Source organism: Amblyomma maculatum, chromosome 2 (assembly GCF_055883805.1).
Source record: "Amblyomma maculatum isolate TAMU_Amacu chromosome 2, ASM5588380v1, whole genome shotgun sequence".
Taxonomy (NCBI): Eukaryota; Metazoa; Arthropoda; class Arachnida; order Ixodida; family Ixodidae; genus Amblyomma; species Amblyomma maculatum.
The window spans coordinates 194,036,582-194,108,670 of NC_139345.1; the positions used below are offsets into that span (position 1 = coordinate 194,036,582).

The window sequence follows — 72,089 nt, forward strand, 5'->3', positions numbered from 1 at the left end:
GAAAAAAAGGATATCTATCTACATGAAGAGAGATGCTACAACATGCTGCTCTCGTCAGGCAGCGTATAGCTGAAATACTTATATAAACATTAGTGAGACCCTCGCATTAAGTATTTATTTACGAGTCCGTTTTTTTTTTAATTTTTGCTCAAACAGGCTGCTGTGATATGGGCCCTGGCAGCAATGGTTGATATCGTGTGGTACATGTAGGCCTAATGCGGCTAATGCGCAGCACAATGTACTGCGCAGCACAATCACGGGCATACACGGATCATACAAGTTGAAACGGCGCACAGGGGTGAGCGATCGACAGCTTGGTTGAGGGTGGTCAGCGTTTGAATAACAGCAGCTAAGACACTCACGGCGCAGCACAGTCACCGGCCTACACTGTTGAAACAACGGCCTGAGACAGACACCACGGAGCGAATTATTTAACGATACTAACAGCGCAAACAAAGGAAAATGCGGCGGAGGTCTGCGCTCGCAAAGTGGGCGGCGCCATTTTGTTTATCCTAGCCCCAGCTGATCGCCGCACTACGCTTAAAATTTTGTTGACAGCACTTTTTTACATCTCCTCAGTCTTTTTATTAATTCTAAATTGCATACTTGAAATGTTTCTTGATCCTTAAGGGCGCCATTTAAAGCTAAAACAGAATTCTGCCGGAAACGCGTCATAGCACTGCGCAGCCAATAGGGCGCTGTCGAGCTGTGCCGGCGGCATTTGGCGAAGGCGCAACCCGGACAGCATCGAGACTTTCCTGCGGACCCGCGGCAGTGCACTCACCCGTGAGAATGGTGAGCCTCTGTGTGTTCATCGAGCATGCAGGCTTGAAGTACCGCTTGCTCTTCGCCAGATAGTGCGCACGTGACACCAACGTTCCGTGTCTGCTACCTCAGGCGCATGCTGCCGGGCGCCACACCCTATAGCGGCTTGTAGATTGTGCTGCGCGAGCGATCTGTCTGCGACAAGACGCTATGGGCTCGGCTATGTATATAAAGCCTTGCGACTATATTATAAATAAGTGCAGCTGGCGCATAGTTATTTGTAGACAGTGCTGGGACACTTGCGCGAGCTATGCGAGCTCATCCATTATTAGTATTTTGTATAAAATGTACAGAGCTCCCCTTGGCCTATCTTGCTATCGCTCCCCCCTGTACTTCTCGATATCCTCTCCCTACCCTCTTTTTTGTCCCGCCTGCCGCAACAGGGTGCTTAAGAGTTCAGCTATAGCAGTTGCCCCGGCTGGCAACGCTCTTTTCCTTCCCTTTTTTTATTATTTGAATAACCCCTACCACCACCACTTCCACTCAACATCATGGTTCCGTCTCTGTGAGTTAATCTAATATGCCGCCACACATTGTTTACTTATTCGTTCATTTTTTTTCACCCTACCAAGTGCCAGATGCCCACGAATCACACACACACACACACACACACACACACACACACACACACACACACACACACACACACACACACACACACACACACACACACACACACACACACACACACACACACACACACACACACACACACACACACACACACACACACACACACACACACACACACACACACACACACACACACACACACACACACACACACACACACACACACACACACACACACACACACACACACACACACACACACACACACACACACACACACACACACACACACACACACACACACACACACACACACACACACACACACACACACACACACACACACACACACACACACACACACACACACACACACACACACACACACACACACACACACACACACACACACACACACACACACACACACACACACACACACACACACACACACACACACACACACACACACACACACACACACACACACACACACACACACACACACACACACACACACACACACACACACACACACACACACACACACACACACACACACACACACACACACACACACACACACACACACACACACACACACACACACACACACACACACACACACACACACACACACACACACACACACACACACACACACACACACACACACACACACACACACACACACACACACACACACACACACACACACACACAGACACACACACACACACACACACACACACACACACACACACACACACACACACACACACACACACACACACACACATTATATATATATATATATATATATATTACAGTTTTCGTGTTAGACCATGATTAATTATTGAAAAACGTCCTTGGTTTTTAGGACTATCCATGCTTTCTGAGACAGTGTCTTTCTCGGGAATGTAAGGTATAGATGCATGTTTGAGTGTGTCGCCATATTTAACGAAGCAGTTGCGGCTCTCAGGCGGCCCAGTAAAGCCACATCTTTCGGGCTTCGTTTCGTTTGGTGTGCTGGTTTTCGATTTAACACGCGACGCATGCAAGCGCTGATAGATCTTGACCAAGAATCGAGAACTGCCACGCTTCTCAACTTTACCTGCAGCTCCCAAGTCAGTCAAAGCTGCAAAGAAACCATACGCACACTGTTGCTAAATTGTTCTCCTCTGCCGCCTATTTATAAGTTTTCTCTAAAGCATGCCACGCAGTTTGGCCAACGGTGAACGAACGTCAAACGCACGGTAAAAATGGGAACATCCTTTGAGTTCAATGTGAACTCAAAAAAGTCAAAAGGAAGCAACTTCCTCTGAACTGAGAATTGGCTACTGACTTTGAATTCACAGTTAATTAACTTTCTCTGACCATCCTGTGAATTTCCTTTGAGCTCCCAGTGAACATACCACTGTCAGTTTCAGTTGAGTTCACAGGCAGTGGCCAATTATTGGTTCAAAGGAAGTTAGAAGGAATGATGACTAGGGAATATTTGGTGGATGTTCGAAGGAAGTATGTTCAGACTGAAACATTTGTTTGTATGAGCTTATATTTATTTGAATAGATGTACTTCCTCTGTTTAGGCCTTGCAATTAGGCCTGCTTTCGAAGACCCTGTGACAAAAATCGGATCACTGCCCACAACCCCAGTGGAAACATGCGCAACCGGTGACCACCTTGGCCAGTACTCCATTGAGCAAGCAGGTGTAGGCTGCAAAAGGAAAAAAAAGAACATTAGAAGCATGACTGCAATGAACAAGCTAGAGTCTATCCAGCCTTCCTTAGCTTTTGTAAATTAAATATACAGAGCACGGACAGTGTGAGCGCAATGCAGGCACCACAGCATTTGCATTAAGGCAAGCATTATGGCCCTGACCATCACTGAAAAGTCAGCTATTTGGACAATATTTCAGAACGCTCTTGCATCACGATCTCAGAACGCTCTTGCATCACATGCACAGGCTATGAGCTCAAGGACTTACAGATAACAGCATCCAATTTTGGGCAGGCCAGTGCCTTTTTTGGAGCTTCTTCCTTTCGGGCATTGCGAAAACGGCCATAGAGTGAGCTTTCTTTCAGTTCTTCGGGTGAGAACACAACCCGCGCCAAGTTACACGCAAACTTCGTTGCTTGATTGCCTGCACTGAGTTTCATGCGGTTAATCAACTGCTGCTTTACCATAATATTGCTGCCAATGTGCACCTGCAAGAACAAAAAGCAAATATTAGCACTATGACCAGTATCGTAACATACAACAATATTCCTTGATATGCAATAAGAAAATGAAAGGGCTTTACAAACAACAAAAAACTAAGACCAGCTTCAGAACATTCAAAGAAACCCCAAAACTGATAATTAAGGATATTTGTTTACAAGTAAAAATACACATTCAAAAAGAAGAAATACACAATGAAGGCATACGAAAACTATTGAATGTTTTTGACACCTTCCCGAGCAGTGATCTAATTTTGAATGATGCCAAACATCTTTTAACATTTTTATTAGCGTAACCTGACAATTCTGTACTATGTATTTAAACTAACTAGCCAAAAAGAGGGCACATAATGCCCCGCAAAGGATTGAGCGCTAATAGTGCATTGCTATAGCAGAAGAAAAAACAAGAAATAAGACATTTTTTAATGACCTAATTTATGCTTGCATTTCAACAATAAAAACAAAAACAATTTTAAGTCAGAAAATAAAGGGATTTACTCATCATTAACATTCCAAAGGCCATTAAAAGCCAATTTAGACAGAGCACAGTGCCCACATTGTCACCTCCTGTTTAAAAATACTAACATCCTTCTCGTACATCAGAAGCTCAACCAATTAAAAAACCTGCCAATGAAGGTTTAGTAAAAGCATGCACTCCCTGCACTGTATGTGCTACTTTGAGGCAATATTTAGTTTCCAGCTTGCACAAGTAGCTTTCATAATTTAACCCCTCAAGCGCTTTGGACAAGCAGCTCGTCCTTGTAAAGCTGCCCTCAAGCCATTTTGGACTAGTGTAGCTTGTCTTTGCAGGATAGTTCCTCACCCTGAGAGTTTTAGGCGAGTACAGCGCTGCTCTGTGGCTTAGGTCATGCGCCATTTGACAGGTGGCACCACTGACCCATTAACTGCTTTTTGTTCTACCGCTTGAAAGCCTTTTAAGCAGCCTTAATGAGAAAAATGGTGCCTGGTAGAGGCAACGCATGCACTGCTGGCCCGTCATCAGGAAAAAGAAGCTTTTCTTCATTGCCATCCTCGCCATCCGAAGATGACTCAGACACCAATTTTTGCATTGTTATGGGAAGCGAAGACGACAGTGATGACATGAGCAGTTCCTCCGACGAAGATGATGACAGCTCAGAAAATACTATTGCGAGTTCTGTGTCAGTGGATGAAAATTGACAACATTCTAATGAAACCCCCTGGGCTTCCAGTCTTGGTCGTCCCTTGTAAGACATTTCCAGTTACCTCGCTATATGTTACTCGACTAGATTGCTGCTTATTGGCGGGCAGTTGATTTTTCACGTAATGAGCAATAAACTTCACTGCGCTCATTTGACTTAGTTTCTGGTTCAAATATTTTTGTCTCGGATACCTCCTTTTTATTACACTACCAATAGAAACCAGCAGTAAAAATAAAAACCAAAGGGACACTTAAGCTCAGCCTCTAAGGGTATGATGTGACCAGTCTAGGCTACCACCCAACATATAAAGCCCTGCTTTAACCAAGCTATATCAACATGTCTGCGTAGCCTAGGTGTAGCAAGCCTGACTCAGCATTGAAGAGCACTGGAATGTTGATTCGTATTTCCCCTTCCCACCTCAAATGAACGACCGGAGTTAGCAGCTCTTCCTAACTTTTGGATATCATGTGGTCTCGTTAAGCCACACAAACCATCGAAGAATGTGTGTTCTGCCATGCCACTTGCCAGCACCATGCTCTTGATGTTTCGCTAACAACAGAGACAACAAATTTTCCTGTAATGGGGCCTTTAACGATATCATAATTTTAGCAATTTTAGCTAGAAATCTTGAACTAATAGTGCTCAAGGGGTTAAAACGAAATTGAACTTTTGTTGGATCAGCTTAAGAAGCCACAACTCCTTCTCAAAGGAGACCTTCCCGGCAATACCATGGTGGTTAATTGCCTTTGACTTGTCAGAGTGACATGGCAGGTGGCTGTCAGGTGCAAGTGAATTATCTGCACATTAGCTTGAATACCATGATGACTGGCCCAAGTCGCTTGCTAAAATGCCTCATTAGAGGAGCACCAGCTGCGTCATTCGAGTTGTAGTGTAAAAAGATGGCCTTCCGAGATCGATAACCTAAGAAATTGCTGAATAATAAACAAGCTAATGAAAATTTCTTTTCTGATGAAAAGGGCCAAGCGAAGTATGCTCAACAGGAAGCGTAAACAAAAGTAACCTTGCACTTCCGATCACTACAGCTTTCACAAAAACTCTTCCAAATCAAAGTACACACGAATGAAGTAACAGTCACTAAAACGAAAGGAAGCAGTTGGGATTTTTTTCATGGTTGTTTGACGAACCTAAGAAAATAGCACTGTCTGTCTTTTGTCGTTTCTATTAAATTGACATTAATTTAAAATATCATTATGCTACTAATTATGCAGTCTGTGAGCCCAGCCTCATAAAGAGCATCCCGGCCACGGCAGCCGCTTTTCAGTGGAGGCGAAATGCAAGGTGCCCGTGTGCTCTGTGTTGTCAGTGCACGTTAAAGAACCCCAAGTGGTCGAAAATTCCAGAGCCTTCCACTACAGTATCTCTCATAGCTTGGGTCGCTTTGGACATTAAACCCTAAGAGCCAACCAATCATAAAGAGCATTGCTTCTTGCCTATCTGAATTCAGTGACTGCTGACTTCATACACATGGATAATGAGCTCCTAGTTTCCCTATCCCTGCACGCTTCTCAATGGAAGTGCATGACTTATGGCAGTGCTATCATAAAGCTAGAACCAAGTTCCTGTGTGACCCTTAAAAAAGTTTCATCGAGAAAGGCAGTAATGAAGACAACCATGCAGACACTAGACTAAAGCAACTAACCTGAACCTCGGTTGGCGGCACAACTGCTTGTGTTGGACACGTCGCATTATTAACGGATTCCATCAGCTGATTGACCAGCTCAGCAACATCTGAAAAAAAAAGAAAAAGAAAGCTTAAACAAAACACTATTTCATCACTAGCAGCAGCAGCCCATGTAACATTCACCACAGGAGAAAAACCTTTTCTTTGCCCTTAACTGTATGACCATTCTGCCACCAAATGCGCCATTCAAAATTTAGCTGCTAGACACTGGCATCATTCACGCATTCAAGGTGCCCTATCAGTGGTACATAATCTAGGGGATGCTGATAGCAATTGATGAAGCCAATGCTGACATCCCACTTCTGATCTCTCTGTTCGCTGAGGAAATGCCTGGATTGAATTAACTGCGGAGGACGTTGTAACTACAGTGCAACTGACGGGAGCTGCTGTTGCTTAGAATGAATTCATGGGTGCGGATGATGATGCCGAGATAGCTGTGAGCGCTTTAACAGAAGTTAGTCAGATCACATCCCTGAAACAGTTTGTCGGTAGCAAGGGCCTTGAAGAGGTCAGCATGTAAATGCATGTATGGCGGCAGCAATACGCCATACATTTGGACAAAGGCTGATACTCGAGTGTGTAGCTGACACTCGATAGCCCATGCTTCACCTATCTCGTGTCTGACTTTCGTGTCGACGTTTGCTAACATGGTGTAGTGACCGAGTTAAGTTAGGCAGATTGCTGAGCAAGGTGCCGAGCTTGCACAAGCATAAATTTCTGTTGTGAAAAAAAAAACACCACCTAAGTGACCAAAATGGCACAGGAAAATGAAGCGCATGCCGTATGGACACCGAGGTCCAAGACAGGACGAGACCACATATGATAATTTCATACAAATTTAGATTTTTTGGTGTCCCTCCTGCGCTTATTCTAGATGCACCTCATCATTTGCAGGAGACTCCGAGGTTAAAATCTGAAGCACCATGTTTAGGTCACATATGTAGTAGAGCTGGGAATCAAGGGTTCTATTCAGATACGCCGTCCACAGTAATGCAAGAGCACCACAGACCTGCCGCAGCCATCTAGCTACAACTTATACCCCGTGAATGTGTTTGAACCTAATGCAGCTCTCCGGGTTCACCGGAGCGTTGTTGTCACCGACCACTCCAGAACATAAAGGAATCCGATCCCGCGCCTGTTTTTCGGCCTCGGCTTGAGCAGCACAAACCAGCACAGGTGCTAACCTTGAGTGGCATTTGTTTACCATGCATTTTCATGCAGCTTTCACATAAGACAACAGGCTCAATCTCAGATGCATGCCGATCCCAAGCAACGACATGTGACACGCAAGCCACTGTAACACAAACAAAGCATGCTTGCAGAGCAGGAGTGGCAGCAGTTCCTCTTCTACGTGCACTGCAAGCGTGGTGGTTGGTGGCGCCATGCAGCAGTACCACGGTGTAGCTGAGCACCACTGCACACCACTTATAATGTGTTGCAAAGACAAGTACAGGAAGAACACCGATCCTAATCCTCAGTGTAGGGGGAACTTTACTGCAGCAACATAATACTACTGGTGCTTTTACGAGGACGTGCTACAGACCAAGAGTGCTTATTCATTTAAGAGTAAGCACTTAAATTTGTTATGCTTTAGGTAGCATCTGGTGACACATCAAATAATTTCAGTCTCATAGCAATGGAGATCAGCATTCCAATGGCTTCAGAAAAAAGTGATCACATACCAAGCATCTGAAGTGCTTCATCTCTTGCGGCCTTATATTTCTTCATTCTTTTTTTTTTTGTAGACTCCAGTTCATTCTCAAGCTCCAGGACTCTCTTTTTTGCATCTGTTGGCTTAGACATTTTGTCACAGCTGCAGTTTTCCTGCAAAACAACATGTGGCAATGTATATTCACTAAATTGTATTTGCACTCAAATGCATCAAACAAAAATGATTCAGTATAATGCATTGTGCAGATATCTGGTTCCACATATTGAGATTAGCAAAATAGTGACCAAATGAAGACCACTGACTAGAGAAATGTAGCATGGAGACTGTTTAGGGTTCAAAGCAACACTTCTTAAGGGGGAACATTAGCCCTAGAGCAAACCTTGGCACATAAAAGGACACGGTAATGTTTAACTGCGAGCCGACACCATCCAGCATCACTACTGCTCAAGTGGGCATTTTGCCCACTTGAGCAGTAGTGCGACTGTAATTACTGTGGACAAAACAAAGGATGCATTTCCACAAAAACAGTTTGAGCTTCCACGCATACCGTAAAACATAGCCACTCTTTGCTTTATGGTAGGTTCATGGTGTTTTATGTCCCAAAGCGACTTAAGCTTTGAAGGATGCCATAGTGGTGGGCTCACCTGGGAGTTTTTAATGTGCAAATGACATCATACAGTACACAGGCACCTTGCATTTCACCTCCACTGAAATGCGGCCATGAATGCTGGGATTGTACCCATGTACAGTCGTGAGCTTTAAGAAAGGGAGCATGCGATCCCGTGGCAGATAGCCTCATCCAGAAGCAGTGGCAAAGCGCAACGGCAGCATTGAAAATGAAGTGGAGAGAGCGGTGCCCTTCCACCTGTTGGCCGTACCTCATGCACTGGGAGCAACTTTTACATCGGCAGCTAAAAATCATTGCAGCATTATGCTGTTGGTAACTGATATCGCTGCTTGCTTTGCTATGCTCTGACCTAGCAACCCAGCGTAGGCTGGTAACTCAGGCAAAAACGGCAGCCCAGGCCACTGTGGCACGACACCGAATCTAGTATGGTGCACTTACCTCATCTGTTATTCCAGGTTACCCTTATACTCAACGTGGCTGTTGCAGCGCCTGTCACGGTCTCCCCGAGAGCCTGTGCCTTGCCGGCGACAAGCCAACCCGAGTACTGGACGCAAGGGACAAGTTTGACCGTCGATCACTACCTGCTCTGGCAACTACGTGTACGCACAGCCACTATCAGCGACGACGAAAGGGGATATAAGCAGCAGCCAGACACCGCCCCTGCAGGGCACGACACCGAATCTAGTATGGTGCACTTACCTCATCTGTTATTCCAGGTTACCCTTATACTCAACGTGGCTGTTGCAGCGCCTGTCACGGTCTCCCCGAGAGCCTGTGCCTTGCCGGCGACAAGCCAACCCGAGTACTGGACGCAAGGGACAAGTTTGACCGTCGATCATTACCTGCTCTGGCAACTACGTGTACGCACAGCCACTATCAGCGACGACGAAAGGGGATATAAGCAGCAGCCAGACACCGCCCCTGCAGGGCACGACACCGAATCTAGTATGGTGCACTTACCTCATCTGTTATTCCAGGTTACCCTTATACTCAACGTGGCTGTTGCAGCGCCTGTCACGGTCTCCCCGAGAGCTTGTGCCTTGCCGGCGACAAGCCAACCCGAGTACTGGACGCAAGGGACAAGTTTGACCGTCGATCACTACCTGCTCTGGCAACTACGTGTACGCACAGCCACTATCAGCGACGACGAAAGGGGATATAAGCAGCAGCCAGACACCGCCCCTGCAGGGAACGACACCGAATCTAGTATGGTGCACTTACCTCATCTGTTATTCCAGGTTACCCTTATACTCAACGTGGCTGTTGCAGCGCCTGTCACGGTCTCCCCGAGAGCCTGTGCCTTGCCGGCGACAAGCCAACCCGAGTACTGGACGCAAGGGACAAGTTTGACCGTCGATCACTACCTGCTCTGGCAACTACGTGTACGCACAGCCACTATCAGCGACGACGAAAGGGGATATAAGCAGCAGCCAGACACCGCCCCTGCAGGGCACGACACCGAATCTAGTATGGTGCACTTACCTCATCTGTTATTCCAGGTTACCCTTATACTCAACGTGGCTGTTGCAGCGCCTGTCACGGTCTCCCCGAGAGCCTGTGCCTTGCCGGCGACAAGCCAACCCGAGTACTGGACGCAAGGGACAAGTTTGACCGTCGATCACTACCTGCTCTGGCAACTACGTGTACGCACAGCCACTATCAGCGACGACGAAAGGGGATATAAGCAGCAGCCAGACACCGCCCCTGCAGGGCACGACACCGAATCTAGTATGGTGCACTTACCTCATCTGTTATTCCAGGTTACCCTTATACTCAACGTGGCTGTTGCAGCGCCTGTCACGGTCTCCCCGAGAGCCTGTGCCTTGCCGGCGACAAGCCAACCCGAGTACTGGACGCAAGGGACAAGTTTGACCGTCCATCACTACCTGCTCTGGCAACTACGTGTACGCACAGCCACTATCAGCGACGACGAAAGGGGATATAAGCAGCAGCCAGACACCGCCCCTGCAGGGCACGACACCGAATCTAGTATGGTGCACTTACCTCATCTGTTATTCCAGGTTAGTTACCTAAACGATGGCCGTTGTGTTAGAACCAGCAATCGTTGTTTCTTCGCGGTGTCGTGCCCAGGGGTTTTGTTAGTTGTGATGGGATTGCTTGATAGCAGAGCAGCTCGTTGTATTAGTAACGTTCTTTTGATCCTGTGTGGCGATGTGGAGACAAACCCAGGTCCTAACGGCGAAAATGGTGATATACTGACAACTGTGCTCGCTACGGTTCAGCGGATAGAAGCTGGACAAAACGAGGTCCGTAATGAATTCGGTTGATGTTGAGCTGAAGCAACTGTCTGACCGAATTCGCGCGGTTGAAGTAGACCTTGCTGAATCCAAGACGAAGGAAACCACGTCAGAGGATGCGCCCGGTCCTAACACCCTAGGTACCATTGGCACGCAGCTTCGCAAAATTGAGTCGAGATGCGAAGACGCCGAAAACAGGCTAAGGCGATCGAATCTGCTTTTCTTTGGCGTGGCGGACGAGTCGTCTGAAACTTGGTCAACTGCAGAAAGCAAAGTAATTGAGCTTTGCCGCGATAACCTTGGAATAAATCTCGAGTCAACACAAATTCAACGAGCACACCGTCTAGGGCAGTTCCACGCTGGGAAATGCCGCCCAATCATCGTTAAATTTACCTTCTTTAAGGATAAGAATCTCATTCTGGAAAATGGGAAGAAGTTTAAGGACACCGATTATGCTGTACGTGAGGATTTTTCGTTTCATACACGGCTAGCCAGGAAAAAACTGCTAGAATTTGCGAAGTCTAAAAAAACCGCCTAAAAGGTAAGTGTTGATAAACTTCGCATGGGCGATTTAGTCTATATTTATGACACTGATGTTAACCAAGTAACCGAAGTTTCAAGATAGCCACGACGTAAAACCAATCGAGTTATCAATACCCCAGTCCAGCCAACTAGCGATATCATTCTATGTCCGCCGCTCCATTTGTCATTCACTAACATACGTAGCCTTTTCCCTAAACGCACTGAACTATGTTCATATCTCGATAATAGCAACTGCGACGTACTGCTTTTAACAGAGACTTGGTTGCGCCCTGACGTTAGTAGCGAAGAAGTTCTGCCAGATAGCAATAAATTTCAAATTTACCGTAAAGATAGGACGAACAAAAAGGTGGTGGAGTATTAATCGCAGTTAAAGATAACATTCAGTCTTTACTTATCGATATCCCTAGTGCAGTAGAAATCGTATGGGTAGCAATACAATCCCGCTTGGGTAACTCTATTTTGGGCGCCTGCTACAGACCTCCGGACAGTCCCCCTAAGTTTGTGCCCGACCTTCATGACAATATCATTGCCATTAGAAATAAGTGTCCTAAGTCTGACATTTTTTTGGTTGGAGATTTTAATTACCCTGACATTGATTGGTGTAACTTATCTTGTAATTCCTCTGCTTCCAATGAATTCGTACAACTTACACTACACTTTTCTTTTGTCCAGTTGGTAGACCATCCTACACGAGAAGCTAATATTTTAGACCTTATCTTAACTACTTCTCCGCACAGGGTCAGGCACATTACTTTTGATGAAGGATTCAGCGATCCTAAACTTCTACAGTTATCACTTAATGCTCCTTTTTTTCACGTCGCGCTCAACCTAAACAAATCCTAAATTATAACAAGGCTGACTTCAACGCTATAAATCGTGGTCTGGAATGTTTCTCTGAACAGTTTTTTCGCGATTTTTCCTCCCGGTCTGTTAACAAAAACTGGTCTTTGTACAAGGAAAAAATTACAAAACTCGTGCGCAATTACATTCCTCAAATAACGTTTCGTGTTAACGTATATAAACCTTGGTTTAACAAATCACTTCGTACATTAAAAAACAAGAAGAAACGCCTTTTTAAATCAGCGAAGCGACTTTGCACGCAGTATTCGAAAACACAATATAAGTTATGTGAAGCATCATACTGCCATGCCGTCCGTAAGGCGAAGCGCAAATTTCTGTCACATGATCTTCAATCGCTCATGAAAAATAATCCAGCCAAATTTTGGAAAACCATCTCCCCCCATCACGCACGTCTGACAATATTTCTTTACTGGATGCAACCGGATGTCCCATTCCTCAGGACAGCTGTGCAACAGTTTTTAATGATTTTTTCACATCTGTTTTCACTAACGAAGACAATTCCAACCTACCTAGCCCACAAGAAACCGATTTCCCTTTCATGAGTGCAATAGACATCACTATAGAAGGCATTGCATCTCTAATCAAAAGTCTCAAAATATCTACTTCTTCAGGATTAGACGGAATAAATACCAAAATTCTAAAACACACTGTAGATGCCTCTAGCCTCATCCTCTGTCATATTTTCAAACAGTCATTAGAAACTGGCGAAATGCCGCATGACTGGAAAATTGGTCAAATAATCCCCGTGTATAAATCTGGTAACAAACACTCTGTCAGTAACTACCGCCCCATATCGCTAACAAGTGTTCCATGCAAATTACTAGAACACATCATTGCATCTAACGTTGCCTTCCACCTGGAGCGAAACGGTTTCTTCTTCGCGCACCAACACGGTTTCAGAAAAGGGTTTTTCTTTGATACACAATTATTAGAATTTACTACTGACCTCTTTAAGAACATGGACGAAAATTGCCAGACTGACTGCATATTCATTGATTTCTCTCGTGCATTCGACCGCGTCGCCCACTGTCGCCTCATAGCTAAATTGCCACTGCTTAATTTAGACAACCTAACACTGTCTTGGATTAGAAACTTTATGTCATTTCGCAAGCAGTTCACTGTTTTCAATAACTTTTCATCTCCCCTTAGCGACGTCACATCTGGCGTTCCACAAGGTAGCGTCCTCTGTCCTTTATTATTTTTAATATACATTAATGACCTCCCATCTCACATAAGATCATCAGTTAGACTGTTCGCTGATGACTGCATAATTTATCGTAAAATCCGTTCTCTCACTGACCATGTCATCCTTCAGCAGGACTTGGAGTACGTAACTAACTGGTGCAGATCATGGCAAATGACACTTAACACGGAAAAATGCAAAATAATGACAGTCAGTAGGAAGCATTCCCTCTCAACCTACGATTATTCACTCAACAGGATTTCACTAACCCGCACATCTTCTTATAAATATCTCGGCGTTCATCTTACCGAAAATCTTTCATGGGCGACGCATATTGAAAATATAACCGCCAAAGCATCGCGCACGCTCGGCTATCTAAAGCGAAATCTACATAGCGCACCTATTTCTACTCGCAAGCTCGCATTTCTAACTTTCGTTCGTCCTCAACTAGAATATGCATCAGCCATCTGGTCACCACATCAAGATTATCTAATCAAATCCCTAGAAGCTATTCAAAACCGTGCAGCACGTTTTATTTGCCATGATTACAGCCGCTATACCAGCGTGACTAACATCAAGTTGTCCTTACCGCTCACAAGTTTACAATCACGTCGGGATATCGCGCTTATCTGCTTGCTACATAAACTAATCTACAGTCACCATGCATCAACAGTGCCACTTACTAGACCGACTCGCACCTCCCACCGCCTGAATAATAAAATAAGTTTTCAACGTCTATTCGGCCGAACACATGCATTTAACTTCTCTGCCTTGCCACGGGCTATAAAGGGTTGGAATGGTCTTCCCGAACGCATCGCTAACATATCTGACCCACTAAAATTAAAAAAACGAATTGAGTACCTTTTTGCAGTCAGAATAACTTTTTTATATTGCGTTCACTGTGTGCAGGTTGATTTCGTCCAATGCCGCTAACTATTGTATAATGTCATAATCATCTGTTTATTACTTCCCATGCATGCTCTAATACTTATTTGCAGTTCCAGTCCTGTATTACTGTTAACTTTTGTATTTTAAACTATGTACCATTGTTCCTTTTGATACACTGTAACCCCTCCCCCTCACACAATGTTCCATGTTTGGAGCCTGTGAGGTATTTGTATAAATAAATAAAATAAATAGAATGGAGACACAAACAAATGAATATGAAAGTAAATGAATGCAACAACACGTTAGGCGCTTTTATCTGCTTAAACTTCAGTCGCCTGCAGCTGTGAAAGCGTCCGTTTCGCTGCTACACTACCAATTGTCTCGGAACGAGCACCCTGGGCATCTTTAAAACTTGTTCTAAATCAGCTCCAATAATCAAGGAGCTGCCATTCTCCATGCCGCACCGTTCCGAGACGACGGTGCGGGCAGGGTGTTTCATTTTTTTTTTATAGAGCCCAAATTGGGAAGCCTACTCCTGTTATCACAAAACACCGAGAAATGCCATTTGCTGTGCAAACAGGGAGAATCAGGTCCACGTAACGACAGCAGCCGCGTTTATTCGACTTCTTATTTCCGCAAATTCTGTTCATTATGCATTTTTGTTTTAATTTCACGTACTTCCCAGAATCAACTGTCTACCTCGTTCACCATGTGCACTACTGTCACCTGCCGGTTAACACGATGCGGTCGTAATGCGGGCATGTAAACGACTTCGCGACACGACTCACCGCGAGTAGCAAAGGAAGGTGTTTCACAGGTAAACATTATTAAGACACGAAAACGAGAAGAGACAAGAGACGTTTGTCTGCTTACCCACTCCGAGAATGAACGTAGGAGAGTACGACCCCTCCTTCCACTGGACATGTAGTACTCCTTGGTTTAGAATAATCTTCCATTATTTTGGATTATCGATCTGTTTCGCCTGCAGTTCTTTTGATTGTAGGTTTCTTACAGGGTATACGTCCCACTTCTGAGCGGTCGCCCATTTAACCAAGACATGATCGGCCATTTGCACTACTCACGCTATGAAAACACGACGAACACAACGAACGCGAACAGGCAACTTCCTACGGTCATGAAACACATAGTGAAGCATGCCGCCGGCTGTTTTCACGAAAACGATAGCGCTGGAGTCTCAAGCGCCATTGCGAACTTTTAAATCCATTTTTGCAAACTTAACAAACTTTCAAAATAAAATTTATGATTTAGAAACAACCTTAAAGGTTTGTTTTTTTAGTAATAATATGTGATGCGTAACAAAACACAAAATAATTTAAGCAAATTATTGCCACAAGCAGTTGCAGCGCCCTTTTTTTTTATGCGGAATTCTTGTGGTGCGTGTCAATCTTCATTGGTTTTACTACCTGCCGGTCGCCACCGCGCGATCTTGATAAGCTGCGCATGCGCGAAAAGAAAGAAGGTAGGCGAGGAGGATTTGTTTGTAGTCTGGCGGATGTGACGTAATAAATTGCCTATTGTTGTTTTTTGCTTGCGTGCACTCTCGAACCCAGACGTTTTTTTTTTTTTATCGCCGCCTCTGCAGCCGCAGGTACCTTTTTTTTTTCTCCCTTTTCAATTTTGGCGCGCAGTGGTACAAGCAAGCGGGAGGCTTGTTCGCGCCGCGTTGTTTCAGAATTCTGCAAATTAGATTGGGTGGCACGCATCCCTGCTGCTTTCTCCAAACTTTCGTGAGTACTGCGAAATACAGCGCAAAGCACGTGTTGCATTCCGTACTTGCCTCGCCAACCCATTGCACCGCTGCCCTCTCGTTACAAATTGTTTGGAATTTTTTTTCTGCATCGACGCTCTATTGTTTAGCGATCTCAATTATTTTTTTGTAATCTGGCTATGAGTCTATTTATCAGTGACTTCAAGTGAAGTGTAGAGGAACTAAGGAGCCCTTTTTCGTGCGCTTAAAAGCAGTCCCGGCGGCTCGCACGAAAGGGCTTTCCTTTTGTAGTTCATTTTCGCATACGCCTCCGTTTGGCCCCGGCTAGCCCTGTCCCAGCAAGAGCAACCATTTCTGTTTCCTTTCAGTATGTACCGAAATAATCTTGATGCACGGCGATTGTGAGATCTTGGCTTCGTCGCAGCTTCTGCTCATGGCCTCTCCCGATGGTATGCCTTGTGCCTCATGAAAAGGTGAGTAGCACTTGAGTGCACCCGCTTGTAAAAATATGTGCTGGCAAAAACCGGTTGCTCCACAAGGGTGCTGATATATGTAATCAAACTCACCTTATTTATGAGGATAGTCCATAGCATGACTTTGATGTGGCCAGGGCATGAATTTCGATCAGCACCGCCACAGCCAAAGCAATAAAAAACGGGGGAGTATCGAAATTAATGGTGGCCCAACAGCGAAAAAAATACAGAGACCAAGAAATAAACGAAACGAGACACACGAATAGCGCTGAACTTACAGCTGATTTTTTTTTTATTGGGAAGAATCACATCATATATGCGCACACGGAGAAACAGCGCACATGCGCAACGTCAACGACCTCAAGTTTTGGTAAAAAGAAAAAAAAAGCATTTAAAAGCACGAGTGCATCGGCAGAACTGCTGCCCACTGTGCAGCATATTCATTTCCCGAGGAGATAATGTGACAAAAGGCGTACTCACGCACCCTTTACTTTTTCTGATGTGAAAAGCTTCTCTAGTGCACTGGTAAGAATGAACATCACTGTCATCAAAAAATGACGTGCATTCGCACATGGGTCAGTGCTTCGCTAGGTTAGCTTCTTTCTTTTTCAGCGAATTAGCGTGCTCCATGAGCCGCACTTTAATGCATTGCACAGTCTGGCCTATGTAGGTAAGGCCACAGGACAGAGGGATTTGATATACTATGCCAGTCTTACAAGGAACATATCTATTTTCATGATTTATGTTGCACACATTTCTTCTGCCCCCTCGTGCATTCTTTGAACCGCGGCTCCCACTCTTTCTAGTTTGTTAGGAGAAGGAAACAGAACGTTTACATTATGCTTGCTTCCTACTCTTTTAATTCGGTGCAACAGCGTGTGTACATATGGCATGACTACTACATACCTTTCTTCTTCCTTCCTCCGAACACTTTTCCCGCCCTCACATGCTTGAAGACAATTTTAGCGCGCAGAGGACTTTGGCTGCACTCGAGACGAGAACTGAGTTCAGGAAACCAGCTTCCCTGCATTTGTCCGCCTGAGTTAAGAGACTGGACATCATTTTATGATGACAAGATTTCTTCACTGCCATGCCTAAGCATCCCGTAACAATACTACTTTTTACGAGCTTTGAATGAAAGGACCTGTAATTCAGAAGGGGCTTTTCACTCCTAGGTGAATACTGCCAACAGACATGGTGGGGTTGGAAAGACAACTTTAAATCGAGAAATTGTAAGGCTGTTTCTTGGGGGACTTCATGCGTGAGCCTTAGTCCCGACCCATTACGTGCAAAAACATCAAGAACATTTGACACAAATTCAGGATTCACAGAGCTAGCTAGCACTAAAAAATCCTCCACGAAACGGAAAATGTGCATGCAACAACTGGTTAAATCATTCTCAACTTTCATATCAACCCTGCTTAGATAAATGTCGCTGAGGATGGGAGCTATCTTGGCACCTATGCACACACCAGATTTTTGCGTATAAAGTCGACCATCTCACTCAAAAAACGTGTTACTCAGGTAGTAAGATAACATTTCCAAAAAGGATCCGGTTAACGTTCCACACTCATTTTGGAACCAGCATTCATCATTGTCCTCCGTAATAAATTGCTGAACATACTGGATGAGTTGAGAGTGTGGAAGAGATTATACAAATCAACCACATCTACGCTAAAACCAGCACTGTATGCCAAGCTCTCATTTTGGAGCAAATCAGCAACTGCCTCAGAATTAGGAACGAGAAATGGATCCTTTACTTGAAGTGACGACAAATGTTTGCAAAGATAGTAGACACAACCAACTGCCATGAATTGCGGAATTCATACTTTCATTCATTATACTTTCTGTGTTGTAACAAAATCCTTCACATCTTACCTTTCCCAGGAGTGGGCATTTATTGCATTGTTCTAATTTCCAGGTCCTTCCCTGTCTTTGGTGCGTGTGCTGAAACAGGGATCCTTTGGAGGCAACCTGGGGCTTTCTTCTGTGCTTTTGATTCTGCCTTAGTTTCCATCGGATAGCTGTGGCTGGTACGTGTGGGCAAAGGCGTTTCATATTTGCAGACCAGCATATATATGGTCCAGTGCTTGTCAAGGCAATTTTTTTTTGGTACAAAGTGTGATGCTGCTGCAGTTCCACAAAAAAAAATGTTTTTACAATTTTTAGACAGCTTACCTTCAAGTTATTCGATTTTGTAATGGTGTATATATGGTATGCTACCACTGTTTTTTTTTTCCTGTCATGCTAATGCATCAAGGATAATGCTAGGCTGTTATGGCTAGCATGATCTGCTAAGGTAAAGGTGCCGGTTTCATTCCACACCAACTGATACAGGTTGTGGGCTTGACCATCCTCAATTTCTTTTTAAAAAATCATAGCAAATTGTATTGCTATGAAGAATATTATCCCAGCTTGTTTTTGGCGAAAAAATATTTTCTGCCCGTGACCACCATCTTAAAGGAGTATAGACGCCAAATTTTGGTGGCATTTTTGTAAGACATTCCTGTATACGGATCGCCAAGTGGTTTTTGCCTACGACTGCTAAATAATTTTCAGTTCAATTTTCTTTTCTCGCCAATTTCGGTTTCAACAGCTGAGAGATGGCTGTGACATCACAATCAAGTCCAAGCCATGCACAGCATGAAAAAGCCGCAGTATAATCTCCAGCTCTTCGCGATTCCTGTTCTTGAGGCAGGCTGGCTTCAGCGTTGCAGTGAATTTAAACATCGCAGGATATCACAATTTTTTTTCACCCGTCACGTGACCTAGACTTAACTTTGGCGTCACAGCCATCACACAGCTTTTGAAACCGAAACGGATGAGGAAAGAAATTCAATGATAAATTGTTTAGCGGTCATAGGTGGATATCACCTGGTGCTTTCTGTACAGTAATACCTTGCACATCATTACAGCTAATTAAACACGAACCCAAAAATTAGGTGTCTATAGGTCTCCGCCATGTTTAAAACAAACAAAGCAATCAAAGTGGCGTGGCAGTCGTCTATGGCCCCAGAGCAGGCGGAAAGCACGGGAGCGGCACTGTGGTGCCACCCCACTGCTGTGGCCATACTTGCCAAGAGCGTGTTATTGTGATATGCAGGCACCTTTTTGGCAGATAAAATACCCACGCGCTGTGTGAGTACAAAAGCAATACTTGGAAAAACTTCACGTACACAGCATGCATCGCCTTGTCCTGCACACCGTACCAGACCAAGAGCGGGTTCAAAGCGCACGAGCGAAGTTGTTGCTGCCTTGAAAATGAGTAGCGTTGATTGATATCTATTTGCTATTTGCCCAGCACATTAGCCGCAGAATGCATCGAGAATTGTAAAGCTTTGGGTGCATACAACAACTTTCAGTCGGGTAAGTGGAATGTGATTTTTCTCGCTCGTAAACAGCACACGCAAACCAGGTAGGAAGTATTCCGCTCAAAACATCATTGCATTCTCGGATGATTCTTCATACCGAGCATCAAATGAGCGTTGTTGGTAAGCATGGCAACAGTGGCAAGGGCACTGTGCCTTGGCACCGTACAGGTTTGCTTATCCTTGCATTATTCCTTTAAATCACCACGCTGCACGCCTATCTGTTCTGTTCGTGGAAGGTTATTGGCGTCAGCGTTTATAATTTCTTCATGGGTATTCAAGCTTTTAGCTTGCATTACAAGCTGCAGCGTCCACATGCTGGTTCCATAGTTAGGGCTACCCAGTTCGGTCCCGGCTGCCATGACCACGTTTCTATGTAGGATAAACTCTGAATGCGACAGTGTGCCATGCAGTACGTAGTTGATGTAAAGATCCTCAAAATCTGAAACAGGGGCCCATATGTCACTCGGGACGCTCAACCCCACAACTCGCATTCAAAATTAGCTGCAGTGAATACCACTCAAACCCCTCGGTATAATAAAATTCATCTCCAATTGAGCAAATCAGTGGCTGTCAGCACACGCACATTTCATCACAAAATTTAAAATAATTTGAGGTGAACAAAGCTAATGTTAGCCATACAATATAACCACGGAGGAGTGCAATACTGATCGCATGCGCAGCAGCTCACTATGCACATAATACATACAACTAGAAAGTGAAAAAAAAATTTGCTTCAGGAATTGCTTACATTATAAACAGGTGTCTACGCATTAATATACTGGCTGCCTCGTCAACATTTTACGTGCACTCACAAAATACCATTACGCGTCATAAAGAAGGCCAAACTCGAGTTATTCATGGCCTTTGAGCCCATAACCGCTCTGGCGTAAAGGTGTCGGTATCCAGCCTTCGCGCCACACTGCGATGGCCCACTGTTTACGGCGACCTTCGCCCATAAGAAACCTGTGCAAGCTTACTAAACTTTGCGTTCTTTGCCTTCCAGCACATGCCACGGTGATGCAACTAGACAGCATGGTGCTTTGTTTTTTATTTTTTTCGGCTGCAGCAAACCATCGCACAATCACAATAGGCGAAAGCAACTGAAGCATTGTTTTTCCTACCACGCGAAAGTCTGTAATTACGACAGCGCCACCGCATCTTCATGACGTAGCCAGAGTGAAGGTGGTCTATACTCCTTTAAGCTTGCAAGTAATAGCAAAACCTAGTCACACAGATAAATTTGTAAAAAAATTAACTTTTTGATGCATCACTATAAACAAAAATTTTCATATTAATAAAATGCATTGTTCTTTTGATGCGCAGGAAATAAACAAACTCTGCCTTATATTTGTTCAAATATAAATAATAAAATATGGTACAAAAAGCTGAACTTTTGAAATGTTTGTCAAATTTTATATTCTTATGGTCTAGGCACTAGACTAGAGTGCCTGGGTTCGAATCTGACTGCCGGCAGCTGCGTTTCGATGGATGCAAAGCGGAGAGGCATCTGTGTGCTGTGCGATGTCAATGCATGTTAAAGATCCCCAGGTGGTCAAAATTACTCCGTAGCCCTCCACTATGGGGCCTCTCTCTTTCCGCTTTCGCTCCCATCTTCCTTCCCTTGTAGCGTGATTCAGGTGTCCACGGGAAAACTTTTCCTTTCCTGTAAACCAATTATTACTATTATAGTACTCAATCTATTTCTCCAACTTTTTAAAGACAAAAAGCCTATAAAAGAGATCAAACAACTTAAGCTGCACCTGCAAAAACATTATAAAAGAGATCAAACATTGTAAGGTGCACCTGCAAAAGTATTCTAAATCAGAGAAAATTACCTTATTGAGGTTTGAGGTTTATTCCTCCGTCAGTTATGTAATGAAGTGGCCCTATTAAAGATATGAAAAATACTAGTTTGCACAGAGCCATTCATTGCCATTTAATACTGAAAGTTTAATCAGGGTGCTTTTAAGTGAGAAAATAATTTCTCAAGTTGAGCCTTTGCAGGCAACCACGGTGTTGCTCTGTGCCTGCTCATCGCAGCAGCCCACTTTCTGCTGGCTGCGAACTAGCAGTCCACTGCTTGAGTGCAATGGTGCTTTAGGCCTGGGCACTGTCAGCTTTAAATGTGCAAATTTTTTGCAGTTATATATGTGTATTGTAAAGAAGAAGTTCTGATTAAGCGGTCAGATAGCCGAGAAGGAGAAAAAGGAAGTGCTTTTGCGGACCAGCTGACTCAAAAGTTAAGCCACCACCGCTCCGGTTCTTCTCGCTACCAGTGCCTGGATCCCCACTTAACACTTGGTGGAGGTGCGGGGTAATATATATATATATATATATATATTGCATGACACAGTACCATTCAATGGCATTTATTTTTTAGAGTTTAATCTAATTTGTGCTTTAAATGAAAAAAAAAAAAAACATTTCCATTCAGCGATCGCTTTGAACCCTGGCGTAGCTCTGTGCTTGCTCTTCACTGCAATGGATGCTGGAGCTGACGTCAAGGAGACATGTAACAACACCTTGTGGGGGTTCTCACGGGACTCGGGCTCTGTGCTCAGAACGGAACGCCCCGCCGCTAGCTCTGACCACATCCGTGGCAGGGAAGAACGAAACACTGAGGCAGAGCCACCGGGCTGGGCTGTTTATTGGGAGTGCCCAATTTTTATCCTTGGTCATAGCAGCATCCGCGGGCTCTGGCGTTGCGGCGTCGTCTCCCCCCGATGAGATGCTGTGCATCAATATTAGAGGGTAGGGGGAAGGAGGGGCCGCCCGGCACGCTACGCCAGGTCTCTCGCCCCTGCCCTCTCCGCCACTGCTTCAGGGGAAGGAGAGAGATGAGGTATCCCCGTGAGGCAGACAGAGCCGTGTCGTGCAAGCGTGGTAATCTTAAATTCCCACACCCTCCTCCCTTAATCATGACCTCCACCTGGGTGCCGTTTTCCCCTTGGGAGTCGCATGGCTGGTCCTTCAGCAGGCCCATGTAATACAGGAATCAGGGCAGGGGTCGGGACTTGGGTTGTTGGGCTCTGCTCCTGGTGCCGCTGCCAAAGTGAGGCAGGCCACCCTCTATGCCGAACGGGCCCCGCATGCAGGCCGTACATCCGGCTCGTTCTGTTGAAATCCCCGTCGCTGCAGTCACGAGGAAACACAAGGGGGCGAATTATCATGGCTCGCTTACCGGTCATGGGCCGCCAGTACGCCCGTGGTGCGCTGCTCGCCCACGGCTGCGCCGACTTCCCGTAGGTCGTAAATCGGCATCAGACTCCATCCCGATAGGAGCTCCATACTGTTTTTGTTGAATGCCAGTCTCTGTGCTCGACCTCAAACCGAATATGGCACCTGCATTTGATAGCCCTCCTCGCAGCTGCGGGCAAAGAACAGTCTTCTTTGCAGCTTTTTGATCCGCATCTCAAATTACTTTGCGGGGAATTCTGATCCTTCTGCTGTACTACAGCTTCATTTAAATTTTTCTTTGTGTCCGTGGCCTTCAGCAGATTCCTTTATTGTCGAAGCTGGCAGTGCCCAAGCCTAAAGCAGCATTGTATTGAAGCAGTGGAGTGCTGGTTCTGTGTATATTTGCAGCCGGCAGGAAGTGTCTTGCAGGGAAGAGCATGTAAGGAATTTATGGCGTTGCAGCGGAACACCAGAACAAGAGGACCAGCGTGGCAGGCTTCTCGAACCGAGCAGCCTGTGCCGTGCTTGCTGGCTGTGAACGCCGATCTTAGCGCCTCCGCTTTACAGCGGCGCTGTGCGCTACAGGGCCCCCCGACCAAACGGAGCGGCGAAATGTACGCGCCAACGGGGCAGGGATGAGGGTGCCTCAGCGGCAGGCATGTCGGCAGATAAGCCAGCAACTTCCGAGGGGAGCTCCTGGGGAGGTGTCTCCATATATTTGGGTTTAAGGCGATCCAGGGAGACTACCTCTCACGACCATCCAGCAGGACAGTCGCCGACTTTGTAGTCTTGTTGAGGACATGGTACGGGCCATCATAGGGGGGGCTAAGAGGTGCCTTTACAGTGTCTCGCCTTAGAAAAACATGCCTCGAGGACGCAAGATCTGGGTGCACAAAGATCTGACGGTCAGATGATAGAGGTGGGACTGGGTTTAGGTGTTGAATGCAGTCCCAAAGGCGTTAAAGGTACTGCAGGGGCTGGGACGAGGAAGCCGAAGGAACGAACAAGTCTCCGAGATGACTTCGGCCACCAAACAGCCAAGGTCGCGACGAAAAACGGTGCGTAGGCCAAGAAACACCATAGGAAGGTGACCAGCCCAGTGCTCGCGATCTAGGCGAGCAATGAGGGCAGTCTTGAGCTGACGATGGAGCTTCTCAACCATGCCGTTAGCACAAGGATGGTATGCTGTGGTGCGGCAGTGTTTAGTGCCGAGCAGACTGGTAAGGGAAGTGAAGAGGATGCATTCAAACTGGCGGCCACGATCCGTGGTAACAGCCAAAGTAGGAAATCCATGCTGAAACGAAGGCTTTGGCAACTGTTTGCGCAGTAATGTCCAGAGTGGGCACTGCTTCGAGCTAACGAGTGAAGCGGTCAGTCATCATCAGAATGTGGCGGCAGCCATTAGATGGAAGTGGTGGTCCAACCAAGTCAAGGTGAACGTGGTCAAAGCAACAACCAGATGGCAGGAAAGACTGGGGAGGAGTCTTTGTATAGTGAGTTATTTTGACGGACTGGCAATCAAAACACGAGCGGGCCCACTGGCGAACGTCTAATGTTTGGCCAGACGTACCGCTGGGTAATGAGGCACTATGTGGCTCTGATGCTGAGATGGCAGATGTCGTGAAGTGAATGGAAAATGGCAGGATGAAAGACCTCTGGGATGGATGGACGAGGTAGAGCCGATGACCCTAATCACAAAGAGCGCACTGTTATTAACCCTTTCACTGCCAAGTTCTTTTTTTTTTGTGACTGCTCCTCACTTCCTTCCAGGTTCTTTTTTCATCTGTGTTACTTTCACCTGACTCAGAATTCGGTTTGGTTTGGTCAGGAATTCAGGAACTGTTGATTCAGAATTCATCAACATTTTCTGAATTCTTTCATCTATCATAGCATGGATGAACCTGGCACACTGACTCGCCATGACTCGCTGCTGAAGCAACAAAGCGACGTGGTGATGATAATGATGCAGGTCTAAAAATACCTAATCTATTTGTAGTTTAATATGAAGGCCCCGCCTTCTAAAGAATGGGTCCGCGAGTCAGGGCCTCGCCCGACTACTAGTCACAAATTCACATGAATTCCATTCTGCTCCAAAATACCAATTGGTGAAATATCAGAGAGGCCTTCACCCTGCAGTGGGTATAGTCTGGCTGATGATGATGATAAAAATGCCAGTTTATTTCTGGGTCTGCAGAGAAGCACTTTGCAAAGATACAACACTGCACGCTGCTGCAATGCGAAGCATGTGGTCGAGACTCGTGACAGGACAATGCTTTGCTACAAAAGTAAGGGGCCAGTGCTTTTACATGGCAAGACAAAACATAGTGGGGTGTAAAGATGGCCTATGTGACATGGCAAAAGGGGCTCCGAGCAGTACAAAATACATTGCTCCTCGTCTGGCTGCAACTCAAGAAAAAAACCCAGCTCAGGAGGCATCGCTTCCGTCTTCATCCTGGTATTGCTCTGCTCCACAGTCCATTACATCAGGATGCTTCGGGCTGCTCGCCAACAGCTAACAACGTGATCGCTCCCCAAGCAGGGCTCCTGCCAGACTCCCCCGATTCTTCCATTCTGTCCCTTTATCTACACTTTCTGCCGCGTCAAGCAAAAGTCTCGCGCCGCGATAACCTTTGCACATGCACAGTTCAGCTGCCCCTCCACGTGCTCAGACAGAGAGAAAAGAGCACGTGCAGTTTAATTAAAAGACGAATTGAGGCGTTGGAGCCGCACATATATTTACGCTAAATGTTTTATGAATTTGTGAAGCCTCTTCGTAGACAATACGACTTGTCAGCAATATTTTTTTTAGTGGCAGGGAGTTACGAGTATACTCAAGAGGAGAGATGAAATGCTGGTGTCACCGTTGGTGACAGATTTCTCAAGTGAAATGTATATGTCAGTATTGATTTTGCGAGTGCAGATCCCAAAAGTTATGCTGCTCGGCCATTAATTTCAGAGTGGCGGCAAACTGGCCATTTTAATGAGGTCATTGCAAGTCTGGTTCAAGATTTTTTTTTAATTCAGTTTTTTATGTGATAAAGGAGCCCTTTGTTGCCATACGGTTTTTCTTTGTCCATAGCTCATCATCATTATCATCGTTAGCTGGACTATACCCACTGCAGAACGAAGGCTTCTCTCATAATCCTTCAGTTAACCCGGTCTTGTGCTAGCTGCACTCACTTGACCCCTGAAAACTTACTAACCTCGTCCACCCACCTGACTTTCTGCCGCCCCCTGCCACGCTTGCCTTCACTTGGAATTCAATTTGTTGCTCTTAGCGACCATCGGTTATCCTCTCTTTGCAATACATGTCCTGCTTGTGACCATTTCTTCTTGATTTCGACTAGAATGTCATTATTTAGAGTTGATTTCTTGGACCCACTCTGCATACTTCCTATCTCTAGACTACACTTACCATTTTCCATTCCTCAGCTCTATGCATCTACTTCAACTTAAGTGTAACCCCTTTAATTAGCCTTCACATTTGAGCCCCATAGATGAGTACTCGTAAGATGCAACTGTTGTTTACCGTTTTCCTGAGGTATACCGGTAAGCTGCTAGTCATGGCCTGGAAGAACTTGCCAAATGCGCTCCATCCTAGACTTGTTCTACAGGTTTTCCTTCTGAATTTAATCCTAGTGCCAGCGGAAATAATGTGAGCGCCAACTGATACGATCTGCGCACCGTGTAATTTAATTTTAGTGTCAAGCATTTAATAAAAGCGGCAGTGTATTTAATCCGGACACCAACTCGAATGATGACAGCGCCAAACAATTGACTCAGACTGCCAACGCAATTAATACAAGCGCCAGCGGATTTAATTCATATGTGGAAAATAAATGCGGTAGAGGGCTCTAAAGCACGAAGCATGAATTCCAGAAATAAATCGAAATTGAGATCACTTCGCAGACCATGCGACGCTTAAGCGTCACATCTGCATGCTCTATTTTGCTTTGTTCTTGTATCTTGCAAAAACCAAGGACCACGTGCAGCTGAAAAACTGCAGTTTATGACACGCCTCTTGCAGCTTTTAGTGTAGACGCATGACAAGTGAATAAATATGACTGTCATCTTCTAATTGGCTGGTTAAGCACTGCTTATTATGGGTTGTCATATGCACTGAATCTGCATGCTGATGGCATTTCGGCCTTCACACAACAGCCTGCTGTTTTTGTGAAATGGCAACCGGTGCAGAAATGTATTTGTGTTTCTAATAATGATTCAACACTACTAGCAGAAAAGAAGGATTACTGTAAAGCAGAGTTGGTTCAGGCGAGAAGACATGGAGCCAGAGAAACATATCTCATTTTACCGCTTTCTCAATTTTACACGGCCACTACCACGGAAAGAGAGAGCGCGTGCCGTTGCATTATTCTGGCTCTGACATGGCAAAGTGGCTGAAACTATGTACAGCAGAGCTTTTAACCCAAACAACAGTGCTTAATTTGCCTGGGCTGTAATTGTAGCGGCGTAGGAAACTACAGGCTTGTAAAAGCACAGAAGCGGCCGTCTTTAAAATGCAGTTTTATTTTCTGGGAGACATTAGGTTTAAAACACTTGCATCAAGGCAATGTTTGTCATAATACTGATGAAGGCTATCCTATACGTTGACACTTTGCTGATTCGGCGCATTGTCTGAAAGATGATCTCAATTTTGATTTATTTCTGGAATTCATGTTTCGTGCTTTGGAGCCCTCTATTGCATTCATTTTCCAGATATGGATTAAATTGGTTGGCACACGGATTAAATTTGCCAGCACTTGTATTAATTGCTTTGGCACTCAAATTAAATTAGTTGGCCCTGGCATTATTTGAGCTCGCGCTCGAAATAGATATGCTGGCGCTTTAATTAAATGCTTGGCACTCGAATTAAATTACATGGCACGCAGATTATATCAGTCAGTGCTCAGATTATTTGCACTAGCACTAGGATTAAATTCGGGGGGAAAACCTGTAGTTATCGCTATTTCATGGTCCGGATCTGCGGTTGCTACCTGTCCTATGCAGACACATTTGCCAACAACATCCAGAGCTTTGTTACCTGCAGGGTGGAAGTACTGCTCCATTCACTCCGTTTGCTTTATTCTGCTCCAAACTGCTTTGCCTGCGCCATCCTGCCCCAAAACACAATATTGTTCCAAAACTCCAAAACTTGATGTTTTGCAATGATGTTTTGATGCCTTGGTATTTTGCCATAAAATTTAGCGAAACATGATTTTTGCTTAAAATTAATTGTATTTGGCCATTAATTGCGCCAGGTACAAGAAATGCGGTTCGATGCAATTTGGTTAGGTGACTGTGAGAAGTGCAGCGGGGCAGTGGCATGTTGTGCTATAGACCTTTTCACGAGCCTCGGCAAAACCGGTTTGACTGGGCTGTGGGGCGGCTTTGGGAGAGATAATTCTCAACTTTTCTTATGCTAGCAGCACAGCCCAGTATTCAATATGGCAGCGCCCACGACTACTTTTCGGAAAGGTCTATAGACCAGAACAAGGAGGGTAAATTGAACACTGCCATTTTGAGAGCGTTCTAGCACCATCTATAGTTGCCGCAGCGAAACTATGCCTCTGGATTGTCAAACGAGGCAGCCGTGGGTGTCTAGCTCTTGCGCTTTTATGTTTCTTTTTGAAGTTTTCACGACTGGTTGCTGATAAAATTGTCAAAAGTTAATTTCTGCCTCACAGCAAGACTATTCTTTACATCTTGCGAGGGCAGAGGCAAGTACTGTGTCCACAAGTGAAGTGAGTGGTTCCTATAAGCGCATGGTACCATTGCATGCAGGCTTGCTATGGCTGTGACTTTTCTGATTTGATTTGCACCCCCAAGTAATGTCCCATGTACCAGCAAAACCTTTGCAGTCTGCTATATGTTTTACCTTTGCGTGGTGACTGCAAAAAATCTGCCGCAGCCCACACCTCACAAAACAGACCGCATGCCGCTACTGCGAGCGAATGCTTCTCATTGGCGATGATTCCCCGGTGTCTCTTTTGTTTTTTTTTCCTTTCCAGCAGGGTTGAAGAATGAATCAGCAGCACATCAACCAAACAGGAGATATCAAGGTCTTATTTTTGTGACTGGTTGGCGTTGCTTATCATGGCTGTTAAAAAAAAAGGCACTTCCTTGCTGAAATGCAAACGGAGACATCAGGTTTACTCGCACTTGTGGCATGCCACCTGTTTGTGCGGTGCGGACTGCAACAAATTTTTGCAGACACCACGCGAGGGTAAGAAATGTCGCAACCGTAGTATTTTTTGCATAGAAAGGTACCATGCACTTAACCGAACCACTCGCTCCACTTGTGGACGCTGTGCTTGCCTCTGCCATTGCGAGATGTGTAGAACAGCCTTGCCATGAGGCAGAAATGCAATTTTGACGATTTTGTGAGCAGCAAGTTGTGAAAACTTCAAAGAAACATAAAGGCGTAAGCGCTATGAATAGCCATGGCCACCTCGTTTGGTAGTGCAGAGCAGTCATTTCGCTGCAGCACCTCTAGGTAGCCTTATAGCGCCCTCAATATGGCAGCGATCAACTTACCCTCCGTATTCTGGTCTATAATGGTCGTCATAGTTTAAACGATGGCAGCACACTAGTGGTGGAGGTACAATGCACATTGGCTGGGCCTAGCTAACACATATAAAATTTTAATAAACTAGAAAAGCGAGCATAAGAAATATTTTGATCTCAAGTTATTCTAAAACGAGTCACAAACGACTGGGAGGAATTAATTGCGAGAAAAATGTTTTGTGCGCATGACAGCAACTTCTCCCAGCCTTTTGAATCGCCGGCGGTGAGAGAAGTGAGGGCAAGGAGCGAAGCAATTGCCACAGACTACCACGAGCTGTTGAGGAAACTTTTCTGGTTACAAAGAACTACACGAGTTGTTCCAACAGTTCTGCTGTGAAAATGAGTGTGTACTTCACTATAGAATCGTTGTTAACAACAAACCTGTCCAGTCTACATCAGACAAAAGCATACTTGAAGCATTATGGGGGTGATGCCAGGACGGTGTTAATTGCAAGAAATGCTTTCAAGAGTGTTGGAAAGGCATAGAAAGCCTGTTGCCGACGTGTAGCCCCAGTGTTATTTAAAAGAAAACATGAGTCACTGGGAGACAACCATGAAGTAAAGAAGCTTAAGGAAGAAAAGGCTACCCTTCAGTGCCACCTATCCTTCCTGAAGGTACTACTGAGCAGTGTCCAGGAATTTATCAGCACAGCTGTGGAATCAAAGTGGCGATGTGCAGCTTGTTTATTTTAATTCCAAGGTAGTGGTGGTGCTTGAGCGTGGACATGTCTAAAGCTGTCAAGTCAGAATAGGCAAAAGCTTTTAGTCAGCTGTGTTACTTTAAACATCTTTACATGTTGAGATATGCATGCATAGGTAGTACAGCATTGAATCTTGAATAAAAAGTAATCAAATTGATTTTTTTGTATATCAGAAAAAAAATTGTAGTTGTTAAAAGTGCTTGACCCTAGAAACATGTTCCAAAGCATAATTTGAGTGCTCCAAAGTGGCATTACCAGTGCTCCCTGAGCTGTTCCAAAATGCTCGAGCCTGCTTCCACCCCTGTACCTATTAAGGCGAAAGCCTTCAATGGCTCATACTGTTGCTGTTTGTTCGTCCGGTCAGACATAGCTATCAATCCTATGACGTCATCACCCAAAACCGAAAATAACATCATCAGGAAAATGAACTTCAGTAGAGTAAGTTGTTGGGCTAGTTGGTATTCTAGATTTAAGGACATAGTTTTCAGCGCAAAGGCACGTGGCCAAAGAAAAAAAAAAAGAAAGACTATAGGGACAAACACTGCGCTGTGTTCGTCCCTATAGTCTTCCTTCTTCTTTCCTTTGGCCGCGTGCCTTTGCGCTGAAAGCTATGTCCTTAAATCTAGAAAAATGAAAGTCCGATCTCCACCGGGAATCGAACCTCCATACCTCGGATCCCCTGCCGAGCGCTTTAACCTACTGCGCCATGCGCCCTTTTTTTTTCTTTTTTTCTTTATTGCCGACTTGGACATTCAAAACAAGACGATGAACAATAATACGTGCCAGCATACTTTTGCGTGACACAGCGGGTTAAAACTTTTTCAGTTTTACCAAACTGAAGCCATGCCCGGAATTGTGAAACACATCATAATTCTTCTTGTCTACAGTGAGGATGATAGTAGCGATAACAATAATGCTGCAATTAGTGATAATGACAGTGATGAAATTAACAATGACAATGCAATTAGTTGGTAATGATAATGAGAGCAAATGTGATGCACCTTGTGCACCAACAACACTCAGGCTGTCGCATTTCTGCAGTGTAGATTCCACAGTGCTCTCGGAATTTTTGTAAACTGCTGCTCTTATCCGAGGCTATTGACCATTACCGTAGGCTTCCACATATTAATTTTTAGGCCTATGTTTTTGCTTTGCTTGCCTAGGTCATTAAGCATTCTTTGTAATTTGTCCACTGAGTTAATTAACAAGGCAATGTATTAAATCAGCCCTTATTCATAATTGTTCCCACTCCAGGTTTCTGAATACTTCCTCTAAGCAAGTGGCAAATAGTACTGGGGAGATCGTGTCTGCTTGCCTAGTGCCTTTCCTTATGGGAATTTTATTACTTTCTTTATGGAGGACTATAGTTGCTATGCGGCCACTATTGATATCTTCCAATACTTTCACATACGGCTCATATACACCCTTAGGCAATGACTGCTGACGTTTCGACTGAGTCAAATGCTTATTCTAATCAACGAATGCTATTTATAAAGGCTGGTTATATCCCGAACATCCTTCTATCACCTCGTTGATAGCATGATGAATATGATCGATGGTAGAGTACCCTTTCCGAAAACCTGCCTGATCATTTGGTTGATTAAAGTCTAAGGTTGTCCTGATTCTGTATTTGATCCCGGATATATCAAATGCACATATATCATTTTCCTATATCGAACTCTCAAAATATCCCCCTGAAAATCCCACATTAAAGTTTAGCAGCGTTGTTCATGTCCATCGAATTGCGCGTCGTGCCCTGCAAAGGATTGTTTTAACAGCTCACCGGCAATCATTTTCATGCATAGAGCCGGGTTGTGCAGTCATGGCAGCTGCTGCCTGCCAAGATTTCTGGCGCCTGCGAAGTGGCATTTGGAAGTGTGCCCAGTGTACTCTCCTTTTCGGCACTAGGTGGGAGGTGACATTCAATGCGTGTGTACGCCTTGCGGGTCATCGCCGCGCCCTTGGTGAGCAGTGTGTTGCCGGCAGGCAACGCACCACTGCCATACATGTACCATATTCATGCTTCTGGGTTATAGAGAGCCTCATCTGTTGGTTTGCCTTATATATGAAATTGCCTATGTATCTAACTATTCCCTGATCCACTTCGAGTTCAATATATATATAACTGTAGTAGCAATGACTTAGTAAATTCCGTATACGCAACAGGTAGTATGTTGATTGGTCTGTAATTTTTCAAGTCCTTAGCATCCCCTTTCTTAAGGATTAAAATAATGTCAGCATTCTTCCAAAACTCCGGTGACGATGTACAGACATTGCATGTGCTGGGTGGCCATTTTTCAAGCACAATATCCCCACCGTCCTTCAACAAATCTGCAGTTACCTGAGCCTCCCCAGCTGCTTTCCCCCTTTTCATAGCTTCTAAAGCTTTCTTAACCTCTTCCTTTGTCACTGACGGAACGTCTGATTGCTCTTCACTATTGCTGATCTCATTATCAGCCTGGTTAAGTGTAGAACTCCTCGGCTACCTTGGTATGCATACATCGGATTTTCACCTACTTAATTTCCCCTTCACCTCTTTCAGGCTAGCATTGTATTTTAGAGCATGCTCGATTCTCTCCGTAATATACTCCCTTGCGTCGAACAAATTACGTGAGTACCTTTAACATCTCTGCCAGTTCTATCCTGACCCATCGGAGGGAGGTTTTCACGCCTTGCCATTTCATAATCAGATATTTCGTCTGCTTAGATAGTTTACTGATAGCCTGTCTAATTGTCCTACTGCCTACCTCTGCCATGCACTCATTATCAATGGCTCTGAAATTATCGCTCATTGCTTCTAGACTAAGATCGCCTTCGTCGCTTAAGCTGAATATCTGTTCTGTTCAGAGATCCTGAATTCGTGCACCGTCCCTCATGTGGCAAACCTTATTCGTTCCCTCCCAAGTGTAGCTTGCTGCCAGGCTAGTTGATGATTCATGAAGTCAAGAATTTAGCGCAAAAATAAAGAGCGGACGAAGAAGGACATATAAAATGATTGACCAGCGCTAGTCAATCGCCTTATGTGTTCTTCTTCGCCCATTGTTCTTTATTTTTGTGCTACATTCTTGACTTCGTGTAGCAAGGGGCAGCCGAAAATGAAGTGTGCGAATGAGATGAAGTTTTCAAGGATTAGGTCGCCACAGCTGGCTAAACATTAAGATAGGTATGTAGGGACCTTGATGTCGATAGTGGGACCCGGCCATTTTCACTGGGTTCAATGACCAAGATACATAGGATTGGCTTACCTCTTACAAGCGGTTAAGCGTCCACAACCAGGGAGACGACGCTGTGAAGCTGAACGACATGGTGTTTTACGTGACAGGCATTGCCAGTTTGTAGAGCAGAAACCGCAAAGCAAACTTCACCACTTCACCGTTTCTTGGGCTAGTTGGTTCATATTTGTACTGTGAAAAACTGCGCCGAAATAAACACACCACAAGAAAGAAGACGGGACAAAGGCGCTTTTGTCGCCTTTGTCCCGTCTTTTTTCTTGTGGAGTGTTTATTTCGCCGCAGTTTTTCACAGTACAAACTTCACCACCTAGTCTGCTTTTAAACGCGCCTTTTGTTAGATCTTTGGCTGCCCTTGCATACAAAAGCTGTGTTCCAAACAGTACTTGTGAGCCTAAACCCAGCTGCAAGGATCCTTGACCAGTTATACTGAAGACATTGTGAACCTGTGTACACATCTAGAAGTCTCCAGCCAGAGATGGATCAGATAAAGCACATTCTCAAAAACATTGAGGCTGACACAGTTGTCCTAAACCCTATCACTGTTGCCAATAAATTCATGCTTTGGCAGGAGCAAAGCAGCGCATTCTGGTTCAGCCACCTTCTGTGCACTTTGAATCACTTTCCAGCTTAGTTCCGTCAGCAGCTTGCTGCTGGACCAGTTTAAAGACTGCGATTGGGGAGGTGACATAACAGCTACTCCTAATTGAGGACATTTGGGGATCTCCATCTAGCCTGGCCATGACCCTTCAGGCTGATTTGTAAGCTAGTGTCTGAAGTGCTGCCATTCATTCATCTGCAGGTTCCTGCTGCAATAACGCTCATGTATGGCAATGTCAGATCTGGTCAGACATGTTTATCCCGTTCCGCCTTCCACTGTAGCCTGCCACCTTCATTCCTACGTAACTGTCCCCTCTTTGTGTGGACTCCTGGTGCATATAGGACAACCTTCTTATTTGTTATGCGTGCAGAGTTTCTGGTCACATTGTGAGTCATTGTCGCCACCTGCAGATGTGCCTGCCTTTACGCGCCCCTGAGCCTTGGCCACGTCTGTCCTGCAGACAACTTTGACACCTCCACTCACCACCTGCCTACTCGCCTCCATCCTCATAATGCCACTCGGTTTCTTTGCTGCATCTCTGCCCCAGGAAAACTAGTTACTGCCTGAGGCAAGAACTGCGAATACGTCAACAAATGTAGGGCCGTTCCTTGTTGATACTGGGGCTACTGTATCTGTGATGTGTAGGAAACTGCACTTGCTAATAAAAGTGTGGACAACATTATCTGATCTTTCGCTTCTCACATCGTAATGCGCAGTGTCTTTCGCCTTTGACTGCCTGCACGGCCAGGGCCACCATTCACAGCTCATTATGTACCATAGAATTTGTTCTCTCGTCGTGCTGCTGTGACACCATTTCAGGTTTTGACTTTCTCTCTGACCATGGCACCGTCATCATCATCATCTGCGTTAATGGCTAATTAGAACTTCTCCCATGCAGTTTGATGATTTGTATCCCACTTTGAGCAAACTGGCTGTGGCTGCCGACATTGAGCTTCCTGCATGCTCATCTTCCTCCTTACAAGAGAATTAAAGGAGACTTTTATCCTGCAGTCAGGCTGGTTAGGATGATGATGAGGAACCTGTTCGGCTATGCTCTTGCCATTTTTTTTTTCTTTGCTGTTGCACACTATCGCATCCTCTTCACCTAAAAAAAAAGTGCAAGACACCCCTACATAAAAACGTACACAATATCCATGGAAACCTACTTGTGAGATGCTAGTCATTGTTGCATGGTTAGTGTTTTGTACTTTCCTATGTGCAGAAAGTACCGAGCATTATTTTCATCGAGTCACACTAGCCTCATTTTTTATTTATCGATTTATACATACTATCGATCCAACCTGGACGAAGATAGGAGTGGACACAATGTCAAACTTGGAATATCGCAGCCATTTCGTATCTAAAAAAGAAAAACAACTTTACCAAAAAAATAAAAGTGGACACTGCTCAGTTCTATGGCGCAGCTAGGAAGTGTTGTATGGTGCTTCATTTCTTTCTTTTCTGACATGATGGGAAGTTTTACTGAAGAGCCAAGATTTTGTTGGGGAAGCAGTTTCAGATAACAGAAATAAGCAGTTGGTCATATATGTGCTTGGTAGAAGAACATAGCTGCTATTCTGCAAGCATGAAACTGTGCGGCTTGTGTGAGTTCCTAACATTTTTTAGTTGCCCCAGTTTTTGTGAAATAGGGGCTTGTTTCTAACTAGACACGCAAGTATTTAGACATTTCTTGACAGATGAACATAACGCATGTCTGCAAGACCTGAAAGGCACTGTGTTTTGTTGTGCCTGAGTGCATATTTAGCAAATATGTTATGTGCAGCACATTTTGGAGATTTAAATTCAGGGGCTAACCGGATGGGTAGTAAGGACCTTGTAATAGTTGTAAACGTGGTGAGTACACTGAATTCTCATTTGAGGCGGAAAAAGATTGCTAGATCAAAGCAGTGCATCTTACTGTTGCATTTCATATTGCTTCCCCACAGTGGCGGCAAGTTTTAGATGCATAGCTGCGGATGTCCTGCTGATGACAAGAAAGGTGCTTGCATTACAGAACATATTTTATAAGCGTTGTGTTCATCCAGAAAAAAAAAGAAGGATTGTAGTATAAGATTATTTCAATTTGAGAGTTTCTATAGGCTCTTCAAGAGCATTATGTGCCTTTGTTTGGACAAATGCTGCATCATTGGTCATTCCTCGTTCATATCCATACAGGTGCATAACCTGCAGGTTTTTCATCTTCCTAGTGTGGGGGCGCTCATGCATGAAGGAAAAAATAAGAGTGCAAGACAAAACAAACTATCGCTTGTTTGTATGCTTGGGCCGCTTTGTTTAGTGCATTTATAAAATATCTGTATAGCATGAGTCACTGTAAAAAGTAAAAAAAAAAATCGTCAAGGGTGAGTTGTGCTCTAGTTGATGCCAGTAGTTAGGCTGCTTGCTGTCAGTTGAACACATCAACAAAACTGCCAGGCTCAAATCAGCCGCTTGTTTTCCAACATGTCAATGCAGTTGGATTCGTAATGGGACTGCTCAGCGTCAGTGTATTCTTCCTTTTGGGCTCGGCAAAGTATTTTCATAGTCACTTCTATTTGTGCTTGGAATATTGCTTGCGAGAAGAAAAAGGAGCAAGGGAACATCTTCACATTTGCACTGGTTCCTCACAGGTCTGCGCGGATGTGCCTTGCGATCACTGCTACATGTCGTGCGTCAAATGCTTCGATGGAGCAAAGCGGCCCTTGCGAGGTCTATCTGCACAAACATGCGCTCGTTTAAAATAATTATTTCAAATAGGGCGCCGAACCTGCATTTGCGAGCGGTGTAGATGGCGGCACTTAACAATCATTTTTTTTTTCTCTCTTTAGGATGCAACATACTCAGCTTTCTCATCAAGAATACAGTTCTAAATGTTGAAGTCATGTCGTTAGATGTCATTCAGAAGGGAACTTTTTTCTGTTACTAATATTTTCCATGAAGTTGCAATTGTAATTTCCAGTAGTGGCGCTGCATTCGCTTTTGCATTTTTCTTCATGGCGCCGTGCTTGAAGCATTTAACGTACGGCGTTAGAGGCAGAAATATGCGCTGTTATTATGCTGTTACATTTCCTCTTTACCGCTGTGGTTGTCATATGCTTTCGCAGTTTTTATAAGTCTGCAACCAGACCCTTAAACGCTGTGCTAAAACATTGTTGTCGTACACTTGCAACGTCGGCGAACCGAGACCACCGACCGATACGCGCAATTCACCTAATCTTGGTAAGTTCGCTCCTATTTAAAAAATGTCCGTGCATCGGAAACGAGCTTAGGAGAGTACAATGATTTCAGCGGCTTCTGCGAGGTTAAAATGGTTCAGTGCCATTTATAATGTCAATGCGTGGGGGCAAGTACAGAACTTGGGCGAGCGCACTAAAAACATGTTCGGAATGTATCGGCAGGAAGAAAGTAATTTATTGTTTCCGATGTAAAAAGTGCCAGTTATTCTCTGAAAAACGACAGGACTGTACAGAAACGTGCACGCAAGATTTGAAGTGATCGATGGTGTGATCAGCTTTAACAGCGCTTAGTTTTCTTTAGTTCGCGTTCTTTGACACGTCGCTCTTTGCACTACATTGCCGGAGTGAAATAGATTGTTTACTAGGTGCAGGGTTTTTGCTGTGGCAGAAGCCTATTTCATTTACTTCACATACTTTACCACAAGAATCAATCTATTTTGCAGCCTTATCTTTCTTGTACTGCTTCAGCCTTGAAAAGAACAAAGTACATAAAAAAAAAGTTCTGTTGGCAGATAAAGATATGTATTCTGCGGCAAGTTCATGAACAAAAATAAAATGGTAATACACCCCAAGAAACTGAAGCTCCTCCTTGGCTAGAAGCAGCTGTGTCTGTAAAACCTTTCAATGAACTGCCATAATCGACATTACTAGAATAAACTCTTTTGTTCTAGAAATGCCTTGATACAAGACTTCGTGTGGAGATTGTGGCCGATGCAGCTTTCACTTCAGGAGCCTTGCTCTTTGCAGATCACAAGAACACTGGTGGAAGGATGGATGCCATTCACTTGTAGCTGTTATCAGTCGGAACCGTTTCAACTCATCTTGTGGTGAGTATACAGTTCAAAATCTACAAAATGTTTCATGCATGGTAAGCAAATGATAGTAGCTTACTGATTGAAATAATAAAGAGAATTTTGTTTCAAAGTGTGTTGTCCACTAATTATTTTAATTGATGAAATGCTCCGACCAGAAAACGGTTGGTTTGCTCAACTGAGGAGAACATTCTGGCTGAGCTACATGCGTTACAGCAATATGATTAGCAGCAGGTGCACTGCTCATCTCAGGCAGAGTGCTGAATTATGCGATGTGTATCAAAGAAAGCAGTACCACGCATTGGCTGCTAGATCAGTCAAATGTATACTTAGTGGAAACAAGATAAAGTAGACTTCAAATAGAGGCTACTTACTCATTACCACCCATATAAGTGCAGCCATACAGGTAAAAAGAAAAGCTATATAAGTTTTCCAGAAGCTTCAGTAGTGAAAAATTTGACGTGGTCCATGGAGTGAACCCTGGACTGTTACTCATGTGGGGCAGTTTGTCTACCAAGTCATCTAACCAGGACAACCAGTGGATGGTGGGGCTAGGCTGAATTTATCAACAATGCACAGGACTATAACTTATGTTTCGATCCCATGGACACCAAAAAGGCCTTCCAGAACTGGCCCTTTATGTCTGATAGTGCACAGCTACACGGTACTATTGCTGCACAATTGTTACTAAGGGCCTTGCACTTGAATGTGCCCATTGGACCTGTAAAGGGACAAAACATGGACCAAAATGTAACAATATGTATTAAATTAGATTATGGTGTAAAAAAAAATGTCTGATTTAGTATAGATCGAGCACTACAATATCCAAGAATTGAGGATTTATTTTAATTTGGCACTGAAATTGCATAAAAACGACCGAAGGAATATCTTGCGGTGAAACACTGTCATCATCCCTGTAACCACGTAACGTCTCGGGAAAAAGTCTACGATTTTTTTAATTGCACGTGCTCTCTGTTCTTTAACAAGCGCTCACCTTGTTTTATTGCATTGTTACATACATGATCTCACTAGTGACATAACAATATTTTGAGTGCTGTCCAGTGTGCCTGTCAATAAACTGAATCCAGCTTCAGCAGAGAGTGGCCTGGACTAAATTTGAAAGTCACCATCATGCTTGACATAGCTGAATTAGCCTGAACGTCGGTTTTGGTCCAAATCGGACAAAGTCAAATTTTGAGGGTGGTTTGGACCAAATTTGGTGATCATCATTGTGTTCGCCATTGCAAAATTTTGTCAGTGGGACAGCTCAATAAAAGCTTTGTCAGAGTTGGCTGACAGTGGCGGTGGCTGCTCACTTTGAAACAGTGGGCGTGTATGCTTCATTGATTCGAAAAAAAAAAAAGACGGGCTTTCCGGATTTTCAGTGTGGGCGGAAGCCACATACTCATGAAGAGGATTCTGTCATTTTTCATGCAAGATAAAACCTGAATTCGGATAATTCAAACTTTAGCAAAGCAAGACCGTAGTCATGTGGTATTTTCTTTTCCTTTCATATTTGTGCACTTTGTTTTAATGCTGGAAAAAACAATCGTGCAGGAAGTATGTTAGTAGAAAAAACTGGGTCATTTGTACTTGAACCCCCTCTAAAACTTAAGGGTACTTGGGCCTAAACTGAATATAAAAAAATAGAATAATTAATCTCAACTAATTAACCAATTAGATAAAATATAAGGAATACTCCAAACAGAACTACACGAAGACGAATAATATGTCGTCGGTTTCAGTAAGCTGCAGTGCTCAGCCTTTTTTTTTTTTAATCCTTGGTTTACATTACATAAAACTGTGCGTGCACGTTTGGTCTATTCACCAACATCACAGTGGCCACCAATTTGCTGTTCATGGAGCGTTGCAAAAAACTGCTATGCATGCCTCATCGGCTCACCACAATTTACTCCGGATTTCTTAGCAAAAGCTATCTTCTGGGCAATAAAACGGCACGTGTGAGGTCATGTAAATACCCCTCTGTAAGCTTGTCATGAATAGCCAACAAAAGAATAAAAAACACAAATTATGAATAACCAAATTTATTGCTATACACAGCAGCACTTGCAGTCTTAAAATGTGAAAGTGCTCAGAAAGACAAGGAAAAACGCTTTTGTCTCGTCCACTTCTCTTGTCCTTGTCTTTCCAAGCACTTTCAAACTTTAGGATGCTATACTAGTTAACCCAGCAAACAACTTTGTTAAGCACATGCAATGTAGCTCTGCTATAGACCTTTTTCCAGTCGCGCCTCTTCTTGCAGACGTCAGGCAAGGTATGTTTCGCAGGGCGGGTTACCGAGGCTCCCTCACATATTTTCTGCAGAAATTCTTTCACAATAGTAGGGTAGGTTTATTTTCCAAGCGGCACTTGATCTCTTAGAAGGCAAACCTGGCAGCGTCTTTTCGTTTGTTGCAATAGCAGGCAGGGAAAATGTATGTGGTCCTGAGGGCCAAGTACATGCTAGCAATGCATGTAATTATTGCGCAACAGTTTGTCGCGTCAATGACCCAGCAGACATCTTTCATGGTTTTCACACACGCAGTGAACTGCTGCCCTACTATGTAGAAATAGAGAAGAAGGCTTCGCACATGTGCAGTAGCATTACTGAAAATAAGTCAATTGGACCTTTTTCCATTTTATCCTGTCTCCTGCAGCCACCAATATCCTGTGCAGCCACCACTTTGCAGCTATGAACTAGGGTCACTCAGGATTGGAGTGCCTACTGAAGAGATCAGAAGTGAATGGCCCACATACTAGGGGCAATGCCTGACACCCCTGAGTGCTGGGAACGGTTCATAAAGAGCATTTTCATAGGAAGTTTTGTTGTAGGAAAAACAAATTTAAGGACGGTTAGTTCGACTGACTGCAGACGAAATTCACTCACCAATGTATTACTACTCTCATTGTGCACTGTGGTGGCTTGGTCATTGGGTGCTTGACTACAGAGCCTGGAAACCCGGCTTCGACCCTTGCCATGTTACAATAGAGACAAAATGCAAGGTGCCCACGTGCTGTGAGATTTCAGAGTACATACATTCAAGAACCTCACTTAGTCATAATTATCTGCATCCCTCCACTACAGCGTCCCTCATAGCCAGTCAATTTGCAATGTTTCAACCAATCCAATTTTAATTCCATCGTTTTTTCACTCTCCAATTATTCCAATCCCGATTATATTCTATTTCTATTCGTCGTGGCTTTTGGTTCAACTTTGCTAAATCTTTCATGTCCAAATATCTCCCTCCTCTCCCATAAATGGAGGGCGGGAAATACCTCTTAACACCACCTGCCACAGTTAGTAGGCGAAGGCTTCGCATGGACACTGACGCCGAATGCCTGACATTCTTCTCGGTCAGCAAATGCTGTCGCATCAGTACTCGTATAGTTCATTGCATTAGGTGGACGGGAGCAGAGATGCCAAGTAGTAAGGAGCAGTGCAGTAGCATGCCAAGAGAGGGTGTGCATGTTCTGCCCCTTGAACGATCACCACCGCTAGCCAGACTGCAGTATTGTGACTGGCATGATTGTAAATGAAATGCTAACCTACATTTCTTCAGCTTCTCACGGCTAAGACATTGAAGTTGAGCTCATGTCCTCTGTGGCAACAGAGGCACCATGTGTCAAATAGGTATGACTGCACAGGGCAGTAATGCATTGTCACTGCCATTTTAATGTGTCAGCATTATGTAGGTATGTCGGCAGTTTCATGTCACCAGAATTGTCATCACAATTACATGTGAACGAAACAAGTTATAAGAAAAAGAATGGGCCAAAAAATCTTGCTGGGTAAATAATTTGATGCATGTGGGTTAACTAGGTAATTAATTAGAGGGGTAATGGCAACATCCAAACGGGTCACGTGGTACTAACTTCCAGTGGCGGGAAATTTGAAATGTTTGAAACGTGAACAAGCGGGAAAGGGCGTGATTTGCGTGCACAAATGATAGGAATGTTTAGAAAGTGTGTAAAGAGAGGTAATCAGCCAATTGCAATCTGAAAAATTCCGAGAGCGTTGCAGGATCTGCAGTGGAGAAATGCGAAAGCCTGAAGAACGGAAATCTGAGCTAGTTGGTGCATTGCAAGATCAAAAAACAGCGCGGCTACTTGGGACAAACAGAGAGGAGAATAACGGACAAGCGCTTGTCCGTTATTCTCCTCTCTATTTGTCCCAAGTAGCCGCGCTGTTTTTTGATCTTGCGAAAGCCTGAGCATTGCTGCTGCACACGGTACATCGCATGCCTCTTGTTGAACAAAACCAGTGTTCCATTGAACGCATCACAGTTCACCACCCTTCTATAATTGGTTTACAGGAAAGGAAAGGCGCAGTATCTGTTACTCGCGGAATCCCGCTGACACATCTTGCGGACAACACAGCAATGAGCATGCTTACGCATTTGTCCAGTGCAGATCCTGCAGTGTTCTCGAAAATGTTCTGCTAAAAGGAGTGAAACAGATTATGCAGTGTTTTTGATGTCAGGCGGCGTCCTTCAAACTTGTGTTTGAAGTGCAGCCTGGACTGCCCTTGACTGTTCTTGGTGCTAAGAAACTGCACTAGTTCTATCGCTGGATGAAAGTGTTCCAACCCTAGTTCTCCCATTCAGCACCATTAAAGGCTTCGTCCCCCAGAAAAGCCATTGTCCGCATTATGAGCAAAAAATCATGGGCATGGCTCTGGCAAGTGGTAGCTGGCAGACGGCATGGTCATGCATGGCTAGTCATTGAGTTGTGTGATGGCATGAGACGTGGCATGGCCGAATTGGCAGGCGCTGCCAACACAGGTGTGATATGGAAGGGTGAAATCGGAATCCAGCCCTTCAGGACCCCTAGGTCACGAAGATACCTTTGTGTGGCTTGGTTAAAATGGTACTTTAGATCTTTGTCGCGGTGGTTTTATAATGTGGTATCTTGCGACTATGTATGGGATAATGCAGCCGCAAGTTAAAAGCTTCTGAACAAGTGAGTGGCAAAGTGTGTCTACACGAAGGTCCACAAGGAAAACCGGCAACTGGCGCCATTAACGCTGGCATGCCATGACCTTAAAGGAAGAGTTTAAGCCCCCCCCCCCCTCTTCCCCCAATATTTTTATGAGCTCAGTATTCATTTGCAAGTTAGCGCTTTGCCCTGTGTTTATTTCACGTCACTGTCTGTTTTGCACTTCAGACCTCACCAAAATGAGTAAACCCTACTAACTAGTCCAAGAAACAGCCCTGAAGAGTTATGTATTAATTTCCTTTTTTTTATATAAATTTGTCTTATTCATGCAGAGAATACAGAACTGTAATAAAAGAATTTGTTGAATGCTGCGACAGTTATAGTACTCTCCGCTGAGTTCCAGAAATTTCACAGAGTACAGAAGCTCAACATAAAATATCAGAAAAAATAAACTGGAACAATTGGTTAGAAAAGCTACCCTTGCAGCATCCTTCTTTGGCTGTGCCTTAAGCGCGGCTGCACAAGAGGAGGACAACAAAGAATGTACTGGGCCGGAGGCACGTGCTGCCACAGCTCAGTAGTTCGGTTATGCCTTAAAATGTGTGGGAAGCTTACATTTCCCTGCGACCTAGAGCACCACATCTACAACTGATTGCCTAGGACTGGAGGATGACTGAAGCCGGCACCTGCTCTACAGAGCCGCCCTTACTCTCGCAGAACGTTTCATCATTGCAACTTTGCCTTTCACCCTTCTGACCCCAGAACCCGCAAATGTGGTTTCTCCAGATTGAAGCACAACTCGGCCCTTACCGTTAGAGGTGTGCGAAGGCTCGGTTTACCCAAAAGCTCGTACTCTGGCCGCTCAGAAGCTCTGTGCCTCAAGCTTGGGCGGGGCCAGGCCGGACACACCAATCCAGAGTATTCACAACTTTTTTAAAGGCACGAATATGGTTGTGGTGTGCTAGGCGTCACAATACAGCAGTATTTTGCAGCATCCTTCCCACACAAGAGTGTGTGAATTCTCTATACAGATTTTTATGCACCTTTACAACACACACCCCTGGCATGAACAGATCTTTGCTAGCTGTCAACGACCAAGCAGAAGGGCTGCTTGTGGGCTATCGAATTTTGACTTTTGTCTCTTCCTCTTCGGCAGATGTTTAGGTATCAGTTTCCAGATTCGCGGTATGCTGTCAGCTCTTCCACATCTGTTGTGCCAGGCCTCAACAAGCCTCAGTAGAAATGGGCCGTAGCACCTAGTCAAAGCATCTGCGGTCCACGACCTTGTCGATGCCATGAAAGACACGCAGTGAGCAAGATAAGCTTACCGAGTACTTGGCCATAGAATCAACCCCTTGCTCAGAGGCCGAGTGTTTTTGGTGAAGTGAGGAAACCATGTACCTAAATCTTTCCTTTCTTGCTAAGAACACATTATTCATTGCAGCCACAAGTTACAGCAGTAAAAAGAACTTCAGCGTTGCTGGATTCACAATCCAGGAGTGCCACAAATGTCTTAAGCATTCATCAATGCATAAATTGTTCTTGCGTAATAATATAAAAAAATTAATATAATTCTATGTTGTGCTGTGCCTCTATATATTCTACAAATTTCTACAAAATTCTACAAAAACTGAGCATTTCAAGGTCAACTCATTATTTGGAAATTATTTCTTTCTGTATCATTCTGGGCCAGACCAGGGCCTTAAAGGGCCATTAAACAATATTTGCTCTAATATTCTAGTGAAAGAAATTTATAGAGATGGTCTTTGTGAGTATTTGAGTCAAATTTAAACACTTTGTGTGGAGACAATTGACAACTAATTTTTAAAAAGTGCTCCTGGTTAAAGCTCTCAACTGATTAGGGCGATCAAGTTAACGACATTCTAGTGGAAATTAAGAAGAAGAAATGGACATGGGCAGGACATGTAGTGCGAAGAGAGGATAACCGATGGTCGCTGAGGGTAACAAACTGGATTCCAAGGGAAGGAAAGCGTAGCAGGGGGCGGCAGAAAGTTAGGTGGGCGGATGAGATTAAGAAGTTCGCAGGGGTCAAGTGGATGCAGCTAGCACAGAACCGGGTTAAGTGGAGAGATATGGGAGAGGCCTTCGCCCTGCAGTGGGTATAATCAGGCTGATGATGATGATGATGATGATTAGGGCGACATGTTCCCCCGCGCAAACCTCCATCGGGGCTTGCTGGTTGTGCCCGCTCACTGAATGCTCCCAGGTGACCCGGGCAGAATGGAACGTGGTGGGGTGCCGTCTCAGCTTTTCATTTTTTTTTTCTTCCGTGGCGGCGTGCGTCAGGTTAAGCGTGCAGAGGACGAGCGCCATTTCAGTCGCCAATATTTTCGGTATTACTGACACTAGCATAAAAATTTGTGTGTTGCAAAGAGGACTGATAGGATACCTATATCTAGAGTGCGTTTTCTAGTTTTCGTAAACAGCTCTTCGTGGGCCCTTTAAGTCTGAACACGTTGCCATGCCAGACTCTGGTCTGTAACACAGATTCCAAGCTAGCTCGGGCTCAGAATTTCGGCCCGTGCACATCTCTACTGACTGCATCACCTCACAAGGTGATTTAGTACAATCATGTCGTATCTGCGCTCTCTCCTGACATGATCAGTGACCTGCAGGATATTCTTATAAACTCATGGGAGATGCCCTCATCAGCACCTCAAGACCAAAGTACCCGAGAGAACTATGGCGTAAGAACGCTCTCACCTACAGCAGCTCCTTACTGGTGGACCTTGACGACTGTCGCCTTTCACAACTGCTTCGCCGGATTTGGCAGCTCCTCGGTGAGGACTCACCACCCATGTTCCGCTGCTTCGAGAGCTCTTCTTCAGCTCTTGCTGATGCCCAAGCATCTGCATCTTGCCTTCCCAGCGGCCAGTGACACAACCATGGAGCTGACCAACCAGGTTCATGAGGTGGCCTTCCAGCAAGCCACAGCTGTCTCACCACTGGCAGACTCGGCAATTTCCTGCCTCGAGGCCTGTACTGATGAGCTTACCTCCTCAGTTGACACACTCAGGAGCCTGTCCCAAGAGACCATTCACCATATTCCAGTCACCACTTTCCATCGCGCACAAAGAGCCATAACTTAACACTGCTGGTATGACTGGCAATTCCTACATCCTGCCACTAAGTGCATGTCTCGTGGTTGGGAAAAACCCCTCAAGACCATTAATGGCAACTCGTGGCTCCCCAATGCGGCCACCTTTCGTGGTTTGGTTTGTGGGGTTTAACGTCCCAAAGCAACTCAGGCTATGAGAGACGCCGTAATGGAGGACTCCGGAAATTTCGACCACCTGGGGTTCTTTAACGTGCACTGACATCGCACAGCACACGGGCGCCTTCCTTTTCGCCACGATCGAAAAGCGGCCGCCGAGGCCGGGAGTCGATCCCGCGTCCTTGGGAACAGTAGTCGAGTGCCGTAACCACTGCGCCACCCCGGCGGGGTCCTTTTGTGGTAATTGACAAGACCTGTCATAATCCGTTCCTTGTCAACAATGGTGCAGAGGTCAGCGTGATCCTTAAAAAAAAAGGCCATCTTGCCTAGCTGGCGGGGCAATCGCAACGGGCTGCCATCCCTTCGACCATAGTGACATATAGACTTCGCTCCCTCACCCTCAACTTGGTACCCTGCCACACATTTTCATGAGTGTTCGTCATCGCTGATGTTGACCCAATCATCAGCGCATATTTCTTATCGTACTTTAACTTGGGCTTCATTCAGCATGCAGCCCGACAGACAGCTTCACTCGGCTATCTATATCTTGCGTCGAGTCTAACCTTGTCCCCACTGGCATCGGCATGCTGATACCATCACCTCCTTTGAGAACTTCCCGGTGTGATTTCAGTAACTGACAAAGCGTTTAAATCTCACCCAGCCACCAAAGCATATGGTGTGACCACCACCACCAGCACGATCACACCTCTTGTTTGGTGGTCACCTGCTGAACGGGAGCTCAATCATGATGCAACTCGACATTATACACCCATCATCCAGCGCATGGGCTTCATTCCATCTCATATCTAAAAAAAGATCCAAGTGACTGGCGTCCGTGCGGTGACTATAAGTGTTGAATGCCAAGACTGTCCACGACAGCTATCCACTGCTTCACATCACATCTGAATGGCTGCACCATTTTTAACAAACTGGACCTGGTTAGGCACATCACCAGATACCCACTGTGTTTGCCAGCATACCTAAAGCAGCCATCACAACTGCGTTTCGGCTGTTAGAGTATGTGTGGATGCTGTTGTGCCTGGCCAAAGCCGCCTAGAAATTCAGCCGGACGCCAAACTTCTTCGGCGAACGCCTCCTTCACAAACTTTGGATACTTCTCTGCAAAGCACCAATGCACTGGAGGCGAGCCGTGCCAAAGGGACAGAAGCGACGTGTTTCAACATGCGCTGAACGTCCAGACAGCACGGCGCGCCGTGGCCCTGACGGTGAACCCCTTCTCGCCCCGCGGCATATTTGAAGCGAGAGCGCAGCAAGCTCTCCCATTGGCCCTGCGAAAGTGCTGCCGTCGGATTGGACCATTTTGAGCGTCAACGGTTCTCGGCAACGGAGTCTCAAGTGCTTCCGTTCGAGACTCCGAGTGTGAGTTCGTCACGAGCGTCCATCGGGAGCAGTTCGCCCCCTGACAGTGCGGACGCGGCGGAATCTCCCCGGCCATAGCTGCGCGAGAACAGTCGCGTATGGCTATGTTAGCTTTCGGCCCCAGAGCCGATCTTGTTGTGTAAATACCTGTAAATAGTGTATAAAGCCTTTTCTTCATCTCACCAACGCCGACTCGGATTCATCGCTACCGCCCAGGGAGCTGACAGCCCTCGTTCACGAAACGGGTGACGAGCGCTGCGTTACCAACTCCTTGGCACAACCCTGTTGACGGTGGGCTACTGTGTGATAACCCCACCGGCACAATATTGGATGGCAGCTGCGGGATTGACCGGCGTCAGGCACCTCGGCGCGGTGAGTACCTGAAGTTTCCCTCAAACGCCAGACTTCTCTAACACACAGGGTAGCTTAGAGAAAGGCTGAGCGTAGCATTGTGTTAACCTTGCGTGTTTCAAGCCTACAGGAAGTGTTTTGAAAGCCAAGGGATGCTAAGTAGGGGAATCAGTGTGAGAAAGGCTTGCGCATCTCTTGCTAGGAGCGAGATAGCGAACGTATAGTACACTATTCTAAAAAGGCAAACAACAAGAGGCCGGTAAAAGATGGAGAGTTACAAGGTCAAAGAACTTCTCCAAATTTGTGATGAGTTGGGCATCGATGTGGGCTCAACAAAAAGAAAAAGGGAAATTCTTGAGATCATGCAGGCAGAAGAAGTGACGGTTGAGGAAGCCGCAGAGGCCTGGGATGATATTCAAGAGAGAGAAGGTAAGGAGGAAGCCAAAAGGCTAGAACTCCAAAAGCGCGAGGAGCGTGAAAAGCTAGAACGCCAAAGGAGCGATGAGCGTGAAAGGCTAGAACGCCAAAAGCGCGAAGAGCGTAAAAAGCACGAACTCGAGTGCTATGAGCGTGAGAAGCTTGAACGCCAAGAGCGCTATGAGCGTGAAAGACTAGAACGCCAAAAGCGTGAGGAGCGTAAAAAGCTAGAGCTCCAAGAGCGCGATGAGTGTGAAAGGCTAGAGCACGATGAGCGTAGGTTAGAACGCGAAAAGCGGTTGGCCCGCTTAAAGAAGCTTATCCAGCTCGAGCGTTCGGCAGATGAAAAAAGTGTTGAAAGGGATGACGCTTTATTTACCATTCAAGGTAACAGTTCGAAGGCGCGAGAGTGTCTGCAACCATTCCTCATTGCTGAGGATATGGCAGAGTACTTGGCAGATTTCGAGCGTGTCTGCAAAAGTAAGCGCTTTGAGCGAGATACTTGGGCACAACAATTGGTGGCTCTTCTCTCCGCTGAGGAGTCGGAAGAAATCAAGCGCGTGTTAGGCGTTGACTTGAAAAACTACGATTACTTGAAAGAGTCTTTACTGAAAAGACATCGGCTGTCACCAATAGAGCTTGGGTACAGGTATCGGCGTGAGAAAAATTGTACCAAAACGTTCTTGGATTTGGCGTATCAATTGAAAGCCGATGTAACGGAATGGCTAGATAGTCAGGAAGTCTCGGAGCAAATTGTGCTTGCACCTGAGAATGAGACCAAGCTGGGGGAAGCGGCCGAGCAAAGCGACCGCAGCAGCGAGCTGATCGAGTCTCGAACAGAAGTTTCTAGGGTTACCTTGGTCGAGCCACTGGCAGCTGAGACGGTTGGAGCCGACTCCATCGGCGAGAAATCCGCAGTGACACCGTCCTGCACGCATTCCCACGTAGCTGTAAGCATTCCACCAATCGAGAGTGGGGAACTGGCAGTAAATCAACCGCCTGACAACTCAGAAGCAGCAGTTGTACAGCGTGGCGGAGATGTAGTCAGGCTAAAAGACGACAAATTGGCAATTTCCGAAGTCAGAGTCGACGTAGATCATGACACACAGAAAAACGAAGTTGCGCTCATGGAAATTGCGCAGCTCACAAGTGTTGAACAGCTAAGGCAGACCCATGACGCGGACGCTGTCGAGAGCCACAACAGCGAGCGCGACAGCGAGCGACTAGATAGGAACCATGAATCTTCCTGTCCTGACACGCTCAATTGTATTGGCGAAAACAACCTTGGTGCGAACATGGACCTCACGCGATCCGAAGCGCCGCAGCTGTCGGACGAACGTGATCGTGCGCCGGTTAGAGCTGAGCGATGCGGCACACCGGCAGATCAGTGTAACTTGAGTGGCGAGCCTGCAGAGGATATGCCTAGCTTGCGGGCTGGCGTGAGCGAGCCTTGTCCTTGTTCGGACGCGACTGGCAGTGAGTCATGCGCTGCTGGCCGCGATGCAGGCGCGGCGCCGCACTCCGACGATGCCGGCGCCATTCTAGCTCCGGTTATCGGCAGCTTGAAAGAGCTGGAACCAAAAAGAAAGCAAAAACTCAAGTGCCGCCGCCGAAAAGAGCGTTAAAGGCCGGAATACATGGAGCGTTTTTGCCGCGTCAAACCGGCGTTTTACGCCCGACGGCGCGCGCTCGACGCCCCGCGTCAGAAAAAACGCGCGCCGCCACCGATCTGGCCCTGCCAGATATTTGACGCGCGGGCGGCGCGGCGTCATCTCGAACCGGAAACGACTGTCGACGCGAGCCAATAGGAGCGCGGAAAGCTGGCATTTCCGGTTTGAGCGGCCGCTGTCAACATGGCCGCCATGGCTGACGAGGTATGGGGCAGTTTGGCCGCAGAAATGTGATTATCGTAAAAATAAACGCTTAATCAAGCACGGAATGTCGTTTTTTTGTGAGTATACGACATACTTTCGGATCGCTGTGTGTTTGTTTGCTCCCTGGAGTGAAATTTGTGAAAATAAAAAAGAAAACCGTGCTGCTGGTATCCGAGCAGGCATTCCGAAGTATCTTCGTTCATTCGAGCGAGCCAAATCCTTGCGCACCTATGTATGCTTTCTACATTTAGCACAGTAGCATTAGAATGAGCACTTTCGGGATTTTACCACAAGGGACAGCGTCGCTTCTCTCACGTACCTCGCTCTGCGGTTATTTCCGCTCGCTGATGCATTTGCTTTCGCATCGAGGGATCCGCGGCGGCGCTCGCGCCGCTTCGTCGTTCCATGTATCTCGAGCTGGGCGTCGCGTCGGCGCGGCAGTTTTCGACGCGCGAAAATCGTGGAAAAAAACGCCGCATGTATTCCGGCCTTAAGGCAGGTGCATGAAAGAACGCTGTCACCGAAAGGTGAGAAAACGCAAACGATCTCGAAAGGAAAAAAAGCGGCGATCCCAGCGGCGCAAATGCACCCGTGCTGAGAAAATGCGCGATTGGTGCGCAAAGCGTAAGGAACGAGACAGATCGTTCAACAAAGCGAGTAACTTGTGCTCGTCTGTTCTTTCACACACAAACTGGAAAGAAAGGTCTCGTAGAGAAATGGACAGCCGAAGCTGTAGCGGAGGGAGGAGAGCCAAACCGCCCGAATACTGCTACGCATTCTGCCGCTTGCGGAAGAGAGCAGCACAATGCGAACTCGGATGCTTAGAGTCATGCATTCAAAACATAGCTACCTTCGACGAGCGTTTCGTCACTAGAGGGAATGCTCTAGGCAGATCGGGGCAAAATTGAATGACCTCCTTACTTCTTCGGTTGTGCTTTACGGCCCAAGTGATTTCAAGGAGACTCTTTTCCATTCCTGATTGATAATCTTCTTTGCTATTTAATGTATCTTTAATATGCAAAATTGTTGTTTGAACCTTGTGTACTGCATCCTATACACTTGTCTCTTGTTGTAGTGGGAGCGAAAAGGGGACAACAATTTAGCTAATTGAATTTGAAATTTTGCCTCTGTCTGATGTTTGACGGGTGACCGAGGGTACTTGCTTGTGTTGGGTGTTGCCTGTTGTCGGTCGGTTTCGCAAGCCGCAGAAAAGTCTACCGTTACCAGTGGCGATTGGCAAGGGCATCGGAGCGACCCGGCCGAAGTTGATCGGCGTGTCCCGGCAACAAGGCTGTCGGCAGAGATCCTGACCTGGCGAGTGGAACCCGAGGCACTTGAGGCTACCTGGCGCCCGGACACTGTACGTGAGCTTGGAGGAACCTGGCGAACGAGCGCGCCCGGCATCCGAGCCACATGCGAGCAGCTCGTCTTCCCGGCGCATTGTCTGATGGCGGGGGTGCTGTTGTGCCTGGCCAAAGCCGCCTAGAAATTCAGCCGGACGCCAAACTTCTTCGGCGAACGCCTCCTTCACAAACTTTGGATACTTCTCTGCAAAGCACCAATGCACTGGAGGCGAGCCGTGCCAAAGGGACAGAAGCGACGTGTTTCAACATGCGCTGAACGTCCAGACAGCACGGCGCGCCGTGGCCCTGACGGTGAACCCCTTCTCGCCCCGCGGCATATTTGAAGCGAGAGCGCAGCAAGCTCTCCCATTGGCCCTGCGAAAGTGCTGCCGTCGGATTGGACCATTTTGAGCGTCAACGGTTCTCGGAAACGGAGTCTCAAGTGCTTCCGTTCGAGACTCCGAGTGTGAGTTCGTCACGAGCGTCCATCGGGAGCAGTTCGCCCCCTGACAGTGCGGACGCGGCGGAATCTCCCCGGCCGTAGCTGCGCGAGAACAGTCGCGTATGGCTATGTTAGCTTTCGGCCCCAGAGCCGATCTTGTTGTGTAAATACCTGTAAATAGTGTATAAAGCCTTTTCTTCATCTCACCAACGCCGACTCGGATTCATCGCTACCGCCCAGGGAGCTGACAGCCCTCGTTCACGAAACGGGTGACGAGCGCTGCGTTACCAACTCCTTGGCACAACCCTGTTGACGGTGGGCTACTGTGTGATAACCCCACCGGCACAACAATGCCCTTTGGACTTCAGAACCCAACTCAAACCTTTCAGCAGTTCGTTGCTAAGGTCACAAGAGGCCTTCCAGCTGTGTTCGCATACATCGATCATTGATGTATGCGAACACAGTCAGCAATATGTCTATAGATAACGAGAACTACCTGCGTGCAGTTTACAGCACCTCCAACAGCACGGCCTGGTTGTGAATTCTGACAAGTGCATATTCGCAGTTTTCATGCTCACTTTTTGAGCCATCACAACTTATAGCTGAATTGCCAGTTGCTAATATTTACTTATTTGTCAACTTTTGCAAGAGTGAAATTCTCGCGGGAACAAAAAAAAAATGCCTTTGCAGGGTTCGACTGCATGTGCTCCACATTTTGACGGTTGAAAATGAAACTTTCAGTGCTCCGAAACCATTATGATCTGCTGAAGTGGACTAAAGCATAAGTCAATGCAATGGGTGCCAGAGGTTTATATGTGAAATACCCCATTTTTACTTTCAAATGAGGAAGTGCTTACTGAGGAGTTCGAGGAAGAGAGAGATGCGTGCAGACTGTTCTGGGCTTTGGGCCGTTTGCAAGCAGCCTTCATTATTCAAACGTTGACCTGTATTAAACCTATTTCATCCGCTACATTTGGTGGAGGTGCTGGGTAAAACATCCTGGGAATCCAGCCAGTGCCTCGTCGCAGCCGCCATGTGGCAGGTGTTTGCCACCTTTATCTTCTCAAGAGTGCCTTCCAATAGCTACCATCCAAGCGACGCAGACTCAGGAACAGTGAGCTGAAGAGACGACGACCTAGAGATCAGCAAAGCGGCTCAGAACGGCTCAGCTTACTGAAGTGAGCCGGCTCATTTGAACGGTTCACCGGCTCACTTAAGCCTGGGTCGCTCAGGAGCGAACAGTGGTCTATTGGAGAGAGAGAGAAAGCCAACTCTGCCTCTCTCTCGTTCACTGATACGCACCCATTCGACCTCCCGAAACTTAACGAAAGCGTGGAAATATTTGTGTGTCCATCCTGTCTCCCCTAATGGTGACTACAAAATCTCAGTAAACAGCAACATCCATATTTTTTTAGGCTCGATTCTTACTCTTTATGTCCAGTTTATGTCCACGGAGTCCAAGAGAGGACTTCGTTCTTTTGGTACCCTATCGTTTCAAAATTATCTGAATAACATTGGCCATCATTAAACACACTGAGAATTATCCTTAATAAATACTTTGGGCCATCAATCTCTAGCCCAAAATCTCTTGTGGACTGACTGTTAATAAATACTGATAGTGACAATGTAGACAGATATAGATAGTGAATTATAAATATAGAGAAAGCAGATTACCTGATTCGAGGTCCCTCTTATATTCCCGGAGACAGTGAACTCAAGAGGAGCCTGAAGTATAAATGCATCATTTTTTTTAATGCAGTGTGCGCTTTGTAGCTTGAGTCCGCGTTAGTCCTTTTTCACTTTCTAAATCCCCCCTCCCCCCACATGCTTTCTCTAGCTGATTCGTTTTTCGTATATTCCTATAACCCTGTTCAACTTTGCGACAGTTTTTCTCAATGCCCACAGCTCTCAGCGCCCCGGCTTCTCCCACTGCTTCCTTTATTCCTGGCAACAGGTTTCTGGCCTAGTACCCTAACCCAAACTTGTTCAACCTTCCTGTTTTTGCCGCCACATACATACACCGACCGTATTTAATTCATTCATTCATTTTGTATCTACTTCAAGCCGAATCGCTCGCCATTCATGCTGTGAAGTGTGGTTTTAATTTTCATAAAGCATATGTTCCCGTTTTGAGCACACGACGCGCTGCAGTCAGTGCTGTTCATGACTGAACCAGATATCTTTTTTCTGCTGGGCTGGCTGCGGAAGGGGCCATGCATTCCACATTCGCCCTGTTGTAATGCAGCTTGAGAAAACTATACATAGCAATTATTGAAAGCAAAACAAAAGACGCACAAAATCAGCGGCGACCACCCGAAGCATACACACATTGCGGCTACCAGGTCGCCGGCGCGGAGCCTCGACACGGCGCCGAAGCAGCCGACCAACTACGTGCGAAGGATTGTGCAGACAGCACACTTTTTTCTTTTCTTTATATGCCGGCCCAATCAACCTGTGCCTGACCACTGGAGTTGCTTTCTCGTACTGCTAATAGATGGCGCTAAAGTAGCAGCAAACAGAAGACCTAACTCTGGCAGATCGGTTCCTAACAGCACTCCAAAAGAAACGCTGCTCACGGTTCCCGATGGCTCACTGAACCAGCGGCTCTCCAAAAGAACCACTGCTCACTAAGCGACTGCTCTCCAAAAGAGTGGCCGCTCAGTGAGTCACCACTCATTCTCGCTCTTTTAAAAAAGCGGCTCGGTCAAAAGACAGTCGAAGGCGAGGAGATGTTTGCGAGGAAGGGCGGGAAGCATGGCCTCAGAGATCACCCCCGCAAGCGTGGGGATGATCTCGGAGGCAATATGGGACAGCAGACACTTTGTCACAACACTAATAAATGGCGCCGAATTCAGAGGATAGGGAGCCTACATGTTGCGCCGCGGCGCCCGGCTTAGGGTGGTGACATCTCATGCTAGGGTTCCCTATTTTGGCTAAAAACGGCAGTCAGGCTTGGTGGGCCGCCATGTTGGTTCCCAGTTAGTGCGGCAGCACTTAAGCAGGTATGACAACGATACATCTATAAAGGATGATCATGCACAATGAAGAAAAAATACAGGACCCCGTCGTGCCGCAAAGGAGTCCTTTGTTCCCCTTACTTTTTCTTTCTTGTCAGTGTCGAGACTTCCCAGAGTATTTGGTTTCTAGTATTTGGTTTCAGTATTTAATTTCTAGGGAGCTTCGCAGGACAAAGGCTATCGATCGAACGGAGCTTCAAAGCAGTGGAGAGACTGCTAGAGGTTTTGGAGGATATGCAGGAGGTGCGCCTGCCAAAGACACCCTAAATCTGCGTACCAGGCTATTAATGGAAGGCTGAAAAGAGTGGGCATACTGAATAGGGTTAATAAAATCTGTCGTGCTCCAAGCAGTTAAAAAGGCAAAGACACCAGACCTCTCCCAGGCCTCAAAGAGCAGAAGCGGCTTGGTGGCTGAATATCCAAGAATGATGAGCGGACAGCACACAGGGGTGCAACAGCTGCACCAATTGCATATTTTGATACGGCTACATATTTCTGCACCAAGCTGTGCATTAAGCGTGAAATTTGCGCCATGCTGTGCCAAAATGCCCCGACTATCCACAAAAGTTTGCCATACTCAGTGACAACTTTCTGCGGCCGTGATATAACCAATCACGATGCTTCAGACACTGTAGCATGCGTCACTGGCATTTTAGTTTTATTTTGAGATGGCGTCATGGCATTCCAATGGCTACTCATATTTTCTTTGCATCCATGTGCTTTCACCGCTTTCCAGTTCAGTCACTGTCTATGCGCTGAAGGAACCCTATAACGCAAGTGGGCTGTTTGTGACAAGGCACCACTGCTATTGCTTCCGTGGTGGGCCGTAGTGGTACTTGTGATTTTGGAGCAATACTTCAACCCTGCATTTTAAGTGCTGCATGTTTTTATTGGATGTATCTTAGTTTTTTATGCGGCTCATGGAAGTTTTCGATATCCTGTTGGTTCATTCATGTACACTAAGGTTATTTTTATACTGTCTTGTCGATAGACTCACTTTCCCATCATCAGATATTGTAGGAGGTGGCTTCTGTGTTTCATCATCAGCCTGACTATACCCACTGCAGGGCGAAGGCCTCTCCCATCCACTTGACCCCTGCGAACTTCTCAACCTCATCCGCTGCCCCCTGCTACGCTTTCCTTCCCTTGGAATCCAGTTTGTTACCCTAAGCGACCATCGGTTATCCTCTCTTCGCATTACATGTCCTGCCCATGTCCATTTCTTCTTCTTAATTTCCACTAGAATGTCGGTAACTTGAGTTATTTCTCTGACCCACTCTGCACGCTTCCCATCTCTTAATGTTACCCCTACCATTCTTCGTTCCATAGCCCTCTGAGTTATCCTCAACTTAAGTAGAACCCTCTTGGTTAGCCTCCACGTTTCAGCCCCATAGGTGAGTACAGGTAAGATGCAACTGTTGCATACTTTCCTCTTGAGTGATACCAATAAGCTGCTAGTTATAATCTGCGAGTGCTTGCCAAATGCGCTCCATCCCAATCTTATTCTTGTTATTTCCTTTCCATGGTCCGGGTCTGCGGTTACTACCTGTCCTATGTAGACATATTCGCCTACTTCCAGTGCTTCGCTACCTAACATAAACTGCTGTTCCTTGGCTGTTGAACATTACCTTAGTCTGCTGCATATTGATTTTTAAGCCCACCTTTCTACTTTTCCTGTCTAAGTCATCAATCATCATTTGCAGTTCATCCCCCGAGTTACTTAGCAAGGCAATGTCATCAGCAAATTGCAGATTACTGAGGTATTCTCCATCTACCCTGATCCCTAACTGCTCCCATTCCAAGTCTCTGAATACTTCCTCTAAGCAAGCTGTGAATAGTACTGGGGAGAGCGTGTCTCCTTGTCTAACACCTTTCTGTATGGGAATTTTGTTACTTTTTTATGCAGAACTATGATTGCTGTGCACCCACTAAATATATCCTGCAGCACTTTCACGTACGACTCGTCTACCCCCTGATTTCGCAATGCCTGCATCACCGCCGAAGTTCGTGCTAATACAACTGGAGGTGGAACATGTGAAATCTATTTCGAACATCAGAAGGTCGAGAAACGCACAGCAGCCTAGCTATTGAATTCCATAATGCCGTAGTGGAGCCCAAGACTGCCAAAATTAACATTTATGCATGCTGCAACATTGAAGTACTATAAGGTATGCATTGTGCATGAAATACATAACCTAATAATCGTCCACCTCTCCTTTATCAAAATATTGTGTCAAAGCCACCGCCAGTCCACAAGAAGTATAATTTACAAGCCGAAGATGTGCTCGCTCGTCGGTTTTCTTTGCTTAAAACTTGCTTTCGGCATTTGCCATTTCGCCTTTTGGTCGGCGTTTCTTTTTGTCTGTTTCTGTATTTGCTTTTTAATCAACATTTTGTCTTTGCACTGCGCTCGCTTCTGGACACAGGCTGATCGCAGTCACTGCTTCAAATTAAGCTCTTTCGAAGCTGCCCTCGCACAACACGAGCTGTGGATTTCGCAGAGAGTAAAACAATGTTTTTTGAGCCTTGCAAGCAACATGAAGTCCCATGATTAAGGTTGTCAAACCGTGCTAAATGAAAAAAAAAAAAAAGCATATTCTCGAGCTTTTTTTATTTAGCCTCTTCAATTTTATGATTCACATTTGTGTGTGTGTGATAGCATGCCTAGCAGTACAAAAAGCTTATTTACAAAAATAAATAGTACAAGCAGCATCGGTGATAGGTGGCCTTTGCTAGATTTTCTTTGGATCGCATTCATACAGTCCGATATTCACACCTCTTCATTCTTTTGTGCCGAAAGTAAAGTTTCTTCCCTGTTTAACAGCTCCAAAATTTGAATTAATTTTTTTTTTCTTGTGAGCTGATCCAAACATGAATTTTATTGCTCTAAAACGAAGATTTTGCTGCTCCAAAAATCGCTACAAATCTTATTTGAGCTCTTGCACCCCTGAGTACATCCTTTTAATGAACCACAGTGTGAGTAATCAGTAGTCTTTCTTGAATGGTTAGTAATTGGGCTGGCTCACTATTTCCTTATCTCAGCATCATTCCACATTACAGCAATGTGGTGGGTTCGAGTTCCACTCACAATTTTCTCAAATGTGTACCAGCTATGGCCCAGCCTGGTGCTTGGCTTACCAGGGAGTATGGCTTAGGAAAGGAGGAAAAAGGAACTGCATATGGGCTTCTGCTGCACGAAGCGGACTTAGGGTTGTCTAATGGTGGAACGAATCGTGAATTTTGGTTCATGACCCTTTTCCTGAAGTGAACTAGAATACCTTTCCCAAGCATCTTATCCCAGAAGAGTCCAGAATCAGGCCGGGAGAAATCTTGTACCCACCAGCACCAGGATCGAAACTGGTACCTCCTGAATGTGAGGCAGATTCTGTCACAAGGCCATCATGTCTTGGTGGGGTAGTAGCCCTTGCTCGGGTTCTCGTTCTAATGGTGCTCAACGTGGCTTTGGAAGATCTTAAAAAAGCTTAATGATCGTTCATGAATTCAGAAAGGCCTTGGTCACAGGTGCGCTGGTGTATGCAGTACATTTTCGTCTTTTCTTTTTTTTTTTTTTTACAGAGCACTTGGGGTGGATTCACACACCAGATCCGTGTCATTCCGTGATGATTATGGTTAAAGGATAATACTAAGTTTGTTCTTGAAAGAACTGACCAAGCTAGAAAAAATTTCATTGCAAGAAGACATCAGTGCTCAGCATACTCACCAATGTTCTTAAAAAAAAAATAATATACACTGGGACGAGCTGTCTGAAAATTTTCAGGAACCTCATAGCTGTGCTTTTTATTTCTGAAACTTAGCCATTGTCAAATATGTTAAACTAGCATGTAGAACAATGTTTCTGTAACACTGATAGTCTTTACCTGAACACACTCACACACACACAAAAACTGGATCGGTGAAATTTTGTGTTTAGCTCTGCACAAATTTAGTTAAGCGGCAACAAATTTCATGGATATATATTTTATAGACAAACAATGCCATGAAAACTAAAAGAACAGTGGGCAATTAAATTATGTACTGACCAAAAATATTTTGTCATTTTTGTTTTCTTGGGGTATTGTACTAAACTTAAATCTAACATATTGGACCAGCCAAAGACACGGGAACACAAGAAAAAGAAATGCTGCGCATTCAGAAGGTACCAGGTTTGATTCCAGGTGCCGCCAGGTACTCAACAGTTTTCCAACTGGTACAGGACTTCCCCTGACCTGATGCTTGGCTCTTTTGGGGTGAAATGCTTTGGAAATGGGTCTCAGACCAAACAGTGTTGTCCCATGTACTTCTTTGTATTGAGTTCCCATGTCCTTGGCTTCCCATGTCCATGTCCAGCAAGTTAGGTTTGCACCAACTGGTCTGCATGGCCACTATGTAAAAAAATATATATCAGGAAGCACTACAGATATGTTGCAATAATACTAGCTGTGCCCCCCCCCCCCCCCCCAACAGGGTAGGCACCTAAATTCACCCCTGCTACCGTGGTAAATATGCTCTCAATGACCTCATTGGATTTTCTCCCTGTCCATTGCCCGGACAGACTGTTTCCATATTGGGACATAGATACATGCTTTAGTGAAGGCCTCCAGAAATTTCAACAACCTTGTCTTTAACTTTAAATGTGTGTCAACATCGCACAGTTCACGGCATTGCTTTTCACCTCCATTGTAAAGGGACTGCCGCAACCAGGATTTCATCCTGTGTCCTTGGGTTTAACAATTGAGCACCCTAATCCTGTGCCACCGCAGTGGCTATTACCTATGTGGGGACGGAATCAAGATGATGAACAAAAGCTGCAAATCGCCTCCAAGGGATTCCTGTTTCAGCACACGCACCAAACAGGGAAGGGCCTGGAAATCGGAACAATGCAATAAATGCCGGCTCCTGGGAAAGGTAAGACATGAATGATCCCGCTGCAACACAGAATTTATTTTTATTTATTTATTTATTCAGATACCCTAAAGGCCCGCTGGGGGCATTACATAGGGGGGGAACATAAGCCAGAATACAATTCATTGTTAAAGAAACAATCAATCAAGCAAACAAACAACAAAAAAAAGAACAAACAGAGCAATGGAGATGGTGAAGTAGCACTCATATAACAACACACCCAGAGATAACATAGCATTATATCATAGAAACTGAGTCTAGTGCAATCGCGGGGAAAATTCATGCAAAAAAAAAAAAGACAGCGGTAGGAAAAGAGACGGCAGAGTGGTCCAAAACATTTACCGTGAGTGTAATGATTCAAGGTAGGTTTTCAATGCTGACTGAAATAAAGATGATTCTGTTATCGTGGCGATTCTGGGTGGCAGTTCATTCCATTCTTTTATTGATAAGATTAATGGTGAATGTTTGTACTTTTCCGTCCGGGCAAAAATGGGTTTAACTTTATGGGCATGATCAACGCGATGTGACGTACGAGGGGCTGGAGAAATATGAGACCGGGTGAACTGAGTGCTATTATGATAAAGTGTATGAAAATACAATAAACGGGTGATTTTTCTGCGCACTGATAGGGATGGCATGTTGAGTGTTTCCTTCAGAGATGAAACGCTTTGATATCGTGAATAGGATGACAAGATGAATCGAGCAGCTTTATTTTGGACGGATTCAAGAATGTTAGTTAGGGTGATTTGATAAGGGTGCCAAATTATTGATGCATATTCCAGAGAAGGACGTACAAGGAAATTATAAGCTTCAAGTCTGGTGTCCCTGCCGGCGAGATATAAGCGACGCTTGAGGTAGCCAAGTTTCTTTTGTGCTTTAGACGTAATTTGCTCTATGTGGTCAGTCCATGTTAATGTAGAATTTAGGTAGACGCCAAGGTATTTAATCGAGGAGACCGAGTCTATTAAAACATTATTTATAGTGTAGATATTGGGAGAAGACTTTGAACCTATGGAAAACTTTATATGTTTAGTCTTTTCTGCGTTAATTTGCATCTGCCAGTTGCAGCACCATGCCGTTAGCTTGTCTAAGTCAGATTGCAAAGTAGTTGTGTCGTTAGGGCTGCTTATATCTCTGTAGATTATACAATCATCGGCAAAAAGCCGAACTGTAGAAGTAATATTATCAGTTATATCATTAATGTATATTAAGAATAAAAGCGGGCCTATTACCGAACCTTGAGGGACACCAGACCTGACTGGTGCTGGACTGGAAATAGTACTGTTCAGTTTAACGGCCTGAAGACGATTGGTGAGGAATGCTTCAAGCCATCTTATTGTCTTATTATCTAACTCCAGATTGCGTATTTTCATTAGTAATCGTTTATGAGGTACACGGTCAAAAGCCTTTGAAAAATCGATAAAGATGCCATCCACATAATGAATCAGATGCAATGAAGTGTGAATGTCTGTTACTAGTTCGTAAAGTTGAGTCTGGCATGAAAGCTTCGGACGGAAACCGTGCTGATTGTTTATCAGCAAATTGTTTTGGTTCAGGTGGGCCATAATGTGGGAGTAAAGAATGTGCTCGAGCAGTTTACAACTGATTGAAGTTAGCGAAATGAAAGAAGAATGAAAGTATAATGCTAGTAGCTGTCACATGGCACTCACATGGAAACATTTAATGTGCTATCAGTAAAATAAATTGGCCTCAACCAAAAAGAGCAAATAAAATTTGCCCCTAGTGTCAGCAGTGTATTTGCTGTTTGCAAGATAACATATAGGAAAGCGTGAATATGATTTGGCACTGTAAACCAAAGAAACACGGAGATGAAGAAATGATAAAACAAACTTGGCATTTCCATGTGCGTTCCTTTCGTCCTTGGCCTGTTCGCACAGCCAAACCCCACTGCAGTGGTGTGCCGCTAGCCCATCAAAGCATGCTACTGGAAAGCTCTTCGAGCAATTATACAATTCTATTTTCTACAATGACAGGCCTACGTGGGCACTATTACCTCTATATGGAACAGACTGGTTCAGCCTAGTCCCACCTTGTGCACCTGAATGCCCTCTCACTGTATTTGACAGCTACTGGAAAATATGCACCAGCATTTATTTTGTTAACGCGCTACAGCTGAAAGAAGCGATTTCACCAGCTCTAGTCAGGAATACAAAAAGGATCTATACAATGGCCACAGAAATAGCACTGTCACTGAGTAGATTTGCTGGTGAACATTGAAAAACATTTTTTTTTACTGTGTCCATGAACAGCAATTACCTTGTATGGTGCACAAGACAATATACAGTCATAACTAGAAACAGAATTTGAATTCACCTGGAGTTGATGCAAAAATGTCATTAATATTATCACGCTTAGCTAAAATGTAGCTTAGCTAAAATGTAGTCGTATGACCGGGTTAGTCCCATCTAGTGGTCAGAACAGTCCGGCAGATATGTACTGGCACCCCCACCCCCCTCACCCTTTTCTACTGCTTTGGCTGTGACGGTGCTGACCGAAATGCATGCCCAGTGCTAGCTTCATAAATAAGGTAACTTCTATTTCATATAGTAGCGCTCTTGTGGAGCAACCTGTTTTTGCCAGCACACATTTTGTACCCACCTTTCATGAGGCACAAGGCATTCATGGTGCAGAAGAGCCCAAGAGCAGAAGCTGCGACGTAGCCAAGATCCCAAAATCGCTGTGCAGCAAGAGTATTTCGGCACACACTGAAACGAAAAATAGAAATGGTCGCTCTTGCTAAGACAGGGCTATTCGGGAGCAAAACGGAGGCGCACTCGAAAATGAGCCGCCGGCGACCGATCGAAGCATGGATATTGAAGGGACTGCCTCCTGGCGCACGGAAAAGAGCTTCGTAGATCCTCCACGCTTTACTTGAAGCCACCGACTCACAGCAAGATGCCGCAAAAAGAATTGAGATCACTTAGCAATAACGCATCGATGCAGACAAGCTGTATCGCTGTATCGTGAGAAGAGCGGCGCCATGAGCTCTCCTAAGTTGGCGAGGAAAGTACGGGATGCCACCGTAAGTGTTTTGCGCTGCATTTTCGCTGTACTTACGAAAGTCTGAAGAAACTTGCAAGGATAGGTGTCACCCAGTCTATTTTGCAGAATACATTCCAGTCTGGTCAATCTGAAACACGGCGCGAACAAGCCTCCCGCTTGCTTGTACCACTGCGCGCCAAAATTGAAAAGGAAAAAAAAAATGCGGCTGCGGAGGCGACGATAAAAAAGCGTCTGGGTGAGAGCGTACACGCAAGCAAAAAACAAAAATAAGCAATTTATTATGTCACATCCGCCAGATTACAAACAGATCCTCCTCGCCTACCTTCTTTCTTCTCGCGCATGCGCAGCTTACCAAGATCGCGCGGTGGCGACCGGCAGGTGTTTTACTCGCCGTGAGAACGTTGGTTTTACTGGCAGTACTTCGTAACCTCGGCTGCGGGGGCTTCTGTGCGCGGTGGTACCGACGTCGCTGACGTATTAATTGCTGGTCTTTAAACTGTGATAAGAGGTAAACGAGCTTGACTTTCGTGAACAATGTGACATCCGGTACTAGGCACATCGTGAAGTGCATTTAACTGCAGGCTTTTGAAGCCGTTATCGATGGTGCTGCGGTAACCGCCTACCCGTCGAACGCACTGGAAATGCCACCACGGTAAAAGCGTACTTGCGCGACGTCAACGTCTCGCCGTACCGAAGTGCACTAAATCACGACGGAAGCAGGCCGCGCTTGCTAACAGCGTCGCTGCGAGCCAAGAGTTGCCAGGCTGCAATGCCGACGCAAATACTGACGAACCCTGCCAGCCCTACGCCGAGCTTTGTTGCGTACCGTGTCAGAGTGCTGAAGCAGCGGTCACGAATGTAGACGCCGCCTCGCACATGCATCGCCATCGAACCAGCGGGCTGCGAAAGCGGTGAATTATGACCACCTGGCATTCTTTAACATGTATGAAAATTCTTGAATGTATTATATTTTATCTTAAAAAATTCAGAGGGGCAAGAAATAGAGCAAGTAATGCCACACACAAAAAAAAAGCACAAGAAATGAATGAAAAGAAAGTTATCCTTACACTTAAGGACAAAGGATGGAAGGTGGTGAATATTATTGGTCCTTGTGTGGTGACTAAGAAGAAACTTGCGCTAAAAATAAGATCTAGCGCATGAAAAAAAAAAAGGATGGATTCAATATAAAATGAAAAAAAAAATTAAAATGATGTTTACTTGCACAACAAAGAAACGAATGCGATTGTGTATATTTTGATAAACGTATGATTGGTTTATTCAAAAAAGTTCAGAAGTTAAAAAAAGGACAAGGGATACTCATGAAATAAAAAAAACGAGTATAGCTGAAAAGAAAAATGAGTTACGTATGTTTTCACTTAAGAACAAAAAAAAAAAGAAGGTATGATGCATAAAGAGTAAAGAGAACTTACTTCCTCTTTACTTGAGGACAAACAAAGGAAGGTCATTATTGATATTGACAAAGAGAGCCAGTTTAAAAATGAGCTTCCTTCTGTTAAAAGAAAGGAAAGTCTCAACAAGGTGAGTTCAAAGGAAACTTCCTTTAGTCAAAAGAAAGGAAAAGTCTATAGGAAGGCTGTTCAGGAAGCAAAAAGGAAAAACAAAGGAAGTAAAAAGGCAAATTCCATTTTCATAAGGGGAAGGCGACTTGCAGCGATGCAGGAATTGCGTACATATGGTGTAACACAGTGATAGGTGAAACCGATTTAGCGCAAAATCCTTTTCGACATTCCGTATTGATGTTTCAGCAGCTAGTAATATTTTACCGTGAACAAGTTGCGACAAAATACAAGGTGAGATTCGGCGTCAGCATCTTTCCAGCGCCTGCTGCGGAGAGCATCTGCTAGCCGTGCACCGCTCAGGGGGAGGCACGGTCGAAATGCGAGAGGAGGAGCGGCGGCGCCGGAGTAGGAGAGATGTGATGGCACTACTTTTAGTTTACAGAGGGGTTTTAGTATCTCATAGCCTGAATGGCTTTGCGACATCCAACCCTAAAAATCAAACCAATTTTTTACTCCATTCCATACACCTTCTGCTTAAACAGGTGGCTTCACAAATAGTGCCATTTCTGTTGATACATTTCGAGCTCAAGACTTCCGGTGACGAGTTTCACGTCTGGCGATCCATGTAGGACTTTTGCCTAAATAATCGACACTCCAACGAAGAGTTACTACCATTTAACTAAGTTAACTCTAGATTGTACACTTTCTTGTCGCTTACTTGAGCCCTTACCATGATGCTCTGGCCATTTATGGCGCTGATTGGTGGATGGAGCATGTGACGCCACATGACCAGGTGTCCCCTCTCGAGCTATCGGGGACTTGCATGTGAGAAGCACGACGTCATTCCGGTTTCTCGCAATATAGATTCTTATGCCGTAGCAGGTACGCAAATACATTATTTAGGCAACATTCAACAACATTACGAGCTGATAATCCGACATCATTAAATTCTGAAGTGATATCTGCTTCCGCCTCTTCCTCGCCATAGCTTCTCGACGTATAGGAGGAGGGGAGCCTGTGAAGTTGCCCATACTTTATGGCCGACTGACCACTCGTGTCCCTGTGTTGTGTCGCCTGTGGCTAAGAGTGGTTTTTACAAATACTTTCTCCCATCTCATCAAAATGGCAGACTCTCCATCGTGTGAGCAGTGCGGGTGTGTTGAAACGACTGCTCACATACTTTGTGACTGTTCTCAGTCGGAGCGTGAGCGTGCTGTTACGTTCCGAGTAGCTGGCGGCTGTGAACACTCGAATACTTGAACATTGTGCTGCGAGCGCGCCAGCAGACCCTCCGCGCCACGGGGTGCCAGCGAGGGCGCGGTGCTCTCATTAGGAAGGAAAGCGTCCTGCTCGGACTTGACATGTTTATGAGGGTCGCGAAGAGCGAGCGTCACCTTCCCCTCTCCCCGCATTGGAACTCTGGGGTGACCCCGACTCGGCCGCCCACGGACCATCGCTTCCTACAACCGCGGCTGGGTCACGTGACCACGACGTGCGGAGTGCGGCCAGCAGCGGTGAAGAAGAGTCTTCCTCCAGCAGCAGACGAGAACGGCTGCTCGGGGAGCCCGCTACCTTTTAAGGGCCTGGGGCCCTCTTCTTTTCTTTGGGTCGCTTTTGCCTAAATAAAGACCCGTTTAAAACCTTCACGGAGTCCGCAGCCCGTACCTCGCAATAGTGCGCTTTCCTGGATGCTACACTACGCCGCTTGGACTCTACCCCTCAAGCTAAGATTCTGGGCTCTTGGACTACATCCTCATCACAAAGGAAAGCAGTGAAGGCGCTGTTTAAGTTTTTTAAGGACTCGGTATTGAGTTCAAGACTTCAAGTGTACGCTTTCTACCCCCTTTTAGTATAGATCTCTGGACATGTGACAGACTCCTTTCCTTGGCGCGCTTTCTTTTCTTTTTATCTCTGTATTCTCCTCCCCACGTGTAGGGTAGCCTACTGGTCATTGCCTAGTTAACCTCCCTGCCTTCGTATTGTATTCTCTCTCTCGCTCTCTCTGTCCACTTGAATATTTTTACACTCTGATGGACACACGCGGCTTTGATTCCTTCCTGTAATAAAATTTATGCTCAGAAGTGTTGATTTTGTCAATTCACGTCTGCATACAGTTAGGCGCAGCGTCAAAATCACCTTGATAGCAGTGAGGCCAGATGAGGAATTAAAATCAAGCTGTTAATACTTGAACAGTATTGCTTATTCAATAAAAGAGATTCGCTCGATCTGCAGAGGCTGGATGTGGTGCGCCTTCGTGCGCGTCCGCGCTTCGTCTCACCTCGGCTCCGACTAATCCTCCTCGAGGCTTTGAGTCCCCGTGGTTCCGTGACGTAAGCACGCTCCCTCGGGCCGCCGCGGTTACGGGGGAGTTGGGTCATCTCGAGTGATGTGTGTGCTGCTGACAGCCCGAACTCGCCAGTCGCCACCCCGAGTGACGGTGTCACGTGACACCCGTACCGTCATTCGACCGTGTCGCGTAATCTTACCGCATTTAGTGGTCGGGCAATTCACTGAGCCCATGACAAACACCGTATTCAAGAGACGCGATTTTCGTGGTTCGAGGTCGGATTTTCGGACACTTAAAATGAGCGTTATAGGTGTCATAATTGGTAGGCAAAATTTATTTTAAGCAAAGAACGCAGAAGAATGCGCACCGTACACTTTGTCAAAAGTACACCTTGATTTTTTATTTGATTTGATTTTTATTTGCCTTGATGCGGTACCCATTAAGAATGTTAATGAATTTCTGCAGAAGGAGGCCCTAAGGTAAAAACCGTCATGGGGGCCTCCTGTGAATAAGTGCAACAGCTAAAGCACAAATATAAGACAGCAAAACAAGATAAGTGGACAGAGAGGACATAAATCATAAAACAAATTAAAAAAAAATGCAAGGAATGTATGAACAAAAGTCAGTATAAGCAGAAATACAATTATACAAAACGATAACAAATTAACCAATACCATGGGCAAGGAATGACAAAGAAGGGAATGAAATGTTATCAGTGCGTAATGCAGAAAAAGAAATTCGATATAGAATAACATGAAGACAACTTTATCATAAAAGGGCATAAACATTTCGGACACTAATCTCCCGCGGCAAAACTAAAAAAAAACTAAAAGAAGAAATAAAAGGACAATGTTCACAGTGCTAATGCAGTTAGTAAATAGATCTTGAATGATTGATGAAATGAGCATGATGTGCGTAGTGATTTCAAGTGAGTGGGTAATGAAGTTAAGATGAGTATCGCTGAAAAGAATACAAACTGCTTACCGGAATTAGTACGAATTTTCGGAAGAAGCAGGTTATGTTCTGAAATTATGTTATGTTTGTGTTTGACAAGAGAAGGGGATCGAAGCAATCTAATTTGAGTTCAATATTACGAACGCGATATATAGGCAGGGATAAATTAGCCTTAAGTTGAAGGTCGAGAGGAAGAATGTTTAGATTAACGTATCCTTGTAAAGTGGTCGATGTGAATGGGGCAAAAGAGATTCTACAGATGACTTGATTTTGCTAATGACAAAGACACGAAAGGTGAGTGTTGTAAGTATTTCCCCACGATGATAAGCAGTAACTGAGATGGCTGTGTATGAAGGAATAATAAAGAGAGCAAAGAACATGCAGCTGAAAATAATGACGTGTTCTAATTAATACGCGAATTCCAAATGCAGTTTTAGAAGTTATATATCTAGTGTGCGCGTCGAATTTTAAGTTAGAGTCAAGCACAATTCCAAGAAATGTGGCAGTATCTGATGCATAAATAACATCAGTATTAAAGTGTAGCCGTGGAGGTATACGTATATTATTTTTTGTTTGTGGAATGAAAAACCATGAATTTAGTTTTCTGAGGATTAATCTGAAGAAAATGTATTTCACACCACAATCCAATACGATGAAGATCTTCGCTTAAGTTAGATGCATGGTTAGAGATATCAATATCGCTTGTTAATATAGTGGTGTCATCAGCATAGAGTATACAGTTGGAATTCGTGAGACAGTTTGGAAGGTCATTAATATATATAAGGAAAAGGAGTGGTCCCAAGATGGACCCCTGGGGAACACCATAGGTAATTACACCTGGGTTAGAAATAGCATTAGAATATTGAACAACTTGAAGTCTGTTAACAAGGTAGCTGCGTATTAGAGTTAAAAGGGTGAGACAAATTCCCAAAGATTCCAGTTTTTGAAAAAAGAAGGTTATGGTTAATAGTATCAAAGGCTTTTGCAAAATCAACAAATACTGCTCCAGCTAACTTCATCATCATCATCAGTCTGACTATACCCATTGCAGGGCGAAGGCCTCTCCCATATTTCTCCAATTAACCCGGTTCTGTGCTAGCTGCATCCACTTGACCCCTGCGAACTTCTTACACTCATCCGCCCACCTAACTTTCTGCCGCCCCCTGCTACGCTTTCCTTCCCTTGGAATCCAGTTTGTTACCCTAAGCGACCATCTGTTATCCTCTCTTCGCACTACATGTCCTGCCCATGCCAATTTCTTCTTCTTAATTTCCCCTAGAATGTCAGTAACTTGAGTTATTTCTCTGACCCACTCTGCACGCTTCCTAACTCTTTAGAAGTTAACTTACCATTATCTAACGATCGCTTAATGAAATCCGTCAATTCAATTAGTGCAAGTTCCGTAGAAACTTGGTCTGAAACCAAATTGATGAGGTGTAAGAAGATTGAATTTCATGAAGTAGTTCATTAGGCAAGTTACCTCAAGTTTCTCAAATACTTTGCTAAAGAAAGGTAGTATTGTTATTGGGCGATAATTTTCCATTGTATCTCGGTCGCCTTTTTTAAACGCGGGTACTATTTTGCCTCGCTTAAGTTGATCAGGAAAAATGCCACAACTAAACATGGAATTAATGATATGTGCAAGGACGTGAGAAATGATAGGCGCAACCAGTTTGATCTTCCAAGGATGAATGTCGTCTAAACCAGTACCACACTTTTTCATTGGCATTAGAACAAGGCACACTTCTTCAGGTGATGTTGGGCGTAGATAGGAGGATTGAAGACAACGAGTGATATGAGGACAGTGAGATGAGTGTGCAGAGCTATTCCGAGAGAAGTGTGAGCTAAAAGCATTAGCGATGTCGGCGGGATTTGAAAAACCTTGCATGAGTTCTGAAGATTGGCGCTCAATAGCTGCCGCAAAATAAAATCACAACAAAAGGGACGATTTTGGAATTTTAACAAAGATGGGAACCATACAAGCAGTTTTTCAAGGCTATTCAGCAACATACTAATTCATGCACTTCAGAAGAGTGATAGGCGGCCGCTTTCTGCCGTGAGCAATCGTTTCGGAAAGTATCACCAACCCTTTTAAAAGGTCTATGAAACGCCCTAAAGGAAATATATAAATGCGAATACACCTGCGGAAAACCGCAAAGAACAAAAAAAAAACTTAAAATAGAAGTGTTCCAAGTTTAGGACGAGAATTGGCATTTCATGCTATAAAAGTAAAAAAAAAAACACAACGCCTATACAGGAATTTATGTATTTATACATTAATACAAATGACAATTTAAACGGTGTGGTATGTGGCTAAAATTATTCCTTCCTTGAGGAATTCAGATTATTTTACTGGGGACATAGAAGCTGCTTCCACTTTAATAAATACGTTCTCATTTATGTAAACAGTGTTCTTTAGTTAGTGGCTTCAAGCATATGCAGCCATGTCACCTGCTAATGGTGCTTGGCTAAAGAGCGGTTGGAACACTCGAAATACGTGACGCAAGAAGGTCTGGCCATAACAGAGAGGCAAAAATAAATTGCTCTGATGGGGCTTACAAATCTGCTGAGGACCCATAATAAATAAATGCCGTCCGTAAGAAATTACTGCCAAAGTTATGAAACGCAAGCCCCATCTCCGAGTTAACGGCTCTTATAAGTATGCGCCTTCTCACTCAGAACAAAGTTATAAGTTGCACAATAAAAGAACGTTTGCTATCAACGATGCTATACTAGCGTGCTCGTACTTCCAAACAAAGTGGGGTTAGCGTGAGTAGCTGATGCCGAATGTTCGACCGCAAGTATGTCAAGACACACTGATGCCGCACCCCACAACATACTTCACTCGCCTCATTGCAACCCGAGGCTTTTTAGATTCGTCCATATCCTAGCCATTTCCCTGGCAAGTACTCCAGAAATACCTTGAGCTGTGAAAAGCCCTCGTTTTTGTTCAAGACGGACACGAACATTATCCATTTATATCCTTACTGTACCGCTTCGAAGAGAAGAGCCATATGGACAAGCGAGCTGTAAAAAAAAAAAGAAAACAGAAAGCCTGCAGATCCTATTGCTCAACCGCGAGTAACCGACGCCAAATACTCAGCGCTGCCGACGCTGTTGCCATGTTGCTGCAGAGCGCCGTTTTTGGGGGCGGTGCTATGACTGACGTCACGAGAAAGGGCCACGTGACTAGATATGGGTACGCTCACTGGTCAGAGGCGCGTCTGGAAGAGTCCACTTTCGTCGGAGCGGAGGTGGTGGTAGTGCTCACAGGTGGTCAGTCAAACTTCAAGGTTAGACGCTAAGACGCATCTCCGCGCTTGGCGAGTGTGTTGTGCGCGAGGCAGTCGGCAGTAGGGCTCGCATGCGTCCGTTTATGCCACACACCGCCCAGCCTGTTGACTGTCTTCCGTCGGCTTCGCTGCTCCATTTCCGACGTCGCTCGCTCTGGTCACCGCCTCTTCTCTTCCTCGCGTTGCTACTCGTGTTGCCCAATAGGCGCTGACCAGAGCGAGCGACGTCGGAAATGGAGCAGCGAAGCTGACGGAGGACAGTCAACAGGCTCGGCGGTGTGTGGCATAAACGGACGCATGCGAGCCCTACTGCCGACTACCTCGCGTAAAAAATCTCGCCAAGCGCTGAGATGCGACTAACCTTGGACTCACTGCTTGTGAGCACTACCACCACCTCCGCTCCGACGAAAGTGGACTCTTCCGCTGCCCTTCCCACCAGGCCATTCTGCTGCCACCTGGAATGTAGATACGCCGGCGGCAACAGCACTCAGCAGCGTTGTTTAGCGTCAGCTGCTGCGCTGCTCCATCAGCGGCCGTCTCCCGCTGCCGGCTAACTTCGTCGCCGCTGCCCTCCCGCGTCCCACCCAGACGTCGTGCCATGCCCTTCCTGGTGCTCACCGGGTCGTCCCGGCTTCTTCACGGAGTCGTGATGCCCATAGAGCACGCCCATCCCTACTCGCCGCGGGGCCGC

The 72,089-nt window shown here is 45.3% G+C and overlaps 1 long non-coding RNA gene across 1 annotated transcript; it reads left to right on the forward strand.

The window, feature by feature from the left end:
• Nucleotides 1-16,185: 16,185 nt before the first annotated feature.
• LOC146200810 (uncharacterized) lies at nt 16,186-35,213 on the forward strand. The gene is made up of 4 exons (XR_014705268.1): nt 16,186-16,281; nt 16,631-16,735; nt 18,657-18,768; nt 34,790-35,213. It is a non-coding gene; the product is annotated as an uncharacterized LOC146200810 (long non-coding RNA).
• The last annotated feature ends 36,876 nt before the right edge of the window (nt 35,214-72,089 follow it).